This window comes from Taudactylus pleione, unplaced genomic scaffold (assembly GCF_031769625.1).
Source record: "Taudactylus pleione unplaced genomic scaffold, aTauple2 ptg000467l, whole genome shotgun sequence".
Lineage (NCBI taxonomy): Eukaryota > Metazoa > Chordata > Amphibia > Anura > Myobatrachidae > Taudactylus > Taudactylus pleione.
This window is the reverse complement of record NW_028284869.1, coordinates 156694-228782: the sequence shown is the minus strand read 5'-3', so window position 1 is coordinate 228782 and position 72089 is coordinate 156694. Positions and strand designations below refer to the sequence as shown.

The 72089-nt window shown below is 33.1% G+C and overlaps 10 non-coding genes across 10 annotated transcripts; all 10 read right to left on the bottom strand.

Moving 5' to 3' along the window:
- Window positions 1–2665: 2665 nt before the first annotated feature.
- On the bottom strand, window positions 2666–2737 carry TRNAG-UCC (transfer RNA glycine (anticodon UCC)). The gene has a single exon. It is a non-coding gene; the product is annotated as a tRNA-Gly (tRNA).
- Window positions 2738–7693: 4956 nt separating this feature from the next.
- Window positions 7694–7765, bottom strand: TRNAG-UCC (transfer RNA glycine (anticodon UCC)). Its single transcript has one exon. It is a non-coding gene; the product is annotated as a tRNA-Gly (tRNA).
- A 2324-nt stretch (window positions 7766–10089) lies between these two features.
- Window positions 10090–10161, bottom strand: TRNAG-UCC (transfer RNA glycine (anticodon UCC)). The gene has a single exon. It is a non-coding gene; the product is annotated as a tRNA-Gly (tRNA).
- A 23495-nt stretch (window positions 10162–33656) lies between these two features.
- TRNAG-UCC (transfer RNA glycine (anticodon UCC)) lies at window positions 33657–33728 on the bottom strand. The gene has a single exon. It is a non-coding gene; the product is annotated as a tRNA-Gly (tRNA).
- Window positions 33729–35214: 1486 nt separating this feature from the next.
- On the bottom strand, window positions 35215–35286 carry TRNAG-UCC (transfer RNA glycine (anticodon UCC)). Its single transcript has one exon. It is a non-coding gene; the product is annotated as a tRNA-Gly (tRNA).
- Window positions 35287–45667: 10381 nt separating this feature from the next.
- TRNAG-UCC (transfer RNA glycine (anticodon UCC)) lies at window positions 45668–45739 on the bottom strand. The gene has a single exon. It is a non-coding gene; the product is annotated as a tRNA-Gly (tRNA).
- Window positions 45740–49288: 3549 nt separating this feature from the next.
- TRNAG-UCC (transfer RNA glycine (anticodon UCC)) lies at window positions 49289–49360 on the bottom strand. Its single transcript has one exon. It is a non-coding gene; the product is annotated as a tRNA-Gly (tRNA).
- A 3130-nt stretch (window positions 49361–52490) lies between these two features.
- Window positions 52491–52562, bottom strand: TRNAG-UCC (transfer RNA glycine (anticodon UCC)). The gene has a single exon. It is a non-coding gene; the product is annotated as a tRNA-Gly (tRNA).
- A 6987-nt stretch (window positions 52563–59549) lies between these two features.
- On the bottom strand, window positions 59550–59621 carry TRNAG-UCC (transfer RNA glycine (anticodon UCC)). The gene has a single exon. It is a non-coding gene; the product is annotated as a tRNA-Gly (tRNA).
- A 648-nt stretch (window positions 59622–60269) lies between these two features.
- TRNAG-UCC (transfer RNA glycine (anticodon UCC)) lies at window positions 60270–60341 on the bottom strand. Its single transcript has one exon. It is a non-coding gene; the product is annotated as a tRNA-Gly (tRNA).
- Between the last annotated feature and the right edge of the window lie 11748 nt (window positions 60342–72089).

The window sequence follows — 72089 nt, the reverse complement described above, 5'->3', positions numbered from 1 at the left end:
ACTTTTTGGCACTTTTGGAAAAGAGAATTTGAATCACATGCTAAAGCAGATAATAGGAAAATATATTTAATAGCCTAATTTACATAAGACTATTCAGAGCTGGATATTTTTAAGATGCCATAAATCTAGTATTCTCTGAATGACAAAGCCATGACTCTGTCCATATCCCATAAGTGCTACACATACCAACAAAGCTTCCCATTTGTTGAAAGGGCATTTCTTGGTCAGTGTATTCCTGATTTCTTCAAAACAAGAAACATTCTCTAAGGAGCTTATGATCTTAAAAAATGAAAAGAATACACAAGAAAAATCATGCGTTGGCCAGTGCGACACATACCAACAAAGCTTCCCGTTTTTTGAAAGGGCATTTCTTGGTCAGTGTATTCCTAATTCCTTCAAAACAAGAATAATTCTCTAAGGAGTTTATGATCTTAAAAATTGAATACAAACTATGCGTTGGCCGGGAATCGAACCCGGGTCAACCACCAACGCTTCCTGGTTTTCAAAAGGGCATTTGTTAGTCAAATCTGTAAGCCACAACACCTGATTGTATGATTTCAATGCTCTACACTGTTAATCCATTAATTTACTGCAATGCACTTCTTTTGATGATGGAAAATATTAATACAATGCACAAATTAGGTTAAAAATGCAAATGATTAAATAAACATGATGTACACTGAAGTCCACTTTTTGGCACTTTTGGAAAAGAGAATTTGAATCAAATGTTAAAGCAGATAATAGGAAAATATATTTAATAGCCTAATTTACATAAGACTATTCAGAGTTGGATATTTTTAAGATGCCATAAATCTAGTATTCTGTGAATGACAAAGCCATGACTCTGTCCATACCCCATAAGTGCTACACATACCAAGAAAGCTTCCCATTTGTTGAAAGGGCATTTCTTGGTCAGTGTATTCCTGATTTCTTCAAAACAAGAAACATTCTCTAAGGAGCTTATGATCTTAAAAAATGAAAAGAATACACTGTTAATCCAGTAATTGACTGCAATGCACTTCTTTTGATGATGGAAAATATTAATACAATGCACAAAATAGGTTTAAAATGTAAATGAATAAATAAACATGATGTCCACTGAAGTCCACTTTTTGGCACTTTTGGAAAAGAGAATTTGAATCACATGCTAAAGCAGATAATAGGAAAATATAGTTAATAGCCTAATTTACATAAGACTATTCAGAGCTGGATATTTTTAAGATGCCATAAATCTAGTATTCTCTGAAAGACAAAGCCATGACTCTGTCCATATCCCATAAGTGCTACACATACCACCAAACTTCCCATTTGTTGAAAGGGCATTTCTTGGTCAGTGTATTCCTGATTTCTTCAAAACAAGAAACATTCTCTAAGGAGCTTATGATCTTAAAAAATGAAAAGAATACACAAGAAAAATCATGCGTTGGCCAGTGCGACACATACCAACAAAGCTTCCCGTTTTTTGAAAGGGCATTTCTTGGTCAGTGTATTCCTAATTCCTTCAAAACAAGAATAATTCTCTAAGGAGTTTATGATCTTAAAAATTGAATACAAACTATGCGTTGGCCGGGAATCGAACCCGGGTCAACCACCAACGCTTCCTGGTTTTCAAAAGGGCATTTGTTTGTCAAATCTGTAAGCCACAACACCTGATTGTATGATTTCAATGCTCTACACTGTTAATCCATTAATTGACTGCAATGCACTTCTTTTGATGATGGAAAATATTAATACAATGCACAAATTAGGTTAAAAATGCAAATGAATAAATAAACATGATGTACACTGAAGTCCACTTTTTGGCACTTTTGGAAAAGAGAATTTGAATCAAATGTTAAAGCAGATAATAGGAAAATATATTTAATAGCCTAATTTACATAAGACTATTCAGAGTTGGATATTTTTAAGATGCCATAAATCTAGTATTCTGTGAATGACAAAGCCATGACTCTGTCCATACCCCATAAGTGCTACACATACCAAGAAAGCTTCCCATTTGTTGAAAGGGCATTTCTTGGTCAGTGTATTCCTGATTTCTTCAAAACAAGAAACATTCTCTAAGGAGCTTATGATCTTAAAAAATGAAAAGAATACACTGTTAATCCAGTAATTGACTGCAATGCACTTCTTTTGATGATGGAAAATATTAATACAATACACAAAATAGGTTTAAAATGTAAATGAATAAATAAACATGATGTCCACTGAAGTCCACTTTTTGGCACTTTTGGAAAAGAGAATTTGAATCACATGCTAAAGCAGATAATAGGAAAATATATTTAATAGCCTAATTTACATAAGACTATTCAGAGCTGGATATTTTTAAGATGCCATAAATCTAGTATTCTCTGAATGACAAAGCCATGACTCTGTCCATATCCCATAAGTGCTACACATACCAACAAAGCTTCCCATTTGTTGAAAGGGCATTTCTTGGTCAGTGTATTCCTGATTTCTTCAAAACAAGAAACATTCTCTAAGGAGCTTATGATCTTAAAAAATGAAAAGAATACACAAGAAAAATCATGCGTTGGCCAGTGCGACACATACCAACAAAGCTTCCCGTTTTTTGAAAGGGCATTTCTTGGTCAGTGTATTCCTAATTCCTTCAAAACAAGAATAATTCTCTAAGGAGTTTATGATCTTAAAAATTGAATACAAACTATGCGTTGGCCGGGAATCGAACCCGGGTCAACTGCTTGGAAGGCAGCTATGCTCACCACTATACCACCACCGCTTCCTGGTTTTTAAAAGGGCATTTGTTAGTCAAATCTGTAAGCCACAACACCTGATTGTATGATTTCAATGCTCTACACTGTTAATCCATTAATTGACTGCAATGCACTTCTTTTGATGATGGAAAATATTAATACAATGCACAAATTAGGTTAAAAATGCAAATGAATAAATAAACATGATGTACACTGAAGTCCACTTTTTGGCACTTTTGGAAAAGAGTATTTGAATCAAATGTTAAAGAAGATAATAGGAAAATATATTTAATAGCCTAATTTACATAAGACTATTTAGAGTTGGATATTTTTAAGATGCCATAAATCTAGTATTCTGTGAATGACAAAGCCATGACTCTGTCCATACCCCATAAGTGCTACACATACCAAGAAAGCTTCCCTTTTGTTGAAAGGGCATTTCTTGGTCAGTGTATTCCTGATTTCTTCAAAACAAGAAACATTCTCTAAGGAGCTTATGATCTTAAAAAATGAAAAGAATACACTGTTAATCCAGTAATTGACTGCAATGCACTTCTTTTGATGATGGAAAATATTAATACAATGCACAAAATAGGTTTAAAATGTAAATGAATAAATAAACATGATGTCCACTGAAGTCCACATTTTGGCACTTTTGGAAAAGAGAATTTGAATCACATGCTAAAGCAGATAATAGGAAAATATATTTAATAGCCTAATTTACATAAGACTATTCAGAGCTGGATATTTTTAAGATGCCATAAATCTAGTATTCTCTGAATGACAAAGCCATGACTCTGTCCATATCCCATAAGTGCTACACATACCAACAAAGCTTCCCATTTGTTGAAAGGGCATTTCTTGGTCAGTGTATTCCTGATTTCTTCAAAACAAGAAACATTCTCTAAGGAGCTTATGATCTTAAAAAATGAAAAGAATACACTGTTAATCCAGTAATTGACTGCAATGCACTTCTTTTGATGATGGAAAATATTAATACAATGCACAAAATAGGTTTAAAATGTAAATGAATAAATAAACATGATGTCCACTGAAGTCCACTTTTTGGCTCTTTTGGAAAAGAGAATTTGAATCACATGCTAAAGCAGATAATAGGAAAATATATTTAATAGCCTAATTTACATAAGACTATTCAGAGCTGGATATTTTTAAGATGCCATAAATCTAGTATTCTCTGAATGACAAAGCCATGACTCTGTCCATATCCCATAAGTGCTACACATACCAAGAAAGCTTCCCATTTGTTGAAAGGGCATTTCTTGGTCAGTGTATTCCTGATTTCTTCAAAACAAGAAACATTCTCTAAGGAGCTTATGATCTTAAAAAATGAAAAGAATACACTGTTAATCCAGTAATTGACTGCAATGCACTTCTTTTGATGATGGAAAATATTAATACAATGCACAAAATAGGTTTAAAATGTAAATGAATAAATAAACATGATGTCCACTGAAGTCCACTTTTTGGCACTTTTGGAAAAGAGAATTTGAATCACATGCTAAAGCAGATAATAGGAAAATATATTTAATAGCCTAATTTACATAAGACTATTCAGAGCTGGATATTTTTAAGATGCCATAAATCTAGTATTCTCTGAATGACAAAGCCATGACTCTGTCCATATCCCATAAGTGCTACACATACCAACAAAGCTTCCCATTTGTTGAAAGGGCATTTCTTGGTCAGTGTATTCCTGATTTCTTCAAAACAAGAAACATTCTCTAAGGAGCTTATGATCTTAAAAAATGAAAAGAATACACTGTTAATCCAGTAATTGACTGCAATGCACTTCTTTTGATGATGGAAAATATTAATACAATGCACAAAATAGGTTTAAAATGTAAATGAATAAATAAACATGATGTCCACTGAAGTCCACTTTTTGGCTCTTTTGGAAAAGAGAATTTGAATCACATGCTAAAGCAGATAATAGGAAAATATATTTAATAGCCTAATTTACATAAGACTATTCAGAGCTGGATATTTTTAAGATGCCATAAATCTAGTATTCTCTGAATGACAAAGCCATGACTCTGTCCATATCCCATAAGTGCTACACATACCAAGAAAGCTTCCCATTTGTTGAAAGGGCATTTCTTGGTCAGTGTATTCCTGATTTCTTCAAAACAAGAAACATTCTCTAAGGAGCTTATGATCTTAAAAAATGAAAAGAATACACTGTTAATCCAGTAATTGACTGCAATGCACTTCTTTTGATGATGGAAAATATTAATACAATGCACAAAATAGGTTTAAAATGTAAATGAATAAATAAACATGATGTCCACTGAAGTCCACTTTTTGGCACTTTTGGAAAAGAGAATTTGAATCACATGCTAAAGCAGATAATAGGAAAATATATTTAATAGCCTAATTTACATAAGACTATTCAGAGCTGGATATTTTTAAGATGCCATAAATCTAGTATTCTCTGAATGACAAAGCCATGACTCTGTCCATATCCCATAAGTGCTACACATACCAACAAAGCTTCCCATTTGTTGAAAGGGCATTTCTTGGTCAGTGTATTCCTGATTTCTTCAAAACAAGAAACATTCTCTAAGGAGCTTATGATCTTAAAAAATGAAAAGAATACACAAGAAAAATCATGCGTTGGCCAGTGCGACACATACCAACAAAGCTTCCCGTTTTTTGAAAGGGCATTTCTTGGTCAGTGTATTCCTAATTCCTTCAAAACAAGAATAATTCTCTAAGGAGTTTATGATCTTAAAAATTGAATACAAACTATGCGTTGGCCGGGAATCGAACCCGGGTCAACCACCAACGCTTCCTGGTTTTAAAAAGGGCATTTGTTAGTCAAATCTGTAAGCCACAACACCTGATTGTATGATTTCAATGCTCTACACTGTTAATCCATTAATTTACTGCAATGCACTTCTTTTGATGATGGAAAATATTAATACAATGCACAAATTAGGTTAAAAATGCAAATGATTAAATAAACATGATGTACACTGAAGTCCACTTTTTGGCACTTTTGGAAAAGAGAATTTGAATCAAATGTTAAAGCAGATAATAGGAAAATATATTTAATAGCCTAATTTACATAAGACTATTCAGAGTTGGATATTTTTAAGATGCCATAAATCTAGTATTCTGTGAATGACCAAACCATGACTCTGTCCATACCCCATAAGTGCTACACATACCAAGAAAGCTTCCCATTTGTTGAAAGGGCATTTCTTGGTCAGTGTATTCCTGATTTCTTCAAAACAAGAAACATTCTCTAAGGAGCTTATGATCTTAAAAAATGAAAAGAATACACTGTTAATCCAGTAATTGACTGCAATGCACTTCTTTTGATGATGGAAAATATTAATACAATGCACAAAATAGGTTTAAAATGTAAATGAATAAATAAACATGATGTCCACTGAAGTCCACTTTTTGGCACTTTTGGAAAAGAGAATTTGAATCACATGCTAAAGCAGATAATAGGAAAATATAGTTAATAGCCTAATTTACATAAGACTATTCAGAGCTGGATATTTTTAAGATGCCATAAATCTAGTATTCTCTGAATGACAAAGCCATGACTCTGTCCATATCCCATAAGTGCTACACATACCACCAAACTTCCCATTTGTTGAAAGGGCATTTCTTGGTCAGTGTATTCCTGATTTCTTCAAAACAAGAAACATTCTCTAAGGAGCTTATGATCTTAAAAAATGAAAAGAATACACAAGAAAAATCATGCGTTGGCCAGTGCGACACATACCAACAAAGCTTCCCGTTTTTTGAAAGGGCATTTCTTGGTCAGTGTATTCCTAATTCCTTCAAAACAAGAATAATTCTCTAAGGAGTTTATGATCTTAAAAATTGAATACAAACTATGCGTTGGCCGGGAATCGAACCCGGGTCAACCACCAACGCTTCCTGGTTTTCAAAAGGGCATTTGTTTGTCAAATCTGTAAGCCACAACACCTGATTGTATGATTTCAATGCTCTACACTGTTAATCCATTAATTGACTGCAATGCACTTCTTTTGATGATGGAAAATATTAATACAATGCACAAATTAGGTTAAAAATGCAAATGAATAAATAAACATGATGTACACTGAAGTCCACTTTTTGGCACTTTTGGAAAAGAGAATTTGAATCAAATGTTAAAGCAGATAATAGGAAAATATATTTAATAGCCTAATTTACATAAGACTATTCAGAGTTGGATATTTTTAAGATGCCATAAATCTAGTATTCTGTGAATGACAAAGCCATGACTCTGTCCATACCCCATAAGTGCTACACATACCAAGAAAGCTTCCCATTTGTTGAAAGGGCATTTCTTGGTCAGTGTATTCCTGATTTCTTCAAAACAAGAAACATTCTCTAAGGAGCTTATGATCTTAAAAAATGAAAAGAATACACTGTTAATCCAGTAATTGACTGCAATGCACTTCTTTTGATGATGGAAAATATTAATACAATGCACAAAATAGGTTTAAAATGTAAATGAATAAATAAACATGATGTCCACTGAAGTCCACTTTTTGGCACTTTTGGAAAAGAGAATTTGAATCACATGCTAAAGCAGATAATAGGAAAATATATTTAATAGCCTAATTTACATAAGACTATTCAGAGCTGGATATTTTTAAGATGCCATAAATCTAGTATTCTCTGAATGACAAAGCCATGACTCTGTCCATATCCCATAAGTGCTACACATACCAACAAAGCTTCCCATTTGTTGAAAGGGCATTTCTTGGTCAGTGTATTCCTGATTTCTTCAAAACAAGAAACATTCTCTAAGGAGCTTATGATCTTAAAAAATGAAAAGAATACACAAGAAAAATCATGCGTTGGCCAGTGCGACACATACCAACAAAGCTTCCCGTTTTTTGAAAGGGCATTTCTTGGTCAGTGTATTCCTAATTCCTTCAAAACAAGAATAATTCTCTAAGGAGTTTATGATCTTAAAAATTGAATACAAACTATGCGTTGGCCGGGAATCGAACCCGGGTCAACTGCTTGGAAGGCAGCTATGCTCACCACTATACCACCACCGCTTCCTGGTTTTTAAAAGGGCATTTGTTAGTCAAATCTGTAAGCCACAACACCTGATTGTATGATTTCAATGCTCTACACTGTTAATCCATTAATTGACTGCAATGCACTTCTTTTGATGATGGAAAATATTAATACAATGCACAAATTAGGTTAAAAATGCAAATGAATAAATAAACATGATGTACACTGAAGTCCACTTTTTGGCACTTTTGGAAAAGAGTATTTGAATCAAATGTTAAAGAAGATAATAGGAAAATATATTTAATAGCCTAATTTACATAAGACTATTTAGAGTTGGATATTTTTAAGATGCCATAAATCTAGTATTCTGTGAATGACAAAGCCATGACTCTGTCCATACCCCATAAGTGCTACACATACCAAGAAAGCTTCCCTTTTGTTGAAAGGGCATTTCTTGGTCAGTGTATTCCTGATTTCTTCAAAACAAGAAACATTCTCTAAGGAGCTTATGATCTTAAAAAATGAAAAGAATACACTGTTAATCCAGTAATTGACTGCAATGCACTTCTTTTGATGATGGAAAATATTAATACAATGCACAAAATAGGTTTAAAATGTAAATGAATAAATAAACATGATGTCCACTGAAGTCCACATTTTGGCACTTTTGGAAAAGAGAATTTGAATCACATGCTAAAGCAGATAATAGGAAAATATATTTAATAGCCTAATTTACATAAGACTATTCAGAGCTGGATATTTTTAAGATGCCATAAATCTAGTATTCTCTGAATGACAAAGCCATGACTCTGTCCATATCCCATAAGTGCTACACATACCAACAAAGCTTCCCATTTGTTGAAAGGGCATTTCTTGGTCAGTGTATTCCTGATTTCTTCAAAACAAGAAACATTCTCTAAGGAGCTTATGATCTTAAAAAATGAAAAGAATACACTGTTAATCCAGTAATTGACTGCAATGCACTTCTTTTGATGATGGAAAATATTAATACAATGCACAAAATAGGTTTAAAATGTAAATGAATAAATAAACATGATGTCCACTGAAGTCCACTTTTTGGCTCTTTTGGAAAAGAGAATTTGAATCACATGCTAAAGCAGATAATAGGAAAATATATTTAATAGCCTAATTTACATAAGACTATTCAGAGCTGGATATTTTTAAGATGCCATAAATCTAGTATTCTCTGAATGACAAAGCCATGACTCTGTCCATATCCCATAAGTGCTACACATACCAAGAAAGCTTCCCATTTGTTGAAAGGGCATTTCTTGGTCAGTGTATTCCTGATTTCTTCAAAACAAGAAACATTCTCTAAGGAGCTTATGATCTTAAAAAATGAAAAGAATACACTGTTAATCCAGTAATTGACTGCAATGCACTTCTTTTGATGATGGAAAATATTAATACAATGCACAAAATAGGTTTAAAATGTAAATGAATAAATAAACATGATGTCCACTGAAGTCCACTTTTTGGCACTTTTGGAAAAGAGAATTTGAATCACATGCTAAAGCAGATAATAGGAAAATATATTTAATAGCCTAATTTACATAAGACTATTCAGAGCTGGATATTTTTAAGATGCCATAAATCTAGTATTCTCTGAATGACAAAGCCATGACTCTGTCCATATCCCATAAGTGCTACACATACCAAGAAAGCTTCCCATTTGTTGAAAGGGCATTTCTTGGTCAGTGTATTCCTGATTTCTTCAAAACAAGAAACATTCTCTAAGGAGCTTATGATCTTAAAAAATGAAAAGAATACACTGTTAATCCAGTAATTGACTGCAATGCACTTCTTTTGATGATGGAAAATATTAATACAATGCACAAAATAGGTTTAAAATGTAAATGAATAAATAAACATGATGTCCACTGAAGTCCACTTTTTGGCACTTTTGGAAAAGAGAATTTGAATCACATGCTAAAGCAGATAATAGGAAAATATATTTAATAGCCTAATTTACATAAGACTATTCAGAGCTGGATATTTTTAAGATGCCATAAATCTAGTATTCTCTGAATGACAAAGCCATGACTCTGTCCATATCCCATAAGTGCTACACATACCAACAAAGCTTCCCATTTGTTGAAAGGGCATTTCTTGGTCAGTGTATTCCTGATTTCTTCAAAACAAGAAACATTCTCTAAGGAGCTTATGATCTTAAAAAATGAATAGAATACACAAGAAAAATCATGCGTTGGCCAGTGCGACACATACCAACAAAGCTTCCCGTTTTTTGAAAGGGCATTTCTTGGTCAGTGTATTCCTAATTCCTTCAAAACAAGAATAATTCTCTAAGGAGTTTATGATCTTAAAAATTGAATACAAACTATGCGTTGGCCGGGAATCGAACCCAGGTCAACTGCTTGGAAGGCAGCTATGCTCACCACTATACCACCAACGCTTCCTGGTTTTCAAAAGGGCATTTGTTAGTCAAATCTGTAAGCCACAACACCTGATTGTATGATTTCAATGCTCTACACTGTTAATCCATTAATTGACTGCAATGCACTTCTTTTGATGATGGAAAATATTAATACAATGCACAAATTAGGTTAAAAATGCAAATGAATAAATAAACATGATGTACACTGAAGTCCACTTTTTGGCACTTTTGGAAAAGAGAATTTGAATCAAATGTTAAAGCAGATAATAGGAAAATATATTTAATAGCCTAATTTACATAAGACTATTCAGAGTTGGATATTTTTAAGATGCCATATATCTAGTATTCTGTGAATGACAAAGCCATGACTCTGTCCATACCCCATAAGTGCTACACATACCAAGAAAGCTTCCCATTTGTTGAAAGGGCATTTCTTGGTCAGTGTATTCCTGATTTCTTCAAAACAAGAAACATTCTCTAAGGAGCTTATGATCTTAAAAAATGAAAAGAATACACTGTTAATCCAGTAATTGACTGCAATGCACTTCTTTTGATGATGGAAAATATTAATACAATGCACAAAATAGGTTTAAAATGTAAATGAATAAATAAACATGATGTCCACTGAAGTCCACTTTTTGGCACTTTTGGAAAAGAGAATTTGAATCACATGCTAAAGCAGATAATAGGAAAATATATTTAATAGCCTAATTTACATAAGACTATTCAGAGCTGGATATTTTTAAGATGCCATAAATCTAGTATTCTCTGAATGACAAAGCCATGACTCTGTCCATATCCCATAAGTGCTACACATACCAACAAAGCTTCCCATTTGTTGAAAGGGCATTTCTTGGTCAGTGTATTCCTGATTTCTTCAAAACAAGAAACATTCTCTAAGGAGCTTATGATCTTAAAAAATGAAAAGAATACACAAGAAAAATCATGCGTTGGCCAGTGCGACACATACCAACAAGGCTTCCCGTTTTTTGAAAGGGCATTTCTTGGTCAGTGTATTCCTAATTCCTTCAAAAGAAGAATAATTCTCTAAGGAGTTTATGATCTTAAAAATTTAATACAAACTATGCGTTGGCCGGGAATCGAACCCGGGTCAACCACCAACGCTTCCTGGTTTTCAAAAGGGCATTTGTTAGTCAAATCTGTAAGCCACAACACCTGATTGTATGATTTCAATGCTCTACACTGTTAATCCATTAATTGACTGCAATGCACTTCTTTTGATGATGGAAAATATTAATACAATGCACAAATTAGGTTAAAAATGCAAATGAATAAATAAACATGATGTACACTGAAGTCCACTTTTTGGCACTTTTGGAAAAGAGAATTTGAATCAAATGTTAAAGCATATAATAGGAAAATATATTTAATAGCCTAATTTACATAAGACTATTCAGAGTTGGATATTTTTAAGATGCCATAAATCTAGTATTCTGTGAATGACAAAGCCATGACTCTGTCCATACCCCATAAGTGCTACACATACCAAGAAAGCTTCCCATTTGTTGAAAGGGCATTTCTTGGTCAGTGTATTCCTGATTTCTTCAAAACAAGAAACATTCTCTAAGGAGCTTATGATCTTAAAAAATGAAAAGAATACACTGTTAATCCAGTAATTGACTGCAATGCACTTCTTTTGATGATGGAAAATATTAATACAATGCACAAAATAGGTTTAAAATGTAAATGAATAAATAAACATGATGTCCACTGAAGTCCACTTTTTGGCACTTTTGGAAAAGAGAATTTGAATCACATGCTAAAGCAGATAATAGGAAAATATATTTAATAGCCTAATTTACATAAGACTATTCAGAGCTGGATATTTTTAAGATGCCATAAATCTAGTATTCTCTGAATGACAAAGCCATGACTCTGTCCATATCCCATAAGTGCTACACATACCAACAAAGCTTCCCATTTGTTGAAAGGGCATTTCTTGGTCAGTGTATTCCTGATTTCTTCAAAACAAGAAACATTCTCTAAGGAGCTTATGATCTTAAAAAATGAAAAGAATACACAAGAAAAATCATGCGTTGGCCAGTGCGACACATACCAACAAAGCTTCCCGTTTTTTGAAAGGGCATTTCTTGGTCAGTGTATTCCTAATTCCTTCAAAACAAGAATAATTCTCTAAGGAGTTTATGATCTTAAAAAATTGAATACAAACTATGCGTTGGCCGGGAATCGAACCCGGGTCACCACTATACCACCAACGCTTCCTGGTTTTTAAAAGGGCATTTGTTAGTCAAATCTGTAAGCCACAACACCTGATTGTATGATTTCAATGCTCTACACTGTTAATCCATTAATTGACTGCAATGCACTTCTTTTGATGATGGAAAATATTAATACAATGCACAAAATAGGTTTAAAATGTAAATGAATAAATAAACATGATGTCCACTGAAGTCCACTTTTTGGCACTTTTGGAAAAGAGAATTTGAATCACATGCTAAAGCAGATAATAGGAAAATATATTTAATAGCCTAATTTACATAAGACTATTCAGAGCTGGATATTTTTAAGATGCCATAAATCTAGTATTCTCTGAATGACAAAGCCATGACTCTGTCCATATCCCATAAGTGCTACACATACCAACAAAGCTTCCCATTTGTTGAAAGGGCATTTCTTGGTCAGTGTATTCCTGATTTCTTCAAAACAAGAAACATTCTCTAAGGAGCTTATGATCTTAAAAAATGAAAAGAATACACAAGAAAAATCATGCGTTGGCCAGTGCGACACATACCAACAAAGCTTCCCGTTTTTTGAAAGGGCATTTCTTGGTCAGTGTATTCCTAATTCCTTCAAAACAAGAATAATTCTCTAAGGAGTTTATGATCTTAAAAAATTGAATACAAACTATGCGTTGGCCGGGAATCGAACCCGGGTCACCACTATACCACCAACGCTTCCTGGTTTTTAAAAGGGCATTTGTTAGTCAAATCTGTAAGCCACAACACCTGATTGTATGATTTCAATGCTCTACACTGTTAATCCATTAATTGACTGCAATGCACTTCTTTTGATGATGGAAAATATTAATACAATGCACAAAATAGGTTTAAAATGTAAATGAATAAATAAACATGATGTCCACTGAAGTCCACTTTTTGGCACTTTTGGAAAAGAGAATTTGAATCACATGCTAAAGCAGATAATAGGAAAATATATTTAATAGCCTAATTTACATAAGACTATTCAGAGCTGGATATTTTTAAGATGCCATAAATCTAGTATTCTCTGAATGACAAAGCCATGACTCTGTCCATATCCCATAAGTGCTACACATACCAACAAAGCTTCCCATTTGTTGAAAGGGCATTTCTTGGTCAGTGTATTCCTGATTTCTTCAAAACAAGAAACATTCTCTAAGGAGCTTATGATCTTAAAAAATGAAAAGAATACACAAGAAAAATCATGCGTTGGCCAGTGCGACACATACCAACAAAGCTTCCCGTTTTTTGAAAGGGCATTTCTTGGTCAGTGTATTCCTAATTCCTTCAAAACAAGAATAATTCTCTAAGGAATTTATGATCTTAAAAATTGAATACAAACTATGCGTTGGCCGGGAATCTAACCCGGGTCAACCACCAACGCTTCCTGGTTTTCAAAAGGGCATTTGTTAGTCAAATCTGTAAGCCACAACACCTGATTGTATGATTTCAATGCTCTACACTGTTAATCCATTAATTGACTGCAATGCACTTCTTTTGATGATGGAAAATATTAATACAATGCACAAATTAGGTTAAAAAAATGCAAATGAATAAATAAACATGATGTACACTGAAGTCCACTTTTTGGCACTTTTGGAAAAGAGTATTTGAATCAAATGTTAAAGAAGATAATAGGAAAATATATTTAATAGCCGAATTTACATAAGGCTATTTAGAGTTGGATATTTTTAAGATGCCATAAATCTAGTATTCTGTGAATGACAAAGCCATGACTCTGTCCATACCCCATAAGTGCTACACATACCAAGAAAGCTTCCCATTTGTTGAAAGGGCATTTCTTGGTCAGTGTATTCCTGATTTCTTCAAAACAAGAAACATTCTCTAAGGAGCTTATGATCTTAAAAAATGAAAAGAATACACTGTTAATCCAGTAATTGACTGCAATGCACTTCTTTTGATGATGGAAAATATTAATACAATGCACAAAATAGGTTTAAAATGTAAATGAATAAATAAACATGATGTCCACTGAAGTCCACATTTTGGCACTTTTGGAAAAGAGAATTTGAATCACATGCTAAAGCAGATAATAGGAAAATATATTTAATAGCCTAATTTACATAAGACTATTCAGAGCTGGATATTTTTAAGATGCCATAAATCTAGTATTCTCTGAATGACAAAGCCATGACTCTGTCCATATCCCATAAGTGCTACACATACCAACAAAGCTTCCCATTTGTTGAAAGGGCATTTCTTGGTCAGTGTATTCCTGATTTCTTCAAAACAAGAAACATTCTCTAAGGAGCTTATGATCTTAAAAAATGAAAAGAATACACTGTTAATCCAGTAATTGACTGCAATGCACTTCTTTTGATGATGGAAAATATTAATACAATGCACAAAATAGGTTTAAAATGTAAATGAATAAATAAACATGATGTCCACTGAAGTCCACTTTTTGGCTCTTTTGGAAAAGAGAATTTGAATCACATGCTAAAGCAGATAATAGGAAAATATATTTAATAGCCTAATTTACATAAGACTATTCAGAGCTGGATATTTTTAAGATGCCATAAATCTAGTATTCTCTGAATGACAAAGCCATGACTCTGTCCATATCCCATAAGTGCTACACATACCAAGAAAGCTTCCCATTTGTTGAAAGGGCATTTCTTGGTCAGTGTATTCCTGATTTCTTCAAAACAAGAAACATTCTCTAAGGAGCTTATGATCTTAAAAAATGAAAAGAATACACTGTTAATCCAGTAATTGACTGCAATGCACTTCTTTTGATGATGGAAAATATTAATACAATGCACAAAATAGTTTTAAAATGTAAATGAATAAATAAACATGATGTCCACTGAAGTCCACTTTTTGGCACTTTTGGAAAAGAGAATTTGAATCACATGCTAAAGCAGATAATAGGAAAATATATTTAATAGCCTAATTTACATAAGACTATTCAGAGCTGGATATTTTTAAGATGCCATAAATCTAGTATTCTCTGAATGACAAAGCCATGACTCTGTCCATATCCCATAAGTGCTACACATACCAACAAAGCTTCCCATTTGTTGAAAGGGCATTTCTTGGTCAGTGTATTCCTGATTTCTTCAAAACAAGAAACATTCTCTAAGGAGCTTATGATCTTAAAAAATGAAAAGAATACACAAGAAAAATCATGCGTTGGCCAGTGCGACACATACCAACAAAGCTTCCCGTTTTTTGAAAGGGCATTTCTTGGTCAGTGTATTCCTAATTCCTTCAAAAAAAGAATAATTCTCTAAGGAGTTTATGATCTTAAAAATTGAATACAAACTATGCGTTGGCCGGGAATCGAACCCGGGTCAACCACCAACGCTTCCTGGTTTTCAAAAGGGCATTTGTTAGTCAAATCTGTAAGCCACAACACCTGATTGTATGATTTCAATGCTCTACACTGTTAATCCATTAATTGACTGCAATGCACTTCTTTTGATGATGGAAAATATTAATACAATGCACAAATTAGGTTAAAAATGCAAATGAATAAATAAACATGATGTACACTGAAGTCCACTTTTTGGCACTTTTGGAAAAGAGAATTTGAATCAAATGTTAAAGCAGATAATAGGAAAATATATTTAATAGCCTAATTTACATAAGACTATTCAGAGTTGGATATTTTTAAGATGCCATAAATCTAGTATTCTGTGAATGACAAAGCCATGACTCTGTCCATACCCCATAAGTGCTACACATACCAAGAAAGCTTCCCATTTGTTGAAAGGGCATTTCTTGGTCAGTGTATTCCTGATTTCTTCAAAACAAGAAACATTCTCTAAGGAGCTTATGATCTTAAAAAATGAAAAGAATACACTGTTAATCCAGTAATTGACTGCAATGCACTTCTTTTGATGATGGAAAATATTAATACAATGCACAAAATAGGTTTAAAATGTAAATGAATAAATAAACATGATGTCCACTGAAGTCCACTTTTTGGCACTTTTGGAAAAGAGAATTTGAATCACATGCTAAAGCAGATAATAGGAAAATATATTTAATAGTCTAATTTACATAAGACTATTCAGAGCTGGATATTTTTAAGATGCCATAAATCTAGTATTCTCTGAATGACAAAGCCATGACTCTGTCCATATCCCATAAGTGCTACACATACCACCAAACTTCCCATTTGTTGAAAGGGCATTTCTTGGTCAGTGTATTCCTGATTTCTTCAAAACAAGAAACATTCTCTAAGGAGCTTATGATCTTAAAAAATGAAAAGAATACACAAGAAAAATCATGCGTTGGCCAGTGCGACACATACCAACAAAGCTTCCCGTTTTTTGAAAGGGCATTTCTTGGTCAGTGTATTCCTAATTCCTTCAAAACAAGAATAATTCTCTAAGGAGTTTATGATCTTAAAAATTGAATACAAACTATGCGTTGGCCGGGAATCGAACCCGGGTCAACCACCAACGCTTCCTGGTTTTCAAAAGGGCATTTGTTAGTCAAATCTGTAAGCCACAACACCTGATTGTATGATTTCAATGCTCTACACTGTTAATCCATTAATTGACTGCAATGCACTTCTTTTGATGATGGAAAATATTAATACAATGCACAAATTAGGTTAAAAATGCAAATTAATAAATAAACATGATGTACACTGAAGTCCACTTTTTGGCACTTTTGGAAAAGAGAATTTGAATCAAATGTTAAAGCAGATAATAGGAAAATATATTTAATAGCCTAATTTACATAAGACTATTTAGATTTGGATATTTTTAAGATGCCATAAATCTAGTATTCTGTGAATGACAAAGCCATGACTCTGTCCATACCCCATAAGTGCTACACATACCAAGAAAGCTTCCCTTTTGTTGAAAGGGCATTTCTTGGTCAGTGTATTCCTGATTTCTTCAAAACAAGAAACATTCTCTAAGGAGCTTATGATCTTAAAAAATGAAAAGAATACACTGTTAATCCAGTAATTGACTGCAATGCACTTCTTTTGATGATGGAAAATATTAATACAATGCACAAAATAGGTTTAAAATGTAAATGAATAAATAAACATGATGTCCACTGAAGTCCACATTTTGGCACTTTTGGAAAAGAGAATTTGAATTACATGCTAAAGCAGATAATAGGAAAATATATTTAATAGCCTAATTTACATAAGACTATTCAGAGCTGGATATTTTTAAGATGCCATAAATCTAGTATTCTCTGAATGACAAAGCCATGACTCTGTCCATATCCCATAAGTGCTACACATACCAACAAAGCTTCCCATTTGTTGAAAGGGCATTTCTTGGTCAGTGTATTCCTGATTTCTTCAAAACAAGAAACATTCTCTAAGGAGCTTATGATCTTAAAAAATGAAAAGAATACACTGTTAATCCAGTAATTGACTGCAATGCACTTCTTTTGATGATGGAAAATATTAATACAATGCACAAAATAGGTTTAAAATGTAAATGAATAAATAAACATGATGTCCACTGAAGTCCACTTTTTGGCTCTTTTGGAAAAGAGAATTTGAATCACATGCTAAAGCAGATAATAGGAAAATATATTTAATAGCCTAATTTACATAAGACTATTCAGAGCTGGATATTTTTAAGATGCCATAAATCTAGTATTCTCTGAATGACAAAGCCATGACTCTGTCCATATCCCATAAGTGCTACACATACCAAGAAAGCTTCCCATTTGTTGAAAGGGCATTTCTTGGTCAGTGTATTCCTGATTTCTTCAAAACAAGAAACATTCTCTAAGGAGCTTATGATCTTAAAAAATGAAAAGAATACACTGTTAATCCAGTAATTGACTGCAATGCACTTCTTTTGATGATGGAAAATATTAATACAATGCACAAAATAGGTTTAAAATGTAAATGAATAAATAAACATGATGTCCACTGAAGTCCACTTTTTGGCACTTTTGGAAAAGAGAATTTGAATCACATGCTAAAGCAGATAATAGGAAAATATATTTAATAGCCTAATTTACATAAGACTATTCAGAGCTGGATATTTTTAAGATGCCATAAATCTAGTATTCTCTGAATGACAAAGCCATGACTCTCTCCATATCCCATAAGTGCTACACATACCAACAAAGCTTCCCATTTGTTTAAAGGGCATTTCTTGGTCAGTGTATTCCTGATTTCTTCAAAACAAGAAACATTCTCTAAGGAGTTTATGATCTTAAAAATTGAATACAAACTATGCGTTGGCCGGGAATCGAACCCGGGTCAACCACCAACGCTTCCTGGTTTTCAAAAGGGCATTTGTTAGTCAAATCTGTAAGCCACAACACCTGATTGTATGATTTCAATGCTCTACACTGTTAATCCATTAATTGACTGCAATGCACTTCTTTTGATGATGGAAAATATTAATACAATGCACAAATTAGGTTAAAAATGCAAATGAATAAATAAATATGATGTACACTGAAGTCCACTTTTTGGCACTTTTGGAAAAGAGAATTTGAATCAAATGTTAAAGCAGATAATAGGAAAATATATTTAATAGCCTAATTTACATAAGACTATTCAGAGTTGGATATTTTTAAGATGCCATAAATCTAGTATTCTGTGAATGACAAAGCCATGACTCTGTCCATACCCCATAAGTGCTACACATACCAAGAAAGCTTCCCATTTGTTGAAAGGGCATTTCTTGGTCAGTGTATTCCTGATTTCTTCAAAACAAGAAACATTCTCTAAGGAGCTTATGATCTTAAAAAATGAAAAGAATACACTGTTAATCCAGTAATTGACTGCAATGCACTTCTTTTGATGATGGAAAATATTAATACAATGCACAAAATAGGTTTAAAATGTAAATGAATAAATAAACATGATGTCCACTGAAGTCCACATTTTGGCACTTTTGGAAAAGAGAATTTGAATCACATGCTAAAGCAGATAATAGGAAAATATATTTAATAGCCTAATTTACATAAGACTATTCAGAGCTGGATATTTTTAAGATGCCATAAATCTAGTATTCTCTGAATGACAAAGCCATGACTCTGTCCATATCCCATAAGTGCTACACATAACAACAAAGCTTCCCATTTGTTGAAAGGGCATTTCTTGGTCAGTGTATTCCTGATTTCTTCAAAACAAGAAACATTCTCTAAGGAGCTTATGATCTTAAAAAATGAAAAGAATACACAAGAAAAATCATGCGTTGGCCAGTGCGACACATACCAACAAAGCTTCCCGTTTTTTGAAAGGGCATTTCTTGGTCAGTGTATTCCTAATTCCTTCAAAACAAGAATAATTCTCTAAGGAGTTTATGATCTTAAAAATTGAATACAAACTATGCGTTGGCCGGGAATCGAACCCGGGTCAACCACCAACGCTTCCTGGTTTTCAAAAGGGCATTTGTTAGTCAAATCTGTAAGCCACAACACCTGATTGTATGATTTCAATGCTCTACACTGTTAATCCATTAATTGACTGCAATGCACTTCTTTTGATGATGGAAAATATTAATACAATGCACAAATTAGGTTAAAAATGCAAATGAATAAATAAACATGATGTACACTGAAGTCCACTTTTTGGCACTTTTGGAAAAGAGAATTTGAATCAAATGTTAAAGCAGATAATAGGAAAATATATTTAATAGCCTAATTTACATAAGACTATTCAGAGTTGGATATTTTTAAGATGCCATAAATCTAGTATTCTGTGAATGACATAGCCATGACTCTGTCCATATCCCATAAGTGCTACACATACCAACAAAGCTTCCCATTTGTTTAAAGGGCATTTCTTGGTCAGTGTATTCCTGATTTCTTCAAAACAAGAAACATTCTCTAAGGAGCTTATGATCTTAAAAAATGAAAAGAATACACTGTTAATCCAGTAATTGACTGCAATGCACTTCTTTTGATGATGGAAAATATTAATACAATGCACAAAATAGGTTTAAAATGTAAATGAATAAATAAACATGATGTCCACTGAAGTCCACTTTTTGGCACTTTTGGAAAAGAGAATTTGAATCACATGCTAAAGCAGATAATAGGAAAATATATTTAATAGCCTAATTTACATAAGACTATTCAGAGCTGGATATTTTTAAGATGCCATAAATCTAGTATTCTCTGAATGACAAAGCCATGACTCTGTCCATATCCCATAAGTGCTACACATACCAACAAAGCTTCCCATTTGTTTAAAGGGCATTTCTTGGTCAGTGTATTCCTGATTTCTTCAAAACAAGAAACATTCTCTAAGGAGTTTATGATCTTAAAAATTGAATACAAACTATGCGTTGGCCGGGAATCGAACCCGGGTCAACCACCAACGCTTCCTGGTTTTCAAAAGGGCATTTGTTAGTCAAATCTGTAAGCCACAACACCTGATTGTATGATTTCAATGCTCTACACTGTTAATCCATTAATTGACTGCAATGCACTTCTTTTGATGATGGAAAATATTAATACAATGCACAAATTAGGTTAAAAATGCAAATGAATAAATAAATATGATGTACACTGAAGTCCACTTTTTGGCACTTTTGGAAAAGAGAATTTGAATCAAATGTTAAAGCAGATAATAGGAAAATATATTTAATAGCCTAATTTACATAAGACTATTCAGAGTTGGATATTTTTAAGATGCCATAAATCTAGTATTCTGTGAATGACAAAGCCATGACTCTGTCCATACCCCATAAGTGCTACACATACCAAGAAAGCTTCCCATTTGTTGAAAGGGCATTTCTTGGTCAGTGTATTCCTGATTTCTTCAAAACAAGAAACATTCTCTAAGGAGCTTATGATCTTAAAAAATGAAAAGAATACACTGTTAATCCAGTAATTGACTGCAATGCACTTCTTTTGATGATGGAAAATATTAATACAATGCACAAAATAGGTTTAAAATGTAAATGAATAAATAAACATGATGTCCACTGAAGTCCACATTTTGGCACTTTTGGAAAAGAGAATATGAATCACATGCTAAAGCAGATAATAGGAAAATATATTTAATAGCCTAATTTACATAAGACTATTCAGAGCTGGATATTTTTAAGATGCCATAAATCTAGTATTCTCTGAATGACAAAGCCATGACTCTGTCCATATCCCATAAGTGCTACACATACCAACAAAGCTTCCCATTTGTTGAAAGGGCATTTCTTGGTCAGTGTATTCCTGATTTCTTCAAAACAAGAAACATTCTCTAAGGAGCTTATGATCTTAAAAAATGAAAAGAATACACAAGAAAAATCATGCGTTGGCCAGTGCGACACATACCAACAAAGCTTCCCGTTTTTTGAAAGGGCATTTCTTGGTCAGTGTATTCCTAATTCCTTCAAAACAAGAATAATTCTCTAAGGAGTTTATGATCTTAAAAATTGAATACAAACTATGCGTTGGCCGGGAATCGAACCCGGGTCAACCACCAACGCTTCCTGGTTTTCAAAAGGGCATTTGTTAGTCAAATCTGTAAGCCACAACACCTGATTGTATGATTTCAATGCTCTACACTGTTAATCCATTAATTGACTGCAATGCACTTCTTTTGATGATGGAAAATATTAATACAATGCACAAATTAGGTTAAAAATGCAAATGAATAAATAAACATGATGTACACTGAAGTCCACTTTTTGGCACTTTTGGAAAAGAGAATTTGAATCAAATGTTAAAGCAGATAATAGGAAAATATATTTAATAGCCTAATTTACATAAGACTATTCAGAGTTGGATATTTTTAAGATGCCATAAATCTAGTATTCTGTGAATGACAAAGCCATGACTCTGTCCATACCCCATAAGTGCTACACATACCAAGAAAGCTTCCCATTTGTTGAAAGGGCATTTCTTGGTCAGTGTATTCCTGATTTCTTCAAAACAAGAAACATTCTCTAAGGAGCTTATGATCTTAAAAAATGAAAAGAATACACTGTTAATCCAGTAATTGACTGCAATGCACTTCTTTTGATGATGGAAAATATTAATACAATGCACAAAATAGGTTTAAAATGTAAATGAATAAATAAACATGATGTCCACTGAAGTCCACTTTTTGGCTCTTTTGGAAAAGAGAATTTGAATCACATGCTAAAGCAGATAATAGGAAAATATATTTAATAGCCTAATTTACATAAGACTATTCAGAGCTGGATATTTTTAAGATGCCATAAATCTAGTATTCTCTGAATGACAAAGCCATGACTCTGTCCATATCCCATAAGTGCTACACATACCAACAAAGCTTCCCATTTGTTGAAAGGGCATTTCTTGGTCAGTGTATTCCTGATTTCTTCAAAACAAGAAACATTCTCTAAGGAGCTTATGATCTTAAAAAATGAAAAGAATACACAAGAAAAATCATGCGTTGGCCAGTGCGACACATACCAACAAAGCTTCCCGTTTTTTGAAAGGGCATTTCTTGGTCAGTGTATTCCTAATTCCTTCAAAACAAGAATAATTCTCTAAGGAGTTTATGATCTTAAAAAATTGAATACAAACTATGCGTTGGCCGGGAATCGAACCCGGGTCACCACTATACCACCAACGCTTCCTGGTTTTTAAAAGGGCATTTGTTAGTCAAATCTGTAAGCCACAACACCTGATTGTATGATTTCAATGCTCTACACTGTTAAACTGCAATGCACTTCTTTTGATGATGGAAAATATTAATACAATGCACAAATTAGGTTAAAAATGCAAATGAATAAATAAACATGATGTACACTGAAGTCCACTTTTTGGCACTTTTGGAAAAGAGTATTTGAATCAAATGTTAAAGAAGATAATAGGAAAATATATTTAATAGCCTAATTTACATAAGACTATTTAGAGTTGGATATTTTTAAGATGCCATAAATCTAGTATTCTGTGAATGACAAAGCCATGACTCTGTCCATACCCCATAAGTGCTACACATACCAAGAAAGCTTCCCTTTTGTTGAAAGGGCATTTCTTGGTCAGTGTATTCCTGATTTCTTCAAAACAAGAAACATTCTCTAAGGAGCTTATGATCTTAAAAAATGAAAAGAATACACTGTTAATCCAGTAATTGACTGCAATGCACTTCTTTTGATGATGGAAAATATTAATACAATGCACAAAATAGGTTTAAAATGTAAATGAATAAATAAACATGATGTCCACTGAAGTCCACATTTTGGCACTTTTGGAAAAGAGAATTTGAATCACATGCTAAAGCAGATAATAGGAAAATATATTTAATAGCCTAATTTACATAAGACTATTCAGAGCTGGATATTTTTAAGATGCCATAAATCTAGTATTCTCTGAATGACAAAGCCATGACTCTGTCCATATCCCATAAGTGCTACACATACCAACAAAGCTTCCCATTTGTTGAAAGGGCATTTCTTGGTCAGTGTATTCCTGATTTCTTCAAAACAAGAAACATTCTCTAAGGAGCTTATGATCTTAAAAAATGAAAAGAATACACTGTTAATCCACTAATTGACTGCAATGCACTTCTTTTGATGATGGAAAATATTAATACAATGCACAAAATAGGTTTAAAATGTAAATGAATAAATAAACATGATGTCCACTGAAGTCCACTTTTTGGCTCTTTTGGAAAAGAGAATTTGAATCACATGCTAAAGCAGATAATAGGAAAATATATTTAATAGCCTAATTTACATAAGACTATTCAGAGTTGGATATTTTTAAGATGCCATAAATCTAGTATTCTGTGAATGACAAAGCCATGACTCTGTCCATACCCCATAAGTGCTACACATACCAAGAAAGCTTCCCATTTGTTGAAAGGGCATTTCTTGGTCAGTGTATTCCTGATTTCTTCAAAACAAGAAACATTCTCTAAGGAGCTTATGATCTTAAAAAATGAAAAGAATACACTGTTAATCCAGTAATTGACTGCAATGCACTTCTTTTGATGATGGAAAATATTAATACAATGCACAAAATAGGTTTAAAATGTAAATGAATAAATAAACATGATGTCCACTGAAGTCCACTTTTTGGCACTTTTGGAAAAGAGAATTTGAATCACATGCTAAAGCAGATAATAGGAAAATATATTTAATAGCCTAATTTACATAAGACTATTCAGAGCTGGATATTTTTAAGATGCCATAAATCTAGTATTCTCTGAATGACAAAGCCATGACTCTGTCCATATCCCATAAGTGCTACACATACCAACAAAGCTTCCCATTTGTTGAAAGGGCATTTCTTGGTCAGTGTATTCCTGATTTCTTCAAAACAAGAAACATTCTCTAAGGAGCTTATGATCTTAAAAAATGAAAAGAATACACAAGAAAAAACATGCGTTGGCCAGTGCGACACATACCAACAAAGCTTCCCGTTTTTTGAAAGGGCATTTCTTGGTCAGTGTATTCCTAATTCCTTCAAAACAAGAATAATTCTCTAAGGAGTTTATGATCTTAAAAATTTAATACAAACTATGCGTTGGCCGGGAATCGAACCCGGGTCAACCACCAACGCTTCCTGGTTTTCAAAAGGGCATTTGTTAGTCAAATCTGTAAACCACAACACCTGATTGTATGATTTCAATGCTCTACACTGTTAATCCATTAATTGACTGCAATGCACTTCTTTTGATGATGGAAAATATTAATACAATGCACAAATTAGGTTAAAAATGCAAATGAATAAATAAACATGATGTACACTGAAGTCCACTTTTTGGCACTTTTGGAAAAGAGAATTTGAATCAAATGTTAAAGCAGATAATAGGAAAATATATTTAATAGCCTAATTTACATAAGACTATTCAGAGTTGGATATTTTTAAGATGCCATAAATCTAGTATTCTGTGAATGACAAAGCCATGACTCTGTCCATACCCCATAAGTGCTACACATACCAAGAAAGCTTCCCATTTGTTGAAAGGGCATTTCTTGGTCAGTGTATTCCTGATTTCTTCAAAACAAGAAACATTCTCTAAGGAGCTTATGATCTTAAAAAATGAAAAGAATACATTGTTAATCCAGTAAATGACTGCAATGCACTTCTTTTGATGATGGAAAATATTAATACAATGCACAAAATAGGTTTAAAATGTAAATGAATAAATAAACATGATGTCCACTGAAGTCCACTTTTTGGCACTTTTGGAAAAGAGAATTTGAATCACATGCTAAAGCAGATAATAGGAAAATATATTTAATAGCCTAATTTACATAAGACTATTCAGAGTTGGATATTTTTAAGATGCCATAAATCTAGTATTCTCTGAATGACAAAGCCATGACTCTGTCCATATCCCATAAGTGCTACACATACCAACAAAGCTTCCCATTTGTTGAAAGGGCATTTCTTGGTCAGTGTATTCCTGATTTCTTCAAAACAAGAAACATTCTCTAAGGAGCTTATGATCTTAAAAAATGAAAAGAATACACTGTTAATCCAGTAATTGACTGCAATGCACTTCTTTTGATGATGGAAAATATTAATACAATGCACAAAATAGGTTTAAAATGTAAATGAATAAATAAACATGATGTCCACTGAAGTCCACTTTTTGGCTCTTTTGGAAAAGAGAATTTGAATCACATGCTAAAGCAGATAATAGGAAAATATATTTAATAGCCTAATTTACATAAGACTATTCAGAGCTGGATATTTTTAAGATGCCATAAATCTAGTATTCTCTGAATGACAAAGCCATGACTCTGTCCATATCCCATAAGTGCTACACATACCAACAAAGCTTCCCATTTGTTGAAAGGGCATTTCTTGGTCAGTGTATTCCTGATTTCTTCAAAACAAGAAACATTCTCTAAGGAGCTTATGATCTTAAAAAATGAAAAGAATACACTGTTAATCCAGTAATTGACTGCAATGCACTTCTTTTGATGATGGAAAATATTAATACAATGCACAAAATAGGTTTAAAATGTAAATGAATAAATAAACATGATGTCCACTGAAGTCCACTTTTTGGCACTTTTGGAAAAGAGAATTTGAATCACATGCTAAAGCAGATAATAGGAAAATATATTTAATAGCCTAATTTACATAAGACTATTCAGAGCTGGATATTTTTAAGATGCCATAAATCTAGTATTCTCTGAATGACAAAGCCATGACTCTGTCCATATCCCATAAGTGCTACACATACCAACAAAGCTTCCCATTTGTTGAAAGGGCATTTCTTGGTCAGTGTATTCCTGATTTCTTCAAAACAAGAAACATTCTCTAAGGAGCTTATGATCTTAAAAAATGAAAAGAATACACAAGAAAAATCATGCGTTGGCCAGTGCGACACATACCAACAAAGCTTCCCGTTTTTTGAAAGGGCATTTCTTGGTCAGTGTATTCCTAATTCCTTCAAAACAAGAATAATTCTCTAAGGAGTTTATGATCTTAAAAATTGAATACAAACTATGCGTTGGCCGGGAATCGAACCCGGGTCAACCACCAACGCTTCCTGGTTTTCAAAAGGGCATTTGTTAGTCAAATCTGTAAGCCACAACACCTGATTGTATGATTTCAATGCTCTACACTGTTAATCCATTAATTGACTGCAATGCACTTCTTTTGATGATGGAAAATATTAATACAATGCACAAATTAGGTTAAAAATGTAAATGAATAAATAAACATGATGTACACTGAAGTCCACTTTTTGGCACTTTTGGAAAAGAGAATTTGAATCAAATGTTAAAGCAGATAATAGGAAAATATATTTAATAGCCTAATTTACATAAGACTATTCAGAGTTGGATATTTTTAAGATGCCATAAATCTAGTATTCTGTGAATGACAAAGCCATGACTCTGTACATACCCCATAAGTGCTACACATACCAAGAAAGTTTCCCATTTGTTGAAAGGGCATTTCTTGGTCAGTGTATTCCTGATTTCTTCAAAACAAGAAACATTCTCTAAGGAGCTTATGATCTTAAAAAATGAAAAGAATACACTGTTAATCCAGTAATTGACTGCAATGCACTTCTTTTGATGATGGAAAATATTAATACAATGCACAAAATAGGTTTAAAATGTAAATGAATAAATAAACATGATGTCCACTGAAGTCCACTTTTTGGCACTTTTGGAAAAGAGAATTTGAATCACATGCTAAAGCAGATAATAGGAAAATATATTTAATAGCCTAATTTACATAAGACTATTCAGAGCTGGATATTTTTAAGATGCCATAAATCTAGTATTCTCTGAATGACAAAGCCATGACTCTGTCCATATCCCATAAGTGCTACACATACCAACAAAGCTTCCCATTTGTTGAAAGGGCATTTCTTGGTCAGTGTATTCCTGATTTCTTCAAAACAAGAAACATTCTCTAAGGAGCTTATGATCTTAAAAAATGAAAAGAATACACAAGAAAAATCATGCGTTGGCCAGTGCGACACATACCAACAAAGCTTCCCGTTTTTTGAAAGGGCATTTCTTGGTCAGTGTATTCCTAATTCCTTCAAAACAAGAATAATTCTCTAAGGAGTTTATGATCTTAAAAAATTGAATACAAACTATGCGTTGGCCGGGAATCGAACCCGGGTCACCACTATACCACCAACGCTTCCTGGTTTTTAAAAGGGCATTTGTTAGTCAAATCTGTAAGCCACAACACCTGATTGTATGATTTCAATGCTCTACACTGTTAATCCATTAATTGACTGCAATGCACTTCTTTTGATGATGGAAAATATTAATACAATGCACAAATTAGGTTAAAAATGCAAATGAATAAATAAACATGATGTACACTGAAGTCCACTTTTTGGCACTTTTGGAAAAGAGTATTTGAATCAAATGTTAAAGAAGATAATAGGAAAATATATTTAATAGCCTAATTTACATAAGACTATTTAGAGTTGGATATTTTTAAGATGCCATAAATCTAGTATTCTGTGAATGACAAAGCCATGACTCTGTCCATACCCCATAAGTGCTACACATACCAAGAAAGCTTCCCTTTTGTTGAAAGGGCATTTCTTGGTCAGTGTATTCCTGATTTCTTCAAAACAAGAAACATTCTCTAAGGAGCTTATGATCTTAAAAAATGAAAAGAATACACTGTTAATCCAGTAATTGACTGCAATGCACTTCTTTTGATGATGGAAAATATTAATACAATGCACAAAATAGGTTTAAAATGTAAATGAATAAATAAACATGATGTCCACTGAAGTCCACATTTTGGCACTTTTGGAAAAGAGAATTTGAATCACATGCTAAAGCAGATAATAGGAAAATATATTTAATAGCCTAATTTACATAAGACTATTCAGAGCTGGATATTTTTAAGATGCCATAAATCTAGTATTCTCTGAATGACAAAGCCATGACTCTGTCCATATCCCATAAGTGCTACACATACCAACAAAGCTTCCCATTTGTTGAAAGGGCATTTCTTGGTCAGTGTATTCCTGATTTCTTCAAAACAAGAAACATTCTCTAAGGAGCTTATGATCTTAAAAAATGAAAAGAATACACTGTTAATCCAGTAATTGACTGCAATGCACTTCTTTTGATGATGGAAAATATTAATACAATGCACAAAATAGGTTTAAAATGTAAATGAATAAATAAACATGATGTCCACTGAAGTCCACTTTTTGGCTCTTTTGGAAAAGAGAATTTGAATCACATGCTAAAGCAGATAATAGGAAAATATATTTAATAGCCTAATTTACATAAGACTATTCAGAGCTGGATATTTTTAAGATGCCATAAATCTAGTATTCTCTGAATGACAAAGCCATGACTCTGTCCATATCCCATAAGTGCTACACATACCAACAAAGCTTCCCATTTGTTTAAAGGGCATTTCTTGGTCAGTGTATTCCTGATTTCTTCAAAACAAGAAACATTCTCTAAGGAGTTTATGATCTTAAAAATTGAATACAAACTATGCGTTGGCCGGGAATCGAACCCGGGTCAACCACCAACGCTTCCTGGTTTTCAAAAGGGCATTTGTTAGTCAAATCTGTAAGCCACAACACCTGATTGTATGATTTCAATGCTCTACACTGTTAATCCATTAATTGACTGCAATGCACTTCTTTTGATGATGGAAAATATTAATACAATGCACAAATTAGGTTAAAAATGCAAATGAATAAATAAATATGATGTACACTGAAGTCCACTTTTTGGCACTTTTGGAAAAGAGAATTTGAATCAAATGTTAAAGCAGATAATAGGAAAATATATTTAATAGCCTAATTTACATAAGACTATTCAGAGTTGGATATTTTTAAGATGCCATAAATCTAGTATTCTGTGAATGACAAAGCCATGACTCTGTCCATACCCCATAAGTGCTACACATACCAAGAAAGCTTCCCATTTGTTGAAAGGGCATTTCTTGGTCAGTGTATTCCTGATTTCTTCAAAACAAGAAACATTCTCTAAGGAGCTTATGATCTTAAAAAATGAAAAGAATACACTGTTAATCCAGTAATTGACTGCAATGCACTTCTTTTGATGATGGAAAATATTAATACAATGCACAAAATAGGTTTAAAATGTAAATGAATAAATAAACATGATGTCCACTGAAGTCCACTTTTTGGCACTTTTGGAAAAGAGAATTTGAATCACATGCTAAAGCAGATAATAGGAAAATATATTTAATAGCCTAATTTACATAAGACTATTCAGAGCTGGATATTTTTAAGATGCCATAAATCTAGTATTCTCTGAATGACAAAGCCATGACTCTGTCCATATCCCATAAGTGCTACACATACCAACAAAGCTTCCCATTTGTTGAAAGGGCATTTCTTGGTCAGTGTATTCCTGATTTCTTCAAAACAAGAAACATTCTCTAAGGAGCTTATGATCTTAAAAAATGAAAAGAATACACAAGAAAAATCATGCGTTGGCCAGTGCGACACATACCAACAAAGCTTCCCGTTTTTTGAAAGGGCATTTCTTGGTCAGTGTATTCCTAATTCCTTCAAAACAAGAATAATTCTCTAAGGAGTTTATGATCTTAAAAATTGAATACAAACTATGCGTTGGCCGGGAATCGAACCCGGGTCAACCACCAACGCTTCCTGGTTTTCAAAAGGGCATTTGTTAGTCAAATCTGTAAGCCACAACACCTGATTGTATGATTTCAATGCTCTACACTGTTAATCCATTAATTGACTGCAATGCACTTCTTTTGATGATGGAAAATATTAATACAATGCACAAATTAGGTTAAAAATGCAAATGAATAAATAAACATGATGTACACTGAAGTCCACTTTTTGGCACTTTTGGAAAAGAGAATTTGAATCAAATGTTAAAGCAGATAATAGGAAAATATATTTAATAGCCTAATTTACATAAGACTATTCAGAGTTGGATATTTTTAAGATGCCATAAATCTAGTATTCTGTGAATGACAAAGCCATGACTCTGTCCATACCCCATAAGTGCTACACATACCAAGAAAGCTTCCCATTTGTTGAAAGGGCATTTCTTGGTCAGTGTATTCCTGATTTCTTCAAAACAAGAAACATTCTCTAAGGAGCTTATGATCTTAAAAAATGAAAAGAATACACTGTTAATCCAGTAATTGACTGCAATGCACTTCTTTTGATGATGGAAAATATTAATACAATGCACAAAATAGGTTTAAAATGTAAATGAATAAATAAACATGATGTCCACTGAAGTCCACTTTTTGGCACTTTTGGAAAAGAGAATTTGAATCACATGCTAAAGCAGATAATAGGAAAATATATTTAATAGCCTAATTTACATAAGACTATTCAGAGCTGGATATTTTTAAGATGCCATAAATCTAGTATTCTCTGAATGACAAAGCCATGACTCTGTCCATATCCCATAAGTGCTACACATACCAACAAAGCTTCCCATTTGTTGAAAGGGCATTTCTTGGTCAGTGTATTCCTGATTTCTTCAAAACAAGAAACATTCTCTAAGGAGCTTATGATCTTAAAAAATGAAAAGAATACACAAGAAAAATCATGCGTTGGCCAGTGCGACACATACCAACAAAGCTTCCCGTTTTTTGAAAGGGCATTTCTTGGTCAGTGTATTCCTAATTCCTTCAAAACAAGAATAATTCTCTAAGGAGTTTATGATCTTAAAAATTGAATACAAACTATGCGTTGGCCGGGAATCGAACCCGGGTCAACCACCAACGCTTCCTGGTTTTCAAAAGGGCATTTGTTAGTCAAATCTGTAAGCCACAACACCTGATTGTATGATTTCAATGCTCTACACTGTTAATCCATTAATTGACTGCAATGCACTTCTTTTGATGATGGAAAATATTAATACAATGCACAAATTAGGTTAAAAATGCAAATGAATAAATAAATATGATGTACACTGAAGTCCACTTTTTGGCACTTTTGGAAAAGAGAATTTGAATCAAATGTTAAAGCAGATAATAGGAAAATATATTTAATAGCCTAATTTACATAAGACTATTCAGAGTTGGATATTTTTAAGATGCCATAAATCTAGTATTCTGTGAATGACAAAGCCATGACTCTGTCCATACCCCATAAGTGCTACACATACCAAGAAAGCTTCCCATTTGTTGAAAGGGCATTTCTTGGTCAGTGTATTCCTGATTTCTTCAAAACAAGAAACATTCTCTAAGGAGCTTATGATCTTAAAAAATGAAAAGAATACACTGTTAATCCAGTAATTGACTGCAATGCACTTCTTTTGATGATGGAAAATATTAATACAATGCACAAAATAGGTTTAAAATGTAAATGAATAAATAAACATGATGTCCACTGAAGTCCACTTTTTGGCACTTTTGGAAAAGAGAATTTGAATCACATGCTAAAGCAGATAATAGGAAAATATATTTAATAGCCTAATTTACATAAGACTATTCAGAGCTGGATATTTTTAAGATGCCATAAATCTAGTATTCTCTGAATGACAAAGCCATGACTCTGTCCATATCCCATAAGTGCTACACATACCAACAAAGCTTCCCATTTGTTGAAAGGGCATTTCTTGGTCAGTGTATTCCTGATTTCTTCAAAACAAGAAACATTCTCTAAGGAGCTTATGATCTTAAAAAATGAAAAGAATACACAAGAAAAATCATGCGTTGGCCAGTGCGACACATACCAACAAAGCTTCCCGTTTTTTGAAAGGGCATTTCTTGGTCAGTGTATTCCTAATTCCTTCAAAACAAGAATAATTCTCTGAGGAGTTTATGATCTTAAAAATTGAATACAAACTATGCGTTGGCCGGGAATCGAACCCGGGTCAACCACCAACGCTTCCTGGTTTTCAAAAGGGCATTTGTTAGTCAAATCTGTAAGCCACAACACCTGATTGTATGATTTCAATGCTCTACACTGTTAATCCATTAATTGACTGCAATGCACTTCTTTTGATGATGGAAAATATTAATACAATGCACAAATTAGGTTAAAAATGCAAATGAATAAATAAACATGATGTACACTGAAGTCCACTTTTTGGCACTTTTGGAAAAGAGAATTTGAATCAAATGTTAAAGCAGATAATAGGAAAATATATTTAATAGCCTAATTTACATAAGACTATTCAGAGTTGGATATTTTTAAGATGCCATAAATCTAGTATTCTGTGAATGACAAAGCCATGACTCTGTCCATACCCCATAAGTGCTACACATACCAAGAAAGCTTCCCATTTGTTGAAAGGGCATTTCTTGGTCAGTGTATTCCTGATTTCTTCAAAACAAGAAACATTCTCTAAGGAGCTTATGATCTTAAAAAATGAAAAGAATACACTGTTAATCCAGTAATTGACTGCAATGCACTTCTTTTGATGATGGAAAATATTAATACAATGCACAAAATAGGTTTAAAATGTAAATGAATAAATAAACATGATGTCCACTGAAGTCCACTTTTTGGCACTTTTGGAAAAGAGAATTTGAATCACATGCTAAAGCAGATAATAGGAAAATATATTTAATAGCCTAATTTACATAAGACTATTCAGAGCTGGATATTTTTAAGATGCCATAAATCTAGTATTCTCTGAATGACAAAGCCATGACTCTGTCCATATCCCATAAGTGCTACACATACCAACAAAGCTTCCCATTTGTTGAAAGGGCATTTCTTGGTCAGTGTATTCCTGATTTCTTCAAAACAAGAAACATTCTCTAAGGAGCTTATGATCTTAAAAAATGAAAAGAATACACAAGAAAAATCATGCGTTGGCCAGTGCGACACATACCAACAAAGCTTCCCGTTTTTTGAAAGGGCATTTCTTGGTCAGTGTATTCCTAATTCCTTCAAAACAAGAATAATTCTCTAAGGAGTTTATGATCTTAAAAATTGAATACAAACTATGCGTTGGCCGGGAATCGAACCCGGGTCAACTGCTTGGAAGGCAGCTATGCTCACCACTATACCACCAACGCTTCCTGGTTTTTAAAAGGGCATTTGTTAGTCAAATCTGTAAGCCACAACACCTGATTGTATGATTTCGATGCTCTACACTGTTAATCCATTAATAGACTGCAATGCACTTCTTTTGATGATGGAAAATATTAATACAATGCACAAATTAGGTTAAAAATGCAAATGAATAAATAAACATGATGTACAATGAAGTCCACTTTTTGGCACTTTTGGAAAAGAGTATTTGAATCAAATGTTAAAGAAGATAATAGGAAAATATATTTAATAGCCTAATTTACATAAGACTATTTAGAGTTGGATATTTTTAAGATGCCATAAATCTAGTATTCTGTGAATGACAAAGCCATGACTCTGTCCATACCCCATAAGTGCTACACATACCAAGAAAGCTTCCCTTTTGTTGAAAGGGCATTTCTTGGTCAGTGTATTCCTGATTTCTTCAAAACAAGAAACATTCTCTAAGGAGCTTATGATCTTAAAAAATGAAAAGAATACACTGTTAATCCATTAATTGACTGCAATGCACTTCTTTTGATGATGGAAAATATTAATACAATGCACAAATTAGGTTAAAAATGCAAATGAATAAATAAACATGATGTACACTGAAGTCCACTTTTTGGCACTTTTGGAAAAGAGAATTTGAATCAAATGTTAAAGCAGATAATAGGAAAATATATTTAATAGCCTAATTTACATAAGACTATTCAGAGTTGGATATTTTTAAGATGCCATAAATCTAGTATTCTGTGAATGACAAAGCCATGACTCTGTCCATACCCCATAAGTGCTACACATACCAAGAAAGCTTCCCATTTGTTGAAAGGGCATTTCTTGGTCAGTGTATTCCTGATTTCTTCAAAACAAGAAACATTCTCTAAGGAGCTTATGATCTTAAAAAATGAAAAGAATACACTGTTAATCCAGTAATTGACTGCAATGCACTTCTTTTGATGATGGAAAATATTAATACAATGCACAAAATAGGTTTAAAATGTAAATGAATAAATAAACATGATGTCCACTGAAGTCCACTTTTTGGCACTTTTGGAAAAGAGAATTTGAATCACATGCTAAAGCAGATAATAGGAAAATATATTTAATAGCCTAATTTACATAAGACTATTCAGAGCTGGATATTTTTAAGATGCCATAAATCTAGTATTCTCTGAATGACAAAGCCATGACTCTGTCCATATCCCATAAGTGCTACACATACCAACAAAGCTTCCCATTTGTTGAAAGGGCATTTCTTGGTCAGTGTATTCCTGATTTCTTCAAAACAAGAAACATTCTCTAAGGAGCTTATGATCTTAAAAAATGAAAAGAATACACAAGAAAAATCATGCGTTGGCCAGTGCGACACATACCAACATAGCTTCCCGTTTTTTGAAAGGGCATTTCTTGGTCAGTGTATTCCTAATTCCTTCAAAACAAGAATAATTCTCTAAGGAGTTTATGATCTTAAAAATTGAATACAAACTATGCGTTGGCCGGGAATCGAACCCGGGTCAACTGCTTGGAAGGCAGCTATGCTCACCACTATACCACCAACGCTTCCTGGTTTTTAAAAGGGCATTTGTTAGTCAAATCTGTAAGCCACAACACCTGATTGTATGATTTCAATGCTCTACACTGTTAATCCATTAATAGACTGCAATGCACTTCTTTTGATGATGGAAAATATTAATACAATGCACAAATTAGGTTAAAAATGCAAATGAATAAATAAACATGATGTACAATGAAGTCCACTTTTTGGCACTTTTGGAAAAGAGTATTTGAATCAAATGTTAAAGAAGATAATAGGAAAATATATTTAATAGCCTAATTTACATAAGACTATTTAGAGTTGGATATTTTTAAGATGCCATAAATCTAGTATTCTGTGAATGACAAAGCCATGACTCTGTCCATACCCCATAAGTGCTACACATACCAAGAAAGCTTCCCTTTTGTTGAAAGGGCATTTCTTGGTCAGTGTATTCCTGATTTCTTCAAAACAAGAAACATTCTCTAAGGAGCTTATGATCTTAAAAAATGAAAAGAATACACTGTTAATCCATTAATTGACTGCAATGCACTTCTTTTGATGATGGAAAATATTAATACAATGCACAAATTAGGTTAAAAATGCAAATGAATAAATAAACATGATGTACACTGAAGTCCACTTTTTGGCACTTTTGGAAAAGAGAATTTGAATCAAATGTTAAAGCAGATAATAGGAAAATATATTTAATAGCCTAATTTACATAAGACTATTCAGAGTTGGATATTTTTAAGATGCCATAAATCTAGTATTCTGTGAATGACAAAGCCATGACTCTGTCCATATCCCATAAGTGCTACACATACCAACAAAGCTTCCCATTTGTTGAAAGGGCATTTCTTGGTCAGTGTATTCCTGATTTCTTCAAAACAAGAAACATTCTCTAAGGAGCTTATGATCTTAAAAAATGAAAAGAATACACAAGAAAAATCATGCGTTGGCCAGTGCGACACATACCAACAAAGCTTCCCGTTTTTTGAAAGGGCATTTCTTGGTCAGTGTATTCCTAATTCCTTCAAAACAAGAATAATTCTCTAAGGAGTTTATGATCTTAAAAAATTGAATACAAACTATGCGTTGGCCGGGAATCGAACCCGGGTCACCACTATACCACCAACGCTTCCTGGTTTTTAAAAGGGCATTTGTTAGTCAAATCTGTAAGCCACAACACCTGATTGTATGATTTCAATGCTCTACACTGTTAATCCATTAATTGACTGCAATGCACTTCTTTTGATGATGGAAAATATTAATACAATGCACAAATTAGGTTAAAAATGCAAATGAATAAATAAACATGATGTACACTGAAGTCCACTTTTTGGCACTTTTGGAAAAGATTATTTGAATCAAATGTTAAAGAATATAATAGGAAAATATATTTAATAGCCTAATTTACATAAGACTATTTAGATTTGGATATTTTTAAGATGCCATAAATCTAGTATTCTGTGAATGACAAAGCCATGACTCTGTCCATACCGCATAAGTGCTACACATACCAAGAAAGCTTCCCTTTTGTTGAAAGGGCATTTCTTGGTCAGTGTATTCCTGATTTCTTCAAAACAAGAAACATTCTCTAAGTAGCTTATGATCTTAAAAAATGAAAAGAATACACTGTTAATCCAGTAATTGACTGCAATGCACTTCTTTTGATGATGGAAAATATTAATACAATGCACAAAATAGGTTTAAAATGTAAATGAATAAATAAACATGATGTCCACTGAAGTCCACATTTTGGCACTTTTGGAAAAGAGAATTTGAATCACATGCTAAAGCAGATAATAGGAAAATATATTTAATAGCCTAATTTACATAAGACTATTCAGAGCTGGATATTTTTAAGATGCCATAAATCTAGTATTCTCTGAATGACAAAGCCATGACTCTGTCCATATCCCATAAGTGCTACACATACCAACAAAGCTTCCCATTTGTTGAAAGGGCATTTCTTGGTCAGTGTATTCCTGATTTCTTCAAAACAAGAAACATTCTCTAAGGAGCTTATGATCTTAAAAAATGAAAAGAATACACAAGAAAAATCATGCGTTGGCCAGTGCGACACATACCAACAAAGCTTCCCGTTTTTTGAAAGGGCATTTCTTGGTCAGTGTATTCCTAATTCCTTCAAAACAAGAATAATTCTCTAAGGAGTTTATGATCTTAAAAAATTGAATACAAACTATGCGTTGGCCGGGAATCGAACCCGGGTCACCACTATACCACCAACGCTTCCTGGTTTTTAAAAGGGCATTTGTTAGTCAAATCTGTAAGCCACAACACCTGATTGTATGATTTCAATGCTCTACACTGTTAATCCATTAATTGACTGCAATGCACTTCTTTTGATGATGGAAAATATTAATACAATGCACAAATTAGGTTAAAAATGCAAATGAATAAATAAACATGATGTACACTGAAGTCCACTTTTTGGCACTTTTGGAAAAGAGTATTTGAATCAAATGTTAAAGAAGATAATAGGAAAATATATTTAATAGCCTAATTTACATAAGACTATTTAGATTTGGATATTTTTAAGATGCCATAAATCTAGTATTCTGTGAATGACAAAGCCATGACTCTGTCCATACCCCATAAGTGCTACACATACCAAGAAAGCTTCCCTTTTGTTGAAAGGGCATTTCTTGGTCAGTGTATTCCTGATTTCTTCAAAACAAGAAACATTCTCTAAGTAGCTTATGATCTTAAAAAATGAAAAGAATACACTGTTAATCCAGTAATTGACTGCAATGCACTTCTTTTGATGATGGAAAATATTAATACAATGCACAAAATAGGTTTAAAATGTAAATGAATAAATAAACATGATGTCCACTGAAGTCCACATTTTGGCACTTTTGGAAAAGAGAATTTGAATCACATGCTAAAGCAGATAATAGGAAAATATATTTAATAGCCTAATTTACATAAGACTATTCAGAGCTGGATATTTTTAAGATGCCATAAATCTAGTATTCTCTGAATGACAAAGCCATGACTCTGTCCATATCCCATAAGTGCTACACATACCAACAAAGCTTCCCATTTGTTGAAAGGGCATTTCTTGGTCAGTGTATTCCTGATTTCTTCAAAACAAGAAACATTCTCTAAGGAGCTTATGATCTTAAAAAATGAAAAGAATACACAAGAAAAATCATGCGTTGGCCAGTGCGACACATACCAACAAAGCTTCCCGTTTTTTGAAAGGGCATTTCTTGGTCAGTGTATTCCTAATTCCTTCAAAACAAGAATAATTCTCTAAGGAGTTTATGATCTTAAAAAATTGAATACAAACTATGCGTTGGCCGGGAATCGAACCCGGGTCACCACTATACCACCAACGCTTCCTGGTTTTTAAAAGGGCATTTGTTAGTCAAATCTGTAAGCCACAACACCTGATTGTATGATTTCAATGCTCTACACTGTTAATCCATTAATTGACTGCAATGCACTTCTTTTGATGATGGAAAATATTAATACAATGCACAAATTAGGTTAAAAATGCAAATGAATAAATAAACATGATGTACACTGAAGTCCACTTTTTGGCACTTTTGGAAAAGAGTATTTGAATCAAATGTTAAAGAAGATAATAGGAAAATATATTTAATAGCCTAATTTACATAAGACTATTTAGATTTGGATATTTTTAAGATGCCATAAATCTAGTATTCTGTGAATGACAAAGCCATGACTCTGTCCATACCCCATAAGTGCTACACATACCAAGAAAGCTTCCCTTTTGTTGAAAGGGCATTTCTTGGTCAGTGTATTCCTGATTTCTTCAAAACAAGAAACATTCTCTAAGTAGCTTATGATCTTAAAAAATGAAAAGAATACACTGTTAATCCAGTAATTGACTGCAATGCACTTCTTTTGATGATGGAAAATATTAATACAATGCACAAAATAGGTTTAAAATGTAAATGAATAAATAAACATGATGTCCACTGAAGTCCACATTTTGGCACTTTTGGAAAAGAGAATTTGAATCACATGCTAAAGCAGATAATAGGAAAATATATTTAATAGCCTAATTTACATATGACTATTCAGAGCTGGATATTTTTAAGATGCCATAAATCTAGTATTCTCTGAATGACAAAGCCATGACTCTGTCCATATCCCATAAGTGCTACACATACCAACAAAGCTTCCCATTTGTTGAAAGGGCATTTCTTGGTCAGTGTATTCCTGATTTCTTCAAAACAAGAAACATTCTCTAAGGAGCTTATGATCTTAAAAAATGAAAAGAATACACAAGAAAAATCATGCGTTGGCCAGTGCGACACATACCAACAAAGCTTCCCGTTTTTTGAAAGGGCATTTCTTGGTCAGTGTATTCCTAATTCCTTCAAAACAAGAATAATTCTCTAAGGAGTTTATGATCTTAAAAAATTGAATACAAACTATGCGTTGGCCGGGAATCGAACCCGGGTCACCACTATACCACCAACGCTTCCTGGTTTTTAAAAGGGCATTTGTTAGTCAAATCTGTAAGCCACAACACCTGATTGTATGATTTCAATGCTCTACACTGTTAATCCATTAATTGACTGCAATGCACTTCTTTTGATGATGGAAAATATTAATACAATGCACAAATTAGGTTAAAAATGCAAATGAATAAATAAACATGATGTACACTGAAGTCCACTTTTTGGCACTTTTGGAAAAGAGTATTTGAATCAAATGTTAAAGAAGATAATAGGAAAATATATTTAATAGCCTAATTTACATAAGACTATTTAGATTTGGATATTTTTAAGATGCCATAAATCTAGTATTCTGTGAATGACAAAGCCATGACTCTGTCCATACCCCATAAGTGCTACACATACCAAGAAAGCTTCCCTTTTGTTGAAAGGGCATTTCTTGGTCAGTGTATTCCTGATTTCTTCAAAACAAGAAACATTCTCTAAGTAGCTTATGATCTTAAAAAATGAAAAGAATACACTGTTAATCCAGTAATTGACTGCAATGCACTTCTTTTGATGATGGAAAATATTAATACAATGCACAAAATAGGTTTAAAATGTAAATGAATAAATAAACATGATGTCCACTGAAGTCCACATTTTGGCACTTTTGGAAAAGAGAATTTGAATCACATGCTAAAGCAGATAATAGGAAAATATATTTAATAGCCTAATTTACATAAGACTATTCAGAGCTGGATATTTTTAAGATGCCATAAATCTAGTATTCTCTGAATGACAAAGCCATGACTCTGTCCATATCCCATAAGTGCTACACATACCAACAAAGCTTCCCATTTGTTGAAAGGGCATTTCTTGGTCAGTGTATTCCTGATTTCTTCAAAACAAGAAACATTCTCTAAGGAGCTTATGATCTTAAAAAATGAAAAGAATACACAAGAAAAATCATGCGTTGGCCAGTGCGACACATACCAACAAAGCTTCCCGTTTTTTGAAAGGGCATTTCTTGGTCAGTGTATTCCTAATTCCTTCAAAACAAGAATAATTCTCTAAGGAGTTTATGATCTTAAAAAATTGAATACAAACTATGCGTTGGCCGGGAATCGAACCCGGGTCACCACTATACCACCAACGCTTCCTGGTTTTTAAAAGGGCATTTGTTAGTCAAATCTGTAAGCCACAACACCTGATTGTATGATTTCAATGCTCTACACTGTTAATCCATTAATTGACTGCAATGCACTTCTTTTGATGATGGAAAATATTAATACAATGCACAAATTAGGTTAAAAATGCAAATGAATAAATAAACATGATGTACACTGAAGTCCACTTTTTGGCACTTTTGGAAAAGAGTATTTGAATCAAATGTTAAAGAAGATAATAGAAAAATATATTTAATAGCCTAATTTACATAAGACTATTTAGATTTGGATATTTTTAAGATGCCATAAATCTAGTATTCTGTGAATGACAAAGCCATGACTCTGTCCATACCCCATAAGTGCTACACATACCAAGAAAGCTTCCCTTTTGTTGAAAGGGCATTTCTTGGTCAGTGTATTCCTGATTTCTTCAAAACAAGAAACATTCTCTAAGTAGCTTATGATCTTAAAAAATGAAAAGAATACACTGTTAATCCAGTAATTGACTGCAATGCACTTCTTTTGATGATGGAAAATATTAATACAATGCACAAAATAGGTTTAAAATGTAAATGAATAAATAAACATGATGTCCACTGAAGTCCACATTTTGGCACTTTTGGAAAAGAGAATTTGAATCACATGCTAAAGCAGATAATAGGAAAATATATTTAATAGCCTAATTTACATAAGACTATTCAGAGCTGGATATTTTTAAGATGCCATAAATCTAGTATTCTCTGAATGACAAAGCCATGACTCTGTCCATATCCCATAAGTGCTACACATACCAACAAAGCTTCCCATTTGTTGAAAGGGCATTTCTTGGTCAGTGTATTCCTGATTTCTTCAAAACAAGAAACATTCTCTAAGGAGCTTATGATCTTAAAAAATGAAAAGAATACACTGTTAATCCAGTAATTGACTGCAATGCACTTCTTTTGATGATGGAAAATATTAATACAATGCACAAAATAGGTTTAAAATGTAAATGAATAAATAAACATGATGTCCACTGAAGTCCACTTTTTGGCTCTTTTGGAAAAGAGAATTTGAATCACATGCTAAAGCAGATAATAGGAAAATATATTTAATAGCCTAATTTACATAAGACTATTCAGAGCTGGATATTTTTAAGATGCCATAAATCTAGTATTCTCTGAATGACAAAGCCATGACTCTGTCCATATCCCATAAGTGCTACACATACCAAGAAAGCTTCCCTTTTGTTGAAAGGGCATTTCTTGGTCAGTGTATTCCTGATTTCTTCAAAACAAGAAACATTCTCTAAGGAGCTTATGATCTTAAAAAATGAAAAGAATACACTGTTAATCCAGTAATTGACTGCAATGCACTTCTTTTGATGATGGAAAATATTAATACAATGCACAAAATAGGTTTAAAATGTAAATGAATAAATAAACATGATGTCCACTGAAGTCCACATTTTGGCACTTTTGGAAAAGAGAATTTGAATCACATGCTAAAGCAGATAATAGGAAAATATATTTAATAGCCTAATTTACATAAGACTATTCAGAGCTGGATATTTTTAAGATGCCATAAATCTAGTATTCTCTGAATGACAAAGCCATGACTCTGTCCATATCCCATAAGTGCTACACATACCAACAAAGCTTCCCATTTGTTGAAAGGGCATTTCTTGGTCAGTGTATTCCTGATTTCTTCAAAACAAGAAACATTCTCTAAGGAGCTTATGATCTTAAAAAATGAAAAGAATACACTGTTAATCCAGTAATTGACTGCAATGCACTTCTTTTGATGATGGAAAATATTAATACAATGCACAAAATAGGTTTAAAATGTAAATGAATAAATAAACATGATGTCCACTGAAGTCCACTTTTTGGCTCTTTTGGAAAAGAGAATTTGAATCACATGCTAAAGCAGATAATAGGAAAATATATTTAATAGCCTAATTTACATAAGACTATTCAGAGCTGGATATTTTTAAGATGCCATAAATCTAGTATTCTCTGAATGACAAAGCCATGACTCTGTCCATATCCCATAAGTGCTACACATACCAAGAAAGCTTCCCATTTGTTGAAAGGGCATTTCTTGGTCAGTGTATTCCTGATTTCTTCAAAACAAGAAACATTCTCTAAGGAGCTTATGATCTTAAAAAATGAAAAGAATACACTGTTAATCCAGTAATTGACTGCAATGCACTTCTTTTGATGATGGAAAATATTAATACAATGCACAAAATAGGTTTAAAATGTAAATGAATAAATAAACATGATGTCCACTGAAGTCCACTTTTTGGCACTTTTGGAAAAGAGAATTTGAATCACATGCTAAAGCAGATAATAGGAAAATATATTTAATAGCCTAATTTACATAAGACTATTCAGAGCTGGATATTTTTAAGATGCCATAAATCTAGTATTCTCTGAATGACAAAGCCATGACTCTGTCCATATCCCATAAGTGCTACACATACCAACAAAGCTTCCCATTTGTTGAAAGGGCATTTCTTGGTCAGTGTATTCCTGATTTCTTCAAAACAAGAAACATTCTCTAAGGAGTTTATGATCTTAAAAATTGAATACAAACTATGCGTTGGCCGGGAATCGAACCCGGGTCAACCACCAACGCTTCCTGGTTTTCAAAAGGGCATTTGTTAGTCAAATCTGTAAGCCACAACACCTGATTGTATGATTTCAATGCTCTACACTGTTAATCCATTAATTGACTGCAATGCACTTCTTTTGATGATGGAAAATATTAATACAATGCACAAATTAGGTTAAAAATGCAAATGAATAAATAAATATGATGTACACTGAAGTCCACTTTTTGGCACTTTTGGAAAAGAGAATTTGAATCAAATGTTAAAGCAGATAATAGGAAAATATATTTAATAGCCTAATTTACATAAGACTATTCAGAGTTGGATATTTTTAAGATGCCATAAATCTAGTATTCTGTGAATGACAAAGCCATGACTCTGTCCATACCCCATAAGTGCTACACATACCAAGAAAGCTTCCCATTTGTTGAAAGGGCATTTCTTGGTCAGTGTATTCCTGATTTCTTCAAAACAAGAAACATTCTCTAAGGAGCTTATGATCTTAAAAAATGAAAAGAATACACTGTTAATCCAGTAATTGACTGCAATGCACTTCTTTTGATGATGGAAAATATTAATACAATGCACAAAATAGGTTTAAAATGTAAATGAATAAATAAACATGATGTCCACTGAAGTCCACTTTTTGGCACTTTTGGAAAAGAGAATTTGAATCACATGCTAAAGCAGATAATAGGAAAATATATTTAATAGCCTAATTTACATAAGACTATTCAGAGCTGGATATTTTTAAGATGCCATAAATCTAGTATTCTCTGAATGACAAAGCCATGACTCTGTCCATATCCCATAAGTGCTACACATACCAACAAAGCTTCCCATTTGTTGAAAGGGCATTTCTTGGTCAGTGTATTCCTGATTTCTTCAAAACAAGAAACATTCTCTAAGGAGCTTATGATCTTAAAAAATGAAAAGAATACACAAGAAAAATCATGCGTTGGCCAGTGCGACACATACCAACAAAGCTTCCCGTTTTTTGAAAGGGCATTTCTTGGTCAGTGTATTCCTAATTCCTTCAAAACAAGAATAATTCTCTAAGGAGTTTATGATCTTAAAAATTGAATACAAACTATGCGTTGGCCGGGAATCGAACCCGGGTCAACCACCAACGCTTCCTGGTTTTCAAAAGGGCATTTGTTAGTCAAATCTGTAAGCCACAACACCTGATTGTATGATTTCAATGCTCTACACTGTTAATCCATTAATTGACTGCAATGCACTTCTTTTGATGATGGAAAATATTAATACAATGCACAAATTAGGTTAAAAATGCAAATGAATAAATAAACATGATGTACACTGAAGTCCACTTTTTGGCACTTTTGGAAAAGAGAATTTGAATCAAATGTTAAAGCAGATAATAGGAAAATATATTTAATAGCCTAATTTACATAAGACTATTCAGAGTTGGATATTTTTAAGATGCCATAAATCTAGTATTCTGTGAATGACAAAGCCATGACTCTGTCCATACCCCATAAGTGCTACACATACCAAGAAAGCTTCCCATTTGTTGAAAGGGCATTTCTTGGTCAGTGTATTCCTGATTTCTTCAAAACAAGAAACATTCTCTAAGGAGCTTATGATCTTAAAAAATGAAAAGAATACACTGTTAATCCAGTAATTGACTGCAATGCACTTCTTTTGATGATGGAAAATATTAATACAATGCACAAAATAGGTTTAAAATGTAAATGAATAAATAAACATGATGTCCACTGAAGTCCACTTTTTGGCACTTTTGGAAAAGAGAATTTGAATCACATGCTAAAGCAGATAATAGGAAAATATATTTAATAGCCTAATTTACATAAGACTATTCAGAGCTGGATATTTTTAAGATGCCATAAATCTAGTATTCTCTGAATGACAAAGCCATGACTCTGTCCATATCCCATAAGTGCTACACATACCAACAAAGCTTCCCATTTGTTGAAAGGGCATTTCTTGGTCAGTGTATTCCTGATTTCTTCAAAACAAGAAACATTCTCTAAGGAGCTTATGATCTTAAAAAATGAAAAGAATACACAAGAAAAATCATGCGTTGGCCAGTGCGACACATACCAACAAAGCTTCCCGTTTTTTGAAAGGGCATTTCTTGGTCAGTGTATTCCTAATTCCTTCAAAACAAGAATAATTCTCTAAGGAGTTTATGATCTTAAAAATTGAATACAAACTATGCGTTGGCCGGGAATTGAACCCGGGTCAACTGCTTGGAAGGCAGCTATGCTCACCACTATACCACCAACGCTTCCTGGTTTTTAAAAGGGCATTTGTTAGTCAAATCTGTAAGCCACAACACCTGATTGTATGATTTCAATGCTCTACACTGTTAATCCATTAATAGACTGCAATGCACTTCTTTTGATGATGGAAAATATTAATACAATGCACAAATTAGGTTAAAAATGCAAATGAATAAATAAATATGATGTACACTGAAGTCCACTTTTTGGCACTTTTGGAAAAGAGTATTTGAATCAAATGTTAAAGAAGATAATAGGAAAATATATTTAATAGCCTAATTTACATAAGACTATTTAGAGTTGGATATTTTTAAGATGCCATAAATCTAGTATTCTGTGAATGACAAAGCCATGACTCTGTCCATACCCCATAAGTGCTACACATACCAAGAAAGCTTCCCTTTTGTTGAAAGGGCATTTCTTGGTCAGTGTATTCCTGATTTCTTCAAAACAAGAAACATTCTCTAAGGAGCTTATGATCTTAAAAAATGAAAAGAATACACTGTTAATCCAGTAATTGACTGCAATGCACTTCTTTTGATGATGGAAAATATTAATACAATGCACAAAATAGGTTTAAAATGTAAATGAATAAATAAACATGATGTCCACTGAAGTCCACATTTTGGCACTTTTGGAAAAGAGAATTTGAATCACATGCTAAAGCAGATAATAGGAAAATATATTTAATAGCCTAATTTACATAAGACTATTCAGAGCTGGATATTTTTAAGATGCCATAAATCTAGTATTCTCTGAATGACAAAGCCATGACTCTGTCCATATCCCATAAGTGCTACACATACCAACAAAGCTTCCCATTTGTTGAAAGGGCATTTCTTGGTCAGTGTATTCCTGATTTCTTCAAAACAAGAAACATTCTCTAAGGAGCTTATGATCTTAAAAAATGAAAAGAATACACTGTTAATCCAGTAATTGACTGCAATGCACTTCTTTTGATGATGGAAAATATTAATACAATGCACAAAATAGGTTTAAAATGTAAATGAATAAATAAACATGATGTCCACTGAAGTCCACATTTTGGCACTTTTAGAAAAGAGAATTTGAATCACATGCTAAAGCAGATAATAGGAAAATATATTTAATAGCCTAATTTACATAAGACTATTCAGAGCTGGATATTTTTAAGATGCCATAAATCTAGTATTCTCTGAATGACAAAGCCATGACTCTGTCCATATCCCATAAGTGCTACACATACCAACAAAGCTTCCCATTTGTTGAAAGGGCATTTCTTGGTCAGTGTATTCCTGATTTATTCAAAACAAGAAACATTCTCTAAGGAGCTTATGATCTTAAAAAATGAAAAGAATACACTGTTAATCCAGTAATTGACTGCAATGCACTTCTTTTGATGATGGAAAATATTAATACAATGCACAAAATAGGTTTAAAATGTAAATGAATAAATAAACATGATGTCCACTGAAGTCCACTTTTTGGCACTTTTGGAAAAGAGAATTTGAATCACATGCTAAAGCAGATAATAGGAAAATATATTTAATAGCCTAATTTACATAAGACTATTCAGAGCTGGATATTTTTAAGATGCCATAAATCTAGTATTCTCTGAATGACAAAGCCATGACTCTGTCCATATCCCATAAGTGCTACACATACCAACAAAGCTTCCCGTTTTTTGAAAGGGCATTTCTTGGTCAGTGTATTCCTGATTTCTTCAAAACAAGAAACATTCTCTAAGGAGTTTATGATCTTAAAAATTGAATACAAACTATGCGTTGGCCGGGAATCGAACCCGGGTCAACCACCAACGCTTCCTGGTTTTCAAAAGGGCATTTGTTAGTCAAATCTGTAAGCCACAACACCTGATTGTATGATTTCAATGCTCTACACTGTTAATCCATTAATTGACTGCAATGCACTTCTTTTGAAGATGGAAAATATTAATACAATGCACAAATTAGGTTAAAAATGCAAATGAATAAATAAATATGATGTACACTGAAGTCCACTTTTTGGCACTTTTGGAAAAGAGAATTTGAATCAAATGTTAAAGCAGATAATAGGAAAATATATTTAATAGCCTAATTTACATAAGACTATTCAGAGTTGGATATTTTTAAGATGCCATAAATCTAGTATTCTGTGAATGACAAAGCCATGACTCTGTCCATACCCCATAAGTGCTACACATACCAAGAAAGCTTCCCATTTGTTGAAAGGGCATTTCTTGGTCAGTGTATTCCTGATTTCTTCAAAACAAGAAACATTCTCTAAGGAGCTTATGATCTTAAAAAATGAAAAGAATACACTGTTAATCCAGTAATTGACTGCAATGCACTTCTTTTGATGATGGAAAATATTAATACAATGCACAAAATAGGTTTAAAATGTAAATGAATAAATAAACATGATGTCCACTGAAGTCCACATTTTGGCACTTTTGGAAAAGAGAATTTGAATCACATGCTAAAGCAGATAATAGGAAAATATATTTAATAGCCTAATTTACATAAGACTATTCAGAGCTGGATATTTTTAAGATGCCATAAATCTAGTATTCTCTGAATGACAAAGCCATGACTCTGTCCATATCCCATAAGTGCTACACATACCAACAAAGCTTCCCATTTGTTGAAAGGGCATTTCTTGGTCAGTGTATTCCTGATTTCTTCAAAACAAGAAACATTCTCTAAGGAGCTTATGATCTTAAAAAATGAAAAGAATACACAAGAAAAATCATGCGTTGGCCAGTGCGACACATACCAACAAAGCTTCCCGTTTTTTGAAAGGGCATTTCTTGGTCAGTGTATTCCTAATTCCTTCAAAACAAGAATAATTCTCTAAGGAGTTTATGATCTTAAAAATTGAATACAAACTATGCGTTGGCCGGGAATCGAACCCGGGTCAACCACCAACGCTTCCTGGTTTTCAAAAGGGCATTTGTTAGTCAAATCTGTAAGCCACAACACCTGATTGTATGATTTCAATGCTCTACACTGTTAATCCATTAATTGACTGCAATGCACTTCTTTTGATGATGGAAAATATTAATACAATGCACAAATTAGGTTAAAAATGCAAATGAATAAATAAATATGATGTACACTGAAGTCCACTTTTTGGCACTTTTGGAAAAGAGAATTTGAATCAAATGTTAAAGCAGATAATAGGAAAATATATTTAATAGCCTAATTTACATAAGACTATTCAGAGTTGGATATTTTTAAGATGCCATAAATCTAGTATTCTGTGAATGACAAAGCCATGACTCTGTCCATACCCCATAAGTGCTACACATACCAAGAAAGCTTCCCATTTGTTGAAAGGGCATTTCTTGGTCAGTGTATTCCTGATTTCTTCAAAACAAGAAACATTCTCTAAGGAGCTTATGATCTTAAAAAATGAAAAGAATACACAAGAAAAATCATGCGTTGGCCAGTGCGACACATACCAACAAAGCTTCCCGTTTTTTGAAAGGGCATTTCTTGGTCAGTGTATTCCTAATTCCTTCAAAACAAGAATAATTCTCTAAGGAGTTTATGATCTTAAAAATTGAATACGAACTATGCGTTGGCCGGGAATTGAACCCGGGTCAACTGCTTGGAAGGCAGCTATGCTCACCACTATACCACCAACGCTTCCTGGTTTTTAAAAGGGCATTTGTTAGTCAAATCTGTAATCCACAACACCTGATTGTATGATTTCAATGCTCTACACTGTTAATCCATTAATAGACTGCAATGCACTTCTTTTGATGATGGAAAATATTAATACAATGCACAAATTAGGTTAAAAATGCAAATGAATAAATAAACATGATGTACACTGAAGTCCACTTTTTGGCACTTTTGGAAAAGAGTATTTGAATCAAATGTTAAAGAAGATAATAGGAAAATATATTTAATAGCCTAATTTACATAAGACTATTTAGAGTTGGATATTTTTAAGATGCCATAAATCTAGTATTCTGTGAATGACAAAGCCATGACTCTGTCCATACCCCATAAGTGCTACACATACCAAGAAAGCTTCCCTTTTGTTGAAAGGGCATTTCTTGGTCAGTGTATTCCTGATTTCTTCAAAACAAGAAACATTCTCTAAGGAGCTTATGATCTTAAAAAATGAAAAGAATACACTGTTAATCCAGTAATTGACTGCAATGCACTTCTTTTGATGATGGAAAATATTAATACAATGCACAAAATAGGTTTAAAATGTAAATGAATAAATAAACATGATGTCCACTGAAGTCCACATTTTGGCACTTTTAGAAAAGAGAATTTGAATCACATGCTAAAGCAGATAATAGGAAAATATATTTAATAGCCTAATTTACATAAGACTATTCAGAGCTGGATATTTTTAAGATGCCATAAATCTAGTATTCTCTGAATGACAAAGCCATGACTCTGTCCATATCCCATAAGTGCTACACATACCAACAAAGCTTCCCATTTGTTGAAAGGGCATTTCTTGGTCAGTGTATTCCTGATTTCTTCAAAACAAGAAACATTCTCTAAGGAGCTTATGATCTTAAAAAATGAAAAGAATACACTGTTAATCCAGTAATTGACTGCAATGCACTTCTTTTGATGATGGAAAATATTAATACAATGCACAAAATAGGTTTAAAATGTAAATGAATAAATAAACATGATGTCCACTGAAGTCCACTTTTTGGCACTTTTGGAAAAGAGAATTTGAATCACATGCTAAAGCAGATAATAGGAAAATATATTTAATAGCCTAATTTACATAAGACTATTCAGAGCTGGATATTTTTAAGATGCCATAAATCTAGTATTCTCTGAATGACAAAGCCATGACTCTGTCCATATCCCATAAGTGCTACACATACCGACAAAGCTTCCCATTTGTTGAAAGGGCATTTCTTGGTCAGTGTATTCCTGATTTCTTCAAAACAAGAAACATTCTCTAAGGAGTTTATGATCTTAAAAATTGAATACAAACTATGCGTTGGCCGGGAATCGAACCCGGGTCAACCACCAACGCTTCCTGGTTTTCAAAAGGGCATTTGTTAGTCAAATCTGTAAGCCACAACACCTGATTGTATGATTTCAATGCTCTACACTGTTAATCCATTAATTGACTGCAATGCACTTCTTTTGAAGATGGAAAATATTAATACAATGCACAAATTAGGTTAAAAATGCAAATGAATAAATAAATATGATGTACACTGAAGTCCACTTTTTGGCACTTTTGGAAAAGAGAATTTGAATCAAATGTTAAAGCAGATAATAGGAAAATATATTTAATAGCCTAATTTACATAAGACTATTCAGAGTTGGATATTTTTAAGATGCCATAAATCTAGTATTCTGTGAATGACAAAGCCATGACTCTGTCCATACCCCATAAGTGCTACACATACCAAGAAAGCTTCCCATTTGTTGAAAGGGCATTTCTTGGTCAGTGTATTCCTGATTTCTTCAAAACAAGAAACATTCTCTAAGGAGCTTATGATCTTAAAAAATGAAAAGAATACACTGTTAATCCAGTAATTGACTGCAATGCACTTCTTTTGATGATGGAAAATATTAATACAATGCACAAAATAGGTTTAAAATGTAAATGAATAAATAAACATGATGTCCACTGAAGTCCACATTTTGGCACTTTTGGAAAAGAGAATTTGAATCACATGCTAAAGCAGATAATAGGAAAATATATTTAATAGCCTAATTTACATAAGACTATTCAGAGCTGGATATTTTTAAGATGCCATAAATCTAGTATTCTCTGAATGACAAAGCCATGACTCTGTCCATATCCCATAAGTGCTACACATACCAACAAAGCTTCCCATTTGTTGAAAGGGAATTTCTTGGTCAGTGTATTCCTGATTTCTTCAAAACAAGAAACATTCTCTAAGGAGCTTATGATCTTAAAAAATGAAAAGAATACACAAGAAAAATCATGCGTTGGCCAGTGCGACACATACCAACAAAGCTTCCCGTTTTTTGAAAGGGCATTTCTTGGTCAGTGTATTCCTAATTCCTTCAAAACAAGAATAATTCTCTAAGGAGTTTATGATCTTAAAAATTGAATACAAACTATGCGTTGGCCGGGAATCGAACCCGGGTCAACCACCAACGCTTCCTGGTTTTCAAAAGGGCATTTGTTAGTCAAATCTGTAAGCCACAACACCTGATTGTATGATTTCAATGCTCTACACTGTTAATCCATTAATTGACTGCAATGCACTTCTTTTGATGATGGAAAATATTAATACAATGCACAAATTAGGTTAAAAATGCAAATGAATAAATAAATATGATGTACACTGAAGTCCACTTTTTGGCACTTTTGGAAAAGAGAATTTGAATCACATGCTAAAGCAGATAATAGAAAAATATATTTAATAGCCTAATTTACATAAGACTATTCAGAGCTGGATATTTTTAAGATGCCATAAATCTAGTATTCTCTGAATGACAAAGCCATGACTCTGTCCATACCCCATAAGTGCTACACATACCAAGAAAGCTTCCCTTTTGTTGAAAGGGCATTTCTTGGTCAGTGTATTCCTGATTTCTTCAAAACAAGAAACATTCTCTAAGGAGCTTATGATCTTAAAAAATGAAAAGAATACACAAGAAAAATCATGCGTTGGCCAGTGCGACACATACCAACAAAGCTTCCCGTTTTTTGAAAGGGCATTTCTTGGTCAGTGTATTCCTAATTCCTTCAAAACAAGAATAATTCTCTAAGGAGTTTATGATCTTAAAAATTGAATACAAACTATGCGTTGGCCGGGAATTGAACCCGGGTCAACTGCTTGGAAGGCAGCTATGCTCACCACTATACCACCAACGCTTCCTGGTTTTTAAAAGGGCATTTGTTAGTCAAATCTGTAAGCCACAACACCTGATTGTATGATTTCAATGCTCTACACTGTTAATCCATTAATAGACTGCAATGCACTTCTTTTGATGATGGAAAATATTAATACAATGCACAAATTAGGTTAAAAATGCAAATGAATAAATAAACATGATGTACAATGAAGTCCACTTTTTGGCACTTTTGGAAAAGAGTATTTGAATCAAATGTTAAAGAAGATAATAGGAAAATATATTTAATAGCCTAATTTACATAAGACTATTTAGAGTTGGATATTTTTAAGATGCCATAAATCTAGTATTCTGTGAATGACAAAGCCATGACTCTGTCCATACCCCATAAGTGCTACACATACCAAGAAAGCTTCCCTTTTGTTGAAAGGGCATTTCTTGGTCAGTGTATTCCTGATTTCTTCAAAACAAGAAACATTCTCTAAGGAGCTTATGATCTTAAAAAATGAAAAGAATACACTGTTAATCCAGTAATTGACTGCAATGCACTTCTTTTGATGATGGAAAATATTAATACAATGCACAAAATAGGTTTAAAATGTAAATGAATAAATAAACATGATGTCCACTGAAGTCCACATTTTGGCACTTTTGGAAAAGAGAATTTGAATCACATGCTAAAGCAGATAATAGGAAAATATATTTAATAGCCTAATTTACATAAGACTATTCAGAGCTGGATATTTTTAAGATGCCATAAATCTAGTATTCTCTGAATGACAAAGCCATGACTCTGTCCATATCCCATAAGTGCTACACATACCAACAAAGCTTCCCATTTGTTGAAAGGGCATTTCTTGGTCAGTGTATTCCTGATTTCTTCAAAACAAGAAACATTCTCTAAGGAGCTTATGATCTTAAAAAATGAAAAGAATACACTGTTAATCCAGTAATTGACTGCAATGCACTTCTTTTGATGATGGAAAATATTAATACAATGCACAAAATAGGTTTAAAATGTAAATGAATAAATAAACATGATGTCCACTGAAGTCCACTTTTTGGCACTTTTGGAAAAGAGAATTTGAATCACATGCTAAAGCAGATAATAGGAAAATATATTTAATAGCCTAATTTACATAAGACTATTCAGAGCTGGATATTTTTAAGATGCCATAAATCTAGTATTCTCTGAATGACAAAGCCATGACTCTGTCCATATCCCATAAGTGCTACACATACCAACAAAGCTTCCCATTTGTTGAAAGGGCATTTCTTGGTCAGTGTATTCCTGATTTCTTCAAAACAAGAAACATTCTCTAAGGAGTTTATGATCTTAAAAATTGAATACAAACTATGCGTTGGCCGGGAATCGAACCCGGGTCAACCACCAACGCTTCCTGGTTTTCAAAAGGGCATTTGTTAGTCAAATCTGTAAGCCACAACACCTGATTGTATGATTTCAATGCTCTACACTGTTAATCCATTAATTGACTGCAATGCACTTCTTTTGATGATGGAAAATATTAATACAATGCACAAATTAGGTTAAAAATGCAAATGAATAAATAAATATGATGTACACTGAAGTCCACTTTTTGGCACTTTTGGAAAAGAGAATTTGAATCAAATGTTAAAGCAGATAATAGGAAAATATATTTAATAGCCTAATTTACATAAGACTATTCAGAGTTGGATATTTTTAAGATGCCATAAATCTAGTATTCTGTGAATGACAAAGCCATGACTCTGTCCATACCCCATAAGTGCTACACATACCAAGAAAGCTTCCCATTTGTTGAAAGGGCATTTCTTGGTCAGTGTATTCCTGATTTCTTCAAAACAAGAAACATTCTCTAAGGAGCTTATGATCTTAAAAAATGAAAAGAATACACTGTTAATCCAGTAATTGACTGCAATGCACTTCTTTTGATGATGGAAAATATTAATACAATGCACAAAATAGGTTTAAAATGTAAATGAATAAATAAACATGATGTCCACTGAAGTCCACATTTTGGCACTTTTGGAAAAGAGAATTTGAATCACATGCTAAAGCAGATAATAGGAAAATATATTTAATAGCCTAATTTACATAAGACTATTCAGAGCTGGATATTTTTAAGATGCCATAAATCTAGTATTCTCTGAATGACAAAGCCATGACTCTGTCCATATCCCATAAGTGCTACACATACCAACAAAGCTTCCCATTTGTTGAAAGGGCATTTCTTGGTCAGTGTATTCCTGATTTCTTCAAAACAAGAAACATTCTCTAAGGAGCTTATGATCTTAAAAAATGAAAAGAATACACAAGAAAAATCATGCGTTGGCCAGTGCGACACATACCAACAAAGCTTCCCGTTTTTTGAAAGGGCATTTCTTGGTCAGTGTATTCCTAATTCCTTCAAAACAAGAATAATTCTCTAAGGAGTTTATGATCTTAAAAATTGAATACAAACTATGCGTTGGCCGGGAATCGAACCCGGGTCAACCACCAACGCTTCCTGGTTTTCAAAAGGGCATTTGTTAGTCAAATCTGTAAGCCACAACACCTGATTGTATGATTTCAATGCTCTACACTGTTAATCCATTAATTGACTGCAATGCACTTCTTTTGATGATGGAAAATATTAATACAATGCACAAATTAGGTTAAAAATGCAAATGAATAAATAAACATGATGTACAATGAAGTCCACTTTTTGGCACTTTTGGAAAAGAGTATTTGAATCAAATGTTAAAGAAGATAATAGGAAAATATATTTAATAGCCTAATTTACATAAGACTATTTAGAGTTGGATATTTATAAGATGCCATAAATCTAGTATTCTGTGAATGACAAAGCCATGACTCTGTCCATACCCCATAAGTGCTACACATACCAAGAAAGCTTCCCTTTTGTTGAAAGGGCATTTCTTGGTCAGTGTATTCCTGATTTCTTCAAAACAAGAAACATTCTCTAAGGAGCTTATGATCTTAAAAAATGAAAAGAATACACTGTTAATCCAGTAATTGACTGCAATGCACTTCTTTTGATGATGGAAAATATTAATACAATGCACAAAATAGGTTTAAAATGTAAATGAATAAATAAACATGATGTCCACTGAAGTCCACATTTTGGCACTTTTGGAAAAGAGAATTTGAATCACATGCTAAAGCAGATAATAGGAAAATATATTTAATAGCCTAATTTACATAAGACTATTCAGAGCTGGATATTTTTAAGATGCCATAAATCTAGTATTCTCTGAATGACAAAGCCATGACTCTGTCCATATCCCATAAGTGCTACACATACCAACAAAGCTTCCCATTTGTTGAAAGGGCATTTCTTGGTCAGTGTATTCCTGATTTCTTCAAAACAAGAAACATTCTCTAAGGAGCTTATGATCTTAAAAAATGAAAAGAATACACTGTTAATCCAGTAATTGACTGCAATGCACTTCTTTTGATGATGGAAAATATTAATACAATGCACAAAATAGGTTTAAAATGTAAATGAATAAATAAACATGATGTCCACTGAAGTCCACTTTTTGGCACTTTTGGAAAAGAGAATTTGAATCACATGCTAAAGCAGATAATAGGAAAATATATTTAATAGCCTAATTTACATAAGACTATTCAGAGCTGGATATTTTTAAGATGCCATAAATCTAGTATTCTCTGAATGACAAAGCCATGACTCTGTCCATATCCCATAAGTGCTACACATACCAACAAAGCTTCCCATTTGTTGAAAGGGCATTTCTTGGTCAGTGTATTCCTGATTTCTTCAAAACAAGAAACATTCTCTAAGGAGTTTATGATCTTAAAAATTGAATACAAACTATGCGTTAGCCGGGAATCGAACCCGGGTCAACCACCAACGCTTCCTGGTTTTCAAAAGGGCATTTGTTAGTCAAATCTGTAAGCCACAACACCTGATTGTATGATTTCAATGCTCTACACTGTTAATCCATTAATTGACTGCAATGCACTTCTTTTGATGATGGAAAATATTAATACAATGCACAAATTAGGTTAAAAATGCAAATGAATAAATAAACATGATGTACAATGAAGTCCACTTTTTGGCACTTTTGGAAAAGAGTATTTGAATCAAATGTTAAAGAAGATAATAGGAAAATATATTTAATAGCCTAATTTACATAAGACTATTTAGAGTTGGATATTTTTAAGATGCCATAAATCTAGTATTCTGTGAATGACAAAGCCATGACTCTGTCCATACCCCATAAGTGCTACACATACCAAGAAAGCTTCCCTTTTGTTGAAAGGGCATTTCTTGGTCAGTGTATTCCTGATTTCTTCAAAACAAGAAACATTCTCTAAGGAGCTTATGATCTTAAAAAATGAAAAGAATACACTGTTAATCCAGTAATTGACTGCAATGCACTTCTTTTGATGATGGAAAATATTAATACAATGCACAAAATAGGTTTAAAATGTAAATGAATAAATAAACATGATGTCCACTGAAGTCCACATTTTGGCACTTTTGGAAAAGAGAATTTGAATCACATGCTAAAGCAGATAATAGGAAAATATATTTAATAGCCTAATTTACATAAGACTATTCAGAGCTGGATATTTTTAAGATGCCATAAATCTAGTATTCTCTGAATGACAAAGCCATGACTCTGTCCATATCCCATAAGTGCTACACATACCAACAAAGCTTCCCATTTGTTGAAAGGGCATTTCTTGGTCAGTGTATTCCTGATTTCTTCAAAACAAGAAACATTCTCTAAGGAGCTTATGATCTTAAAAAATGAAAAGAATACACTGTTAATCCAGTAATTGACTGCAATGCACTTCTTTTGATGATGGAAAATATTAATACAATGCACAAAATAGGTTTAAAATGTAAATGAATAAATAAACATGATGTCCACTGAAGTCCACTTTTTGGCACTTTTGGAAAAGAGAATTTGAATCACATGCTAAAGCAGATAATAGGAAAATATATTTAATAGCCTAATTTACATAAGACTATTCAGAGCTGGATATTTTTAAGATGCCATAAATCTAGTATTCTCTGAATGACAAAGCCATGACTCTGTCCATATCCCATAAGTGCTACACATACCAACAAAGCTTCCCATTTGTTGAAAGGGCATTTCTTGGTCAGTGTATTCCTGATTTCTTCAAAACAAGAAACATTCTCTAAGGAGTTTATGATCTTAAAAATTGAATACAAACTATGCGTTGGCCGGGAATCGAACCCGGGTCAACCACCAACGCTTCCTGGTTTTCAAAAGGGCATTTGTTAGTCAAATCTGTAAGCCACAACACCTGATTGTATGATTTCAATGCTCTACACTGTTAATCCATTAATTGACTGCAATGCACTTCTTTTGATGATGGAAAATATTAATACAATGCACAAATTAGGTTAAAAATGCAAATGAATAAATAAATATGATGTACACTGAAGTCCACTTTTTGGCACTTTTGGAAAAGAGAATTTGAATCAAATGTTAAAGCAGATAATAGGAAAATATATTTAATAGCCTAATTTACATAAGACTATTCAGAGTTGGATATTTTTAAGATGCCATAAATCTAGTATTCTGTGAATGACAAAGCCATGACTCTGTCCATACCCCATAAGTGCTACACATACCAAGAAAGCTTCCCATTTGTTGAAAGGGCATTTCTTGGTCAGTGTATTCCTGATTTCTTCAAAACAAGAAACATTCTCTAAGGAGCTTATGATCTTAAAAAATGAAAAGAATACACTGTTAATCCAGTAATTGACTGCAATGCACTTCTTTTGATGATGGAAAATATTAATACAATGCACAAAATAGGTTTAAAATGTAAATGAATAAATAAACATGATGTCCACTGAAGTCCACATTTTGGCACTTTTGGAAAAGAGAATTTGAATCACATGCTAAAGCAGATAATAGGAAAATATATTTAATAGCCTAATTTACATAAGACTATTCAGAGCTGGATATTTTTAAGATGCCATAAATCTAGTATTCTCTGAATGACAAAGCCATGACTCTGTCCATATCCCATAAGTGCTACACATACCAACAAAGCTTCCCATTTGTTGAAAGGGCATTTCTTGGTCAGTGTATTCCTGATTTCTTCAAAACAAGAAACATTCTCTAAGGAGCTTATGATCTTAAAAAATGAAAAGAATACACAAGAAAAATCATGCGTTGGCCAGTGCGACACATACCAACAAAGCTTCCCGTTTTTTGAAAGGGCATTTCTTGGTCAGTGTATTCCTAATTCCTTCAAAACAAGAATAATTCTCTAAGGAGTTTATGATCTTAAAAATTGAATACAAACTATGCGTTGGCCGGGAATCGAACCCGGGTCAACCACCAACGCTTCCTGGTTTTCAAAAGGGCATTTGTTAGTCAAATCTGTAAGCCACAACACCTGATTGTATGATTTCAATGCTCTACACTGTTAATCCATTAATTGACTGCAATGCACTTCTTTTGATGATGGAAAATATTAATACAATGCACAAATTAGGTTAAAAATGCAAATGAATAAATAAATATGATGTACACTGAAGTCCACTTTTTGGCACTTTTGGAAAAGAGAATTTGAATCAAATGTTAAAGCAGATAATAGGAAAATATATTTAATAGCCTAATTTACATAAGACTATTCAGAGTTGGATATTTTTAAGATGCCATAAATCTAGTATTCTGTGAATGACAAAGCCATGACTCTGTCCATACCCCATAAGTGCTACACATACCAAGAAAGCTTCCCATTTGTTGAAAGGGCATTTCTTGGTCAGTGTATTCCTGATTTCTTCAAAACAAGAAACATTCTCTAAGGAGCTTATGATCTTAAAAAATGAAAAGAATACACAAGAAAAATCATGCGTTGGCCAGTGCGACACATACCAACAAAGCTTCCCGTTTTTTGAAAGGGCATTTCTTGGTCAGTGTATTCCTAATTCCTTCAAAACAAGAATAATTCTCTAAGGAGTTTATGATCTTAAAAATTGAATACAAACTATGCGTTGGCCGGGAATTGAACCCGGGTCAAATGCTTGGAAGGCAGCTATGCTCACCACTATACCACCAACGCTTCCTGGTTTTTAAAAGGGCATTTGTTAGTCAAATCTGTAAGCCACAACACCTGATTGTATGATTTCAATGCTCTACACTGTTAATCCATTAATAGACTGCAATGCACTTCTTTTGATGATGGAAAATATTAATACAATGCACAAATTAGGTTAAAAATGCAAATGAATAAATAAACATGATGTACACTGAAGTCCACTTTTTGGCACTTTTGGAAAAGAGAATTTGAATCACATGCTAAAGCAGATAATAGAAAAATATATTTAATAGCCTAATTTACATAAGACTATTCAGAGCTGGATATTTTTAAGATGCCATAAATCTAGTATTCTCTGAATGACAAAGCCATGACTCTGTCCATACCCCATAAGTGCTACACATACCAAGAAAGCTTCCCTTTTGTTGAAAGGGCATTTCTTGGTCAGTGTATTCCTGATTTCTTCAAAACAAGAAACATTCTCTAAGGAGCTTATGATCTTAAAAAATGAAAAGAATACACAAGAAAAATCATGCGTTGGCCAGTGCGACACATACCAACAAAGCTTCCCGTTTTTTGAAAGGGCATTTCTTGGTCAGTGTATTCCTAATTCCTTCAAAACAAGAATAATTCTCTAAGGAGTTTATGATCTTAAAAATTGAATACAAACTATGCGTTGGCCGGGAATTGAACCCGGGTCAACTGCTTGGAAGGCAGCTATGCTCACCACTATACCACCAACGCTTCCTGGTTTTTAAAAGGGCATTTGTTAGTCAAATCTGTAAGCCACAACACCTGATTGTATGATTTCAATGCTCTACACTGTTAATCCATTAATAGACTGCAATGCACTTCTTTTGATGATGGAAAATATTAATACAATGCACAAATTAGGTTAAAAATGCAAATGAATAAATAAACATGATGTACAATGAAGTCCACTTTTTGGCACTTTTGGAAAAGAGTATTTGAATCAAATGTTAAAGAAGATAATAGGAAAATATATTTAATAGCCTAATTTACATAAGACTATTTAGAGTTGGATATTTTTAAGATGCCATAAATCTAGTATTCTGTGAATGACAAAGCCATGACTCTGTCCATACCCCATAAGTGCTACACATACCAAGAAAGCTTCCCTTTTGTTGAAAGGGCATTTCTTGGTCAGTGTATTCCTGATTTCTTCAAAACAAGAAACATTCTCTAAGGAGCTTATGATCTTAAAAAATGAAAAGAATACACTGTTAATCCAGTAATTGACTGCAATGCACTTCTTTTGATGATGGAAAATATTAATACAATGCACAAAATAGGTTTAAAATGTAAATGAATAAATAAACATGATGTCCACTGAAGTCCACATTTTGGCACTTTTGGAAAAGAGAATTTGAATCACATGCTAAAGCAGATAATAGGAAAATATATTTAATAGCCTAATTTACATAAGACTATTCAGAGCTGGATATTTTTAAGATGCCATAAATCTAGTATTCTCTGAATGACAAAGCCATGACTCTGTCCATATCCCATAAGTGCTACACATACCAACAAAGCTTCCCATTTGTTGAAAGGGCATTTCTTGGTCAGTGTATTCCTGATTTCTTCAAAACAAGAAACATTCTCTAAGGAGCTTATGATCTTAAAAAATGAAAAGAATACACTGTTAATCCAGTAATTGACTGCAATGCACTTCTTTTGATGATGGAAAATATTAATACAATGCACAAAATAGGTTTAAAATGTAAATGAATAAATAAACATGATGTCCACTGAAGTCCACTTTTTGGCACTTTTGGAAAAGAGAATTTGAATCACATGCTAAAGCAGATAATAGGAAAATATATTTAATAGCCTAATTTACATAAGACTATTCAGAGCTGGATATTTTTAAGATGCCATAAATCTAGTATTCTCTGAATGACAAAGCCATGACTCTGTCCATATCCCATAAGTGCTACACATACCAACAAAGCTTCCCATTTGTTGAAAGGGCATTTCTTGGTCAGTGTATTCCTGATTTCTTCAAAACAAGAAACATTCTCTAAGGAGTTTATGATCTTAAAAATTGAATACAAACTATGCGTTGGCCGGGAATCGAACCCGGGTCAACCACCAACGCTTCCTGGTTTTCAAAAGGGCATTTGTTAGTCAAATCTGTAAGCCACAACACCTGATTGTATGATTTCAATGCTCTACACTGTTAATCCATTAATTGACTGCAATGCACTTCTTTTGATGATGGAAAATATTAATACAATGCACAAATTAGGTTAAAAATGCAAATGAATAAATAAATATGATGTACACTGAAGTCCACTTTTTGGCACTTTTGGAAAAGAGAATTTGAATCAAATGTTAAAGCAGATAATAGGAAAATATATTTAATAGCCTAATTTACATAAGACTATTCAGAGTTGGATATTTTTAAGATGCCATAAATCTAGTATTCTGTGAATGACAAAGCCATGACTCTGTCCATACCCCATAAGTGCTACACATACCAAGAAAGCTTCCCATTTGTTGAAAGGGCATTTCTTGGTCAGTGTATTCCTGATTTCTTCAAAACAAGAAACATTCTCTAAGGAGCTTATGATCTTAAAAAATGAAAAGAATACACTGTTAATCCAGTAATTGACTGCAATGCACTTCTTTTGATGATGGAAAATATTAATACAATGCACAAAATAGGTTTAAAATGTAAATGAATAAATAAACATGATGTCCACTGAAGTCCACATTTTGGCACTTTTGGAAAAGAGAATTTGAATCACATGCTAAAGCAGATAATAGGAAAATATATTTAATAGCCTAATTTACATAAGACTATTCAGAGCTGGATATTTTTAAGATGCCATAAATCTAGTATTCTCTGAATGACAAAGCCATGACTCTGTCCATATCCCATAAGTGCTACACATACCAACAAAGCTTCCCATTTGTTGAAAGGGCATTTCTTGGTCAGTGTATTCCTGATTTCTTCAAAACAAGAAACATTCTCTAAGGAGCTTATGATCTTAAAAAATGAAAAGAATACACAAGAAAAATCATGCGTTGGCCAGTGCGACACATACCAACAAAGCTTCCCGTTTTTTGAAAGGGCATTTCTTGGTCAGTGTATTCCTAATTCCTTCAAAACAAGAATAATTCTCTAAGGAGTTTATGATCTTAAAAATTGAATACAAACTATGCGTTGGCCGGGAATCGAACCCGGGTCAACCACCAACGCTTCCTGGTTTTCAAAAGGGCATTTGTTAGTCAAATCTGTAAGCCACAACACCTGATTGTATGATTTCAATGCTCTACACTGTTAATCCATTAATTGACTGCAATGCACTTCTTTTGATGATGGAAAATATTAATACAATGCACAAATTAGGTTAAAAATGCAAATGAATAAATAAACATGATGTACAATGAAGTCCACTTTTTGGCACTTTTGGAAAAGAGTATTTGAATCAAATGTTAAAGAAGATAATAGGAAAATATATTTAATAGCCTAATTTACATAAGACTATTTAGAGTTGGATATTTATAAGATGCCATAAATCTAGTATTCTGTGAATGACAAAGCCATGACTCTGTCCATACCCCATAAGTGCTACACATACCAAGAAAGCTTCCCTTTTGTTGAAAGGGCATTTCTTGGTCAGTGTATTCCTGATTTCTTCAAAACAAGAAACATTCTCTAAGGAGCTTATGATCTTAAAAAATGAAAAGAATACACTGTTAATCCAGTAATTGACTGCAATGCACTTCTTTTGATGATGGAAAATATTAATACAATGCACAAAATAGGTTTAAAATGTAAATGAATAAATAAACATGATGTCCACTGAAGTCCACATTTTGGCACTTTTGGAAAAGAGAATTTGAATCACATGCTAAAGCAGATAATAGGAAAATATATTTAATAGCCTAATTTACATAAGACTATTCAGAGCTGGATATTTTTAAGATGCCATAAATCTAGTATTCTCTGAATGACAAAGCCATGACTCTGTCCATATCCCATAAGTGCTACACATACCAACAAAGCTTCCCATTTGTTGAAAGGGCATTTCTTGGTCAGTGTATTCCTGATTTCTTCAAAACAAGAAACATTCTCTAAGGAGCTTATGATCTTAAAAAATGAAAAGAATACACTGTTAATCCAGTAATTGACTGCAATGCACTTCTATTGATGATGGAAAATATTAATACAATGCACAAAATAGGTTTAAAATGTAAATGAATAAATAAACATGATGTCCACTGAAGTCCACTTTTTGGCACTTTTGGAAAAGAGAATTTGAATCACATGCTAAAGCAGATAATAGGAAAATATATTTAATAGCCTAATTTACATAAGACTATTCAGAGCTGGATATTTTTAAGATGCCATAAATCTAGTATTCTCTGAATGACAAAGCCATGACTCTGTCCATATCCCATAAGTGCTACACATACCAACAAAGCTTCCCATTTGTTGAAAGGGCATTTCTTGGTCAGTGTATTCCTGATTTCTTCAAAACAAGAAACATTCTCTAAGGAGTTTATGATCTTAAAAATTGAATACAAACTATGCGTTAGCCGGGAATCGAACCCGGGTCAACCACCAACGCTTCCTGGTTTTCAAAAGGGCATTTGTTAGTCAAATCTGTAAGCCACAACACCTGATTGTATGATTTCAATGCTCTACACTGTTAATCCATTAATTGACTGCAATGCACTTCTTTTGATGATGGAAAATATTAATACAATGCACAAATTAGGTTAAAAATGCAAATGAATAAATAAATATGATGTACACTGAAGTCCACTTTTTGGCACTTTTGGAAAAGAGAATTTGAATCAAATGTTAAAGCAGATAATAGGAAAATATATTTAATAGCCTAATTTACATAAGACTATTCAGAGTTGGATATTTTTAAGATGCCATAAATCTAGTATTCTGTGAATGACAAAGCCATGACTCTGTCCATACCCCATAAGTGCTACACATACCAAGAAAGCTTCCCATTTGTTGAAAGGGCATTTCTTGGTCAGTGTATTCCTGATTTCTTCAAAACAAGAAACATTCTCTAAGGAGCTTATGATCTTAAAAAATGAAAAGAATACACTGTTAATCCAGTAATTGACTGCAATGCACTTCTTTTGATGATGGAAAATATTAATACAATGCACAAAATAGGTTTAAAATGTAAATGAATAAATAAACATGATGTCCACTGAAGTCCACATTTTGGCACTTTTGGAAAAGAGAATTTGAATCACATGCTAAAGCAGATAATAGGAAAATATATTTAATAGCCTAATTTACATAAGACTATTCAGAGCTGGATATTTTTAAGATGCCATAAATCTAGTATTCTCTGAATGACAAAGCCATGACTCTGTCCATATCCCATAAGTGCTACACATACCAACAAAGCTTCCCATTTGTTGAAAGGGCATTTCTTGGTCAGTGTATTCCTGATTTCTTCAAAACAAGAAACATTCTCTAAGGAGCTTATGATCTTAAAAAATGAAAAGAATACACAAGAAAAATCATGCGTTGGCCAGTGCGACACATACCAACAAAGCTTCCCGTTTTTTGAAAGGGCATTTCTTGGTCAGTGTATTCCTAATTCCTTCAAAACAAGAATAATTCTCTAAGGAGTTTATGATCTTAAAAATTGAATACAAACTATGCGTTGGCCGGGAATCGAACCCGGGTCAACCACCAACGCTTCCTGGTTTTCAAAAGGGCATTTGTTAGTCAAATCTGTAAGCCACAACACCTGATTGTATGATTTCAATGCTCTACACTGTTAATCCATTAATTGACTGCAATGCACTTCTTTTGATGATGGAAAATATTAATACAATGCACAAATTAGGTTAAAAATGCAAATGAATAAATAAACATGATGTACAATGAAGTCCACTTTTTGGCACTTTTGGAAAAGAGTATTTGAATCAAATGTTAAAGAAGATAATAGGAAAATATATTTAATAGCCTAATTTACATAAGACTATTTAGAGTTGGATATTTTTAAGATGCCATAAATCTAGTATTCTGTGAATGACAAAGCCATGACTCTGTCCATACCCCATAAGTGCTACACATACCAAGAAAGCTTCCCTTTTGTTGAAAGGGCATTTCTTGGTCAGTGTATTCCTGATTTCTTCAAAACAAGAAACATTCTCTAAGGAGCTTATGATCTTAAAAAATGAAAAGAATACACTGTTAATCCAGTAATTGACTGCAATGCACTTCTTTTGATGATGGAAAATATTAATACAATGCACAAAATAGGTTTAAAATGTAAATGAATAAATAAACATGATGTCCACTGAAGTCCACATTTTGGCACTTTTGGAAAAGAGAATTTGAATCACATGCTAAAGCAGATAATAGGAAAATATATTTAATAGCCTAATTTACATAAGACTATTCAGAGCTGGATATTTTTAAGATGCCATAAATCTAGTATTCTCTGAATGACAAAGCCATGACTCTGTCCATATCCCATAAGTGCTACACATACCAACAAAGCTTCCCATTTGTTGAAAGGGCATTTCTTGGTCAGTGTATTCCTGATTTCTTCAAAACAAGAAACATTCTCTAAGGAGCTTATGATCTTAAAAAATGAAAAGAATACACTGTTAATCCAGTAATTGACTGCAATGCACTTCTTTTGATGATGGAAAATATTAATACAATGCACAAAATAGGTTTAAAATGTAAATGAATAAATAAACATGATGTCCACTGAAGTCCACTTTTTGGCACTTTTGGAAAAGAGAATTTGAATCACATGCTAAAGCAGATAATAGGAAAATATATTTAATAGCCTAATTTACATAAGACTATTCAGAGCTGGATATTTTTAAGATGCCATAAATCTAGTATTCTCTGAATGACAAAGCCATGACTCTGTCCATATCCCATAAGTGCTACACATACCAACAAAGCTTCCCATTTGTTGAAAGGGCATTTCTTGGTCAGTGTATTCCTGATTTCTTCAAAACAAGAAACATTCTCTAAGGAGTTTATGATCTTAAAAATTGAATACAAACTATGCGTTGGCCGGGAATCGAACCCGGGTCAACCACCAACGCTTCCTGGTTTTCAAAAGGGCATTTGTTAGTCAAATCTGTAAGCCACAACACCTGATTGTATGATTTCAATGCTCTACACTGTTAATCCATTAATTGACTGCAATGCACTTCTTTTGATGATGGAAAATATTAATACAATGCACAAATTAGGTTAAAAATGCAAATGAATAAATAAATATGATGTACACTGAAGTCCACTTTTTGGCACTTTTGGAAAAGAGAATTTGAATCAAATGTTAAAGCAGATAATAGGAAAATATATTTAATAGCCTAATTTACATAAGACTATTCAGAGTTGGATATTTTTAAGATGCCATAAATCTAGTATTCTGTGAATGACAAAGCCATGACTCTGTCCATACCCCATAAGTGCTACACATACCAAGAAAGCTTCCCATTTGTTGAAAGGGCATTTCTTGGTCAGTGTATTCCTGATTTCTTCAAAACAAGAAACATTCTCTAAGGAGCTTATGATCTTAAAAAATGAAAAGAATACACTGTTAATCCAGTAATTGACTGCAATGCACTTCTTTTGATGATGGAAAATATTAATACAATGCACAAAATAGGTTTAAAATGTAAATGAATAAATAAACATGATGTCCACTGAAGTCCACATTTTGGCACTTTTGGAAAAGAGAATTTGAATCACATGCTAAAGCAGATAATAGGAAAATATATTTAATAGCCTAATTTACATAAGACTATTCAGAGCTGGATATTTTTAAGATGCCATAAATCTAGTATTCTCTGAATGACAAAGCCATGACTCTGTCCATATCCCATAAGTGCTACACATACCAACAAAGCTTCCCATTTGTTGAAAGGGCATTTCTTGGTCAGTGTATTCCTGATTTCTTCAAAACAAGAAACATTCTCTAAGGAGCTTATGATCTTAAAAAATGAAAAGAATACACAAGAAAAATCATGCGTTGGCCAGTGCGACACATACCAACAAAGCTTCCCGTTTTTTGAAAGGGCATTTCTTGGTCAGTGTATTCCTAATTCCTTCAAAACAAGAATAATTCTCTAAGGAGTTTATGATCTTAAAAATTGAATACAAACTATGCGTTGGCCGGGAATCGAACCCGGGTCAACCACCAACGCTTCCTGGTTTTCAAAAGGGCATTTGTTAGTCAAATCTGTAAGCCACAACACCTGATTGTATGATTTCAATGCTCTACACTGTTAATCCATTAATTGACTGCAATGCACTTCTTTTGATGATGGAAAATATTAATACAATGCACAAATTAGGTTAAAAATGCAAATGAATAAATAAATATGATGTACACTGAAGTCCACTTTTTGGCACTTTTGGAAAAGAGAATTTGAATCAAATGTTAAAGCAGATAATAGGAAAATATATTTAATAGCCTAATTTACATAAGACTATTCAGAGTTGGATATTTTTAAGATGCCATAAATCTAGTATTCTGTGAATGACAAAGCCATGACTCTGTCCATACCCCATAAGTGCTACACATACCAAGAAAGCTTCCCATTTGTTGAAAGGGCATTTCTTGGTCAGTGTATTCCTGATTTCTTCAAAACAAGAAACATTCTCTAAGGAGCTTATGATCTTAAAAAATGAAAAGAATACACTGTTAATCCAGTAATTGACTGCAATGCACTTCTTTTGATGATGGAAAATATTAATACAATGCACAAAATAGGTTTAAAATGTAAATGAATAAATAAACATGATGTCCACTGAAGTCCACTTTTTGGCACTTTTGGAAAAGAGAATTTGAATCACATGCTAAAGCAGATAATAGGAAAATATATTTAATAGCCTAATTTACATAAGACTATTCAGAGCTGGATATTTTTAAGATGCCATAAATCTAGTATTCTCTGAATGACAAAGCCATGACTCTGTCCATATCCCATAAGTGCTACACATACCAACAAAGCTTCCCATTTGTTGAAAGGGCATTTCTTGGTCAGTGTATTCCTGATTTCTTCAAAACAAGAAACATTCTCTAAGGAGCTTATGATCTTAAAAAATGAAAAGAATACACTGTTAATCCAGTAATTGACTGCAATGCACTTCTTTTGATGATGGAAAATATTAATACAATGCACAAAATAGGTTTAAAATGTAAATGAATAAATAAACATGATGTCCACTGAAGTCCACATTTTGGCACTTTTGGAAAAGAGAATTTGAATCACATGCTAAAGCAGATAATAGGAAAATATATTTAATAGCCTAATTTACATAAGACTATTCAGAGCTGGATATTTTTAAGATGCCATAAATCTAGTATTCTCTGAATGACAAAGCCATGACTCTGTCCATATCCCATAAGTGCTACACATACCAACAAAGCTTCCCATTTGTTGAAAGGGCATTTCTTGGTCAGTGTATTCCTGATTTCTTCAAAACAAGAAACATTCTCTAAGGAGCTTATGATCTTAAAAAATGAAAAGAATACACTGTTAATCCAGTAATTGACTGCAATGCACTTCTTTTTATGATGGAAAATATTAATACAATGCACAAAATAGGTTTAAAATGTAAATGAATAAATAAACATGATGTCCACTGAAGTCCACTTTTTGGCTCTTTTGGAAAAGAGAATTTGAATCACATGCTAAAGCAGATAATAGGAAAATATATTTAATAGCCTAATTTACATAAGACTATTCAGAGCTGGATATTTTTAAGATGCCATAAATCTAGTATTCTCTGAATGACAAAGCCATGACTCTGTCCATATCCCATAAGTGCTACACATACCAACAAAGCTTCCCATTTGTTGAAAGGGCATTTCTTGGTCAGTGTATTCCTGATTTCTTCAAAACAAGAAACATTCTCTAAGGAGCTTATGATCTTAAAAAATGAAAAGAATACACTGTTAATCCAGTAATTGACTGCAATGCACTTCTTTTGATGATGGAAAATATTAATACAATGCACAAAATAGGTTTAAAATGTAAATGAATAAATAAACATGATGTCCACTGAAGTCCACTTTTTGGCACTTTTGGAAAAGAGAATTTGAATCACATGCTAAAGCAGATAATAGGAAAATATATTTAATAGCCTAATTTACATAAGACTATTCAGAGCTGGATATTTTTAAGATGCCATAAATCTAGTATTCTCTGAATGACAAAGCCATGACTCTGTCCATATCCCATAAGTGCTACACATACCAACAAAGCTTCCCATTTGTTGAAAGGGCATTTCTTGGTCAGTGTATTCCTGATTTCTTCAAAACAAGAAACATTCTCTAAGGAGCTTATGATCTTAAAAAATGAAAAGAATACACAAGAAAAATCATGCGTTGGCCAGTGCGACACATACCAACAAAGCTTCCCGTTTTTTGAAAGGGCATTTCTTGGTCAGTGTATTCCTAATTCCTTCAAAACAAGAATAATTCTCTAAGGAGTTTATGATCTTAAAAATTGAATACAAACTATGCGTTGGCCGGGAATCGAACCCGGGTCAACCACCAACGCTTCCTGGTTTTAAAAAGGGCATTTGTTAGTCAAATCTGTAAGCCACAACACCTGATTGTATGATTTCAATGCTCTACACTGTTAATCCATTAATTGACTGCAATGCACTTCTTTTGATGATGGAAAATATTAATACAATGCACAAATTAGGTTAAAAATGCAAATGAATAAATAAACATGATGTACACTGAAGTCCACTTTTTGGCACTTTTGGAAAAGAGAATTTGAATCAAATGTTAAAGCAGATAATAGGAAAATATATTTAATAGCCTAATTTACATAAGACTATTCAGAGTTGGATATTTTTAAGATGCCATAAATCTAGTATTCTGTGAATGACAAAGCCATGACTCTGTCCATACCCCATAAGTGCTACACATACCAAGAAAGCTTCCCATTTGTTGAAAGGGCATTTCTTGGTCAGTGTATTCCTGATTTCTTCAAAACAAGAAACATTCTGTAAGGAGCTTATGATCTTAAAAAATGAAAAGAATACACTGTTAATCCAGTAATTGACTGCAATGCACTTCTTTTGATGATGGAAAATATTAATACAATGCACAAAATAGGTTTAAAATGTAAATGAATAAATAAACATGATGTCCACTGAAGTCCACTTTTTGGCACTTTTGGAAAAGAGAATTTGAATCACATGCTAAAGCAGATAATAGGAAAATATATTTAATAGCCTAATTTACATAAGACTATTCAGAGCTGGATATTTTTAAGATGTCATAAATCTAGTATTCTCTGAATGACAAAGCCATGACTCTGTCCATATCCCATAAGAGCTACACATACCAACAAAGCTTCCCATTTGTTGAAAGGGCATTTCTTGGTCAGTGTATTCCTGATTTCTTCAAAACAAGAAACATTCTCTAAGGAGCTTATGATCTTAAAAAATGAAAAGAATACACTGTTAATCCAGTAATTGACTGCAATGCACTTCTTTTGATGATGGAAAATATTAATACAATGCACAAAATAGGTTTAAAATGTAAATGAATAAATAAACATGATGTCCACTGAAGTCCACTTTTTGGCACTTTTGGAAAAGAGAATTTGAATCACATGCTAAAGCAGATAATAGGAAAATATATTTAATAGCCTAATTTACATAAGACTATTCAGAGCTGGATATTTTTAAGATGCCATAAATCTAGTATTCTCTGAATGACAAAGCCATGACTCTGTCCATATCCCATAAGTGCTACACATACCAACAAAGCTTCCCATTTGTTGAAAGGGCATTTCTTGGTCAGTGTATTCCTGATTTCTTCAAAACAAGAAACATTCTCTAAGGAGCTTATGATCTTAAAAAATGAAAAGAATACACAAGAAAAATCATGCGTTGGCCAGTGCGACACATACCAACAAAGCTTCCCGTTTTTTGAAAGGGCATTTCTTGGTCAGTGTATTCCTGATTTCTTCAAAACAAGAAACATTCTCTAAGGAGCTTATGATCTTAAAAAATGAAAAGAATACACTGTTAATCCAGTAATTGACTGCAATGCACTTCTTTTGATGATGGAAAATATTAATACAATGCACAAAATAGGTTTAAAATGTAAATGAATAAATAAACATGATGTCCACTGAAGTCCACATTTTGGCACTTTTGGAAAAGAGAATTTGAATCACATGCTAAAGCAGATAATAGGAAAATATATTTAATAGCCTAATTTACATAAGACTATTCAGAGCTGGATATTTTTAAGATGCCATAAATCTAGTATTCTCTGAATGACAAAGCCATGACTCTGTCCATATCCCATAAGTGCTACACATACCAACAAAGCTTCCCATTTGTTGAAAGGGCATTTCTTGGTCAGTGTATTCCTGATTTCTTCAAAACAAGAAACATTCTCTAAGGTGCTTATGATCTTAAAAAATGAAAAGAATACACTGTTAATCCAGTAATTGACTGCAATGCACTTC